The 53,781-nt window shown below is 44.2% G+C and overlaps 1 protein-coding gene across 1 annotated transcript; it reads left to right on the top strand.

Annotated features, from left to right (window-relative positions):
- The first annotated feature begins 21,917 nt into the window (after nucleotides 1-21,917).
- Nucleotides 21,918-30,727, top strand: Ccng2 (cyclin G2). Its single transcript, XM_055596249.1, has 8 exons — nucleotides 21,918-22,232; nucleotides 23,047-23,184; nucleotides 23,679-23,816; nucleotides 25,176-25,426; nucleotides 25,588-25,666; nucleotides 25,746-25,844; nucleotides 27,806-28,011; nucleotides 29,364-30,727. Exons 2-8 carry the CDS (start codon nucleotides 23,047-23,049, stop codon nucleotides 29,485-29,487), a joined length of 1,035 nt encoding a protein of 344 aa, XP_055452224.1. The 5' UTR covers nucleotides 21,918-22,232; the 3' UTR covers nucleotides 29,488-30,727.
- Nucleotides 30,728-53,781: the final 23,054 nt, after the last annotated feature.

The following is a 53,781-nucleotide window of genomic DNA, read 5'->3' as shown; positions in this document are numbered from 1 at the left end:
CAACCAACCAACCAACCAACCAACCAACCAACCAACCAACCAACCAAAAAACAATGTTACAGGCTTTTTTTTTTTGCATGGCTTTGCAATATTGTTCTGTGTTCATGATAGCCCTATGGGTAATGTTATCTTCTTTGCAGATGAGGAAACTGAAGAACGCAGCTATAAGAAATTTCCCCCAATCTTTGCTAAAGGATTTAGAGTCAGGAAATCTAGTTAGAGTACATAATCTGACTATTATGACCCATGGCCTTCTGATGGGGCTGGAGCTAAGGACAGTCAATGCTTAGGATTTTGCAGATACAGATTTTACAGCAGACAGAGTGAGCTAGAGTATTTGAGAGAACAATTTATGATATCATCTTGACTCTCACATCATAGTAATGGACTTCTAGAGTAAATGGGCCAGTTTCTGGGGTGACGGGCAGTTCCCTAACTGAAAAGGGAGTTGTATTTCGGATGATACTTATTAAAATGCATGTGAACAACAATGTTTTTATTAAAAGGCCCAGCTGAGTTTTACAAGATGTTTGTATATTTGCATTTTAAGTAGACAGAAATTGAAAAATGCTGAAAACTCATTTTAAAATATTCCTCTTACAACTTATTAAAAATTGAAATCATTTGTCATTTAGAAGATGCTCCATGAATGCAGACTCCCCAGGATTCTGCATACCTTGTCTTTGGCTTACAATATTGTTTATCATGCAAAGAGCATAGTGTATCGGCTACCATGAGAATACTCTGAGACAGCATTACCGAGTGTCTAGAAAACAAAGCTGTCCTTCTGGAATGAAAACAGACGCCCGAGTGCTGCAGGTCAGAAGAATGCTGCCGAGAGAGCACTTGCAGCGATGGAATGTACCTTCACGTATCCCCTCTCTCACTTCTTAAACCGGCCCAAGGTTGCTGCTAGAATCCCAACAAGAAATCAGAAGGCTGTGCGGTGGCACACCAGCATAGTCCTGACACTTGGGAGGCGGGAGCAGGAGGTTTGCTTGAGTCCAAGAGTTTGAAAGAAATCAACATCCAAGGCTCTAATGCACAAGTAAACATAAATAAGTGACTGAAACAAGAAATTATGTCTACTAAGCATTTATTTTATTTGGAAGGCTCCATTGTAACTGACTATGAAAGCTTTACACCAGGTACTGTTCCAGGTAAAAGAAGGGAAAACGGAAGGGAGAGGAGAGGAGAATACAAGGAAGGAAAAGGAGATAAAGAAGGGATAAGAGCCGGAGTATGGGGTATTATTATGGGGGACAACAAATTCAGTTGGAGTAACAGATAGGCTCTGAGAAGCACACTGTAAGAGCTGAAAAAGAGATTTCTCAAAACATTCTGACCTTATTGCCTAGGGTTTAGAGAGGGCATTTTGTTTGCTTGTTTGTTTACAAAGAGGTGAACTGTTCTTTTCCACGGTTGTAAGGTATGGCCTCATTTAATTAAGAGTTAGTAGAGATAAAGTTTCATCCCATTAATAACTCCCCCCCCCCACATGAACTGCTTCCTAATGATCAAGGCTGATAAGGCCAACCACTGCCCAACTCCACGCTTTCCAGCTTTAAGGGCTGGCATAGAAAGTCCAAGATTTGGATTTTCCCTATTAGTTACCGTAGCAGATGAAAGTTGAGCTTTTGCTATTAAACTATGACTATTTGTGTCTTCCTTCTTTTCTTTTTTTAAAGACAGGGTCTCATGTAGCGCAGACTTGATATGTAGCAAGTGCTGGCCTTGAACATCTGATCCTCTTGCCTCTACCTGCCGAGCGCTGTGATTCCAGGCAGGTGGCACTACACTTGGTTTCTTTGTGCTTTATTGCTTCTGCCACAATCGCTAACCCTCTAGCCTCTATTATGGAGTTACAGTAATCTTATCCTACTTAAGTGAACACATTTTCACTAGTTGTGCTGACTAGTTCTATGTCAACTTGACACAATTAAACTCAACTGAGGAGGGAACCTCAGTTGAGAAATGCCTCCTTAAGATCTAGCTGTAGGGAAGCCTGTGGGGCATTTTCTCAACTAATGATTGATAGGAGAGGGCCCATCCCATTGTGGGTGGTGTAAGCCCTGGGCTGGTGATCCAAGATAAGAAAGCAGGTGGTCTATAAGAGCAGGCTGAGAGCAAGCAAGTAAGCAACATCCCTCCATGGCCTCAGCCTGAGCTCCTGCCTCCAGGTTCCTGCTTTGTTTGACTTCCTGCCTTGACACCTTTTGAGGATGAACTGTGATAAGGAAATGTAAATGAAATAAACCCTTCCCTCCCCAAGTTGGTTTCAGCCATGGTGTTTCATCATAATGATATAAATCCTAAAACACTAGTGTTATTAAGAAATGGTGCTAAAACTGCTGGGTTTCAGTATGACACAAGGCAAGAATGCCATGCACACCATTATAAAGTGTCCTACTTAGTGGGGATATGGAATGGTTGTGTTAGAAGTTGCTGATGGTATCCCAGTGCAGACAAACTTCCAACAGTCACGTTCAAAAGAAATTCCATTTCCCCAAATTCCAAAAGGCAGTTCAAATATCCAGAATGGGTCCAGCCTGGCCTACAGGAGGATTTCTGGTGGTTAGATAAAAACTAGCATTGCTCAGGAACTAGTGAAGCTGGTTCCCTCTACCAAAAAGAGCCATTCTCCACTGACAAAAGGGACAGATGGCTACCTTTGCTGTCTTCTAGCATACCAAAGCCCATGCTGGTCTCCAGGCTCCCTCAGTATTACAGGTACTTGTTACACTTTTCCAAGTCCCTGCTGGTATCCCAGCCCTCACCTCCTCTACCCCAAACTACCTCCAGGTCATGGCTTCCCTCCCCCAGCTACCTGTTATCCTTATAACCACTATTATTAGACTCTCTCCTCTCCTTTCTTCCCTCCCTCCGTCCCCCTTCCTCTCTCTCTCTCTTTCTTTCTTCTTGTCTCTTTCTGCTCCTGTTTCCTCTGCTCTGGACTCTTCCCAATGCCTCTGGCTGCTCTCTCTTACATCTATAATAAAAAACCTTCCTCTTAACCATCACATAGAGCAGCCGTGCCATCAGTTTAAACACCAACCTCAATCATGATGGGGTCAGAGGAGATAAGCCTGTGCCTGCATCTGTATCCCTCAACACCTCCTTAGAAACCAAGACCATATTCAGAATTTACAGGAAACTGTTTACATGTCCAAAGTTGTTACCTATGTAACAAAACAGATCAAGATGGTGAGACAGGTTTGAAGAGATGGCTCAGTGGTTATGAACACTGTCTGCCCTTCCAAAGGACCTGGGTTCAATTCCCAGTGCCCGCATGGCAGCTTACAACTGTCTGTAATGCCAATTCCAGGTAATCTGAAACCTTCACACTAATGCACATAAAATAAAGTTAAATTAATTGGTTTTTTTTTTTTTTTAAAGAGGGGGAAACAGGTTATTACAGGAGTACCCATTTCAGGAAACAGCTGCCACTTTGAGAGCAGAAGAAGGAGTAAGATTATAATAATTAAAGTTTAGAGGCTTTAGTAGAGGCCTGTGGAGCTGAAATCCAGACATCAGCAGATGAGGCACTGATCAGCCTGCTGACGTGGTCTGTGAAGTCGAGCAAGATCAAGATGGTTCTGAAAATGCAGGAAGAGCTGTAAACTGAATCAAGCTGCTGTATGGGAGGGGGGAAAGCAGCATGAAAGTAAATTGGGGATGGGGGTGGTTATTTGGGAGGAGAAAAGAGATCAGGGGGAGTGGGAGGGACAAGAGAGGGTAGTGGGTAAATCAAAATGATTCAATGCATTATATACATGTATAAAAATGTCAAAATGGAAATGATTATGTGTAACAAATGTGTCACTACAATATTTAAAAAAATAAACAGGGCTGGAGTAATGCTCGAAAGCACAAAGAGCAGGCAGAAATAACACTTTTCCAGTCCTTCCATTCTCCTTCCCCCAGGCGGCATCCTAACAGCACAGCCCATGAACAGTGCTGGCAAAGCAGGCATGTGGTTTGGAAAGTTCCTGAATGGTGTCACCAGGCAGCACATGGGATCACTGTGACACATTTGAAGCTGAGAGATAAGAGCTCAGTAACCAACAGTCTACACTCAACAAACCTCACCACCAACCAAAAGAACTCTATTACCATCCAGTAAAATTCAGTTATCTGAGGTTGACATGGCAGAGAAGCGGGACTCCGAACCTGCCAGCAATATAAATAATGACACAGAGGCTTATTAATATTTAAAAGTTTAGGCCAATGGCCATGCAGGAAGTGGAAGGCAGATCTTGTGGACAGAAAGAGAGACTCCAGGAGAAGAAATCAGAGGTGAGATTCACCAGCAGGGCACTGCTTGTCTTTAATCATAGCGCTGGGCACGCTGAGATCAGGGCCCCTTGTAGGCCACACAGGACCACAGAGTGAGATTTTTTTTAAAAATCCTATTCTGCTTGGTATGGATGAAGACTTTGTTGTTGTTGTGTTTGTTTGTAGTTTTGTTTTTTGAGACAGGGTTCTTTGTGTAATAAAGCCCTGGTTGTCCTGGACTCACTTTGTAGATCAGGTTGGCTTCAAACTCACAGAGATCCACCTGCCTCTGCTTCCCAAGTGCTGGGATTAAAGGCATGTGCCACCAGGCTGGCAAATGAAGACTTTTACCGTCTTCCAGAATGAGGAAAGACAGAGTGCTAGTAAGCAGTTGATGCTGGAAGGCGTTGTTCTATCCCTCTCCTCATCATGTCAATTCCCCCTCAAGTTCAGCCACACTCTCGCCTAAGCATTCTTCCACTGGACACAGAATAGTAAAGTGAGCAGTAGTTACAACTTGTGTGGGATGATAAGGAGAGAGAAGAAAATAGTCTGTGCACCTGTCTCTATAGTCACAAAAACCGTAAAAAAGAACAGACAAAACTGCAACAGCCATTTTTTTTTAACTGATCACAAGAGTACTGTTGATATTTGTAATTTTTTTCTGTTTCATTTGGCACCAGGTAGGAAGCTTTGCCTGACAGTGTGATCCAAGCTTTTGTATCAAGACATATGCATAGTTACTTGTATTGATTTTGTTTTCCATTAAATTTCATTATTGCACACTGAACTACCAAAAAGACCCTTAAAGAATCGCTTAGCTTCACACACAATGTTCTCTGCCACTGCTGGGTTGCTGTGATCCAATTTGTCCTCAGTCATTTGGAACAATCATTCCAGCACGTAATATGAAGAGCCAAATAAAGATATGTTATCTCAACTTCCAGTTCTATTGAGCCATTGTTGTGTCTCCTGGCAAAAGCATTCTGCCATTATTCCCAAGTAGGATGGCAAAGCTGCTATGGCTAGCATAGGTGTACAAGGGGATCCATTCCCAACTCTACCCTGATTCCACTACCTATGTGTTTTTGTTATAGAAGAAAGAAAGCATTTACTGGCTGCTGATTGAAAGATTAGTCCATCTTGTGTTAGAACTCAGTCCCTCACCTGTTATTGTAAGTGAATTCAGAAGGTGATTCCACAAGTGCTTGAAACCAACTGCTCAAAGGAAAATGTGCCAAGACAAATTCCATAGAAATGATCCCACCCTGCATTTCTCTGGCTATGAAATAAGTTATTTGATCAGGGGTAAGGTCAGGGAGAATGCCATGACTGAAAGTCCACAAATGGTGACACTTGCAAACACATCACAAGGCGGGTAAATAAATTCGTATCAGTCCTTAGTGTCTGCCTCCTCAGTCATTCGAGGCTCCACTGGCTGGTGTTGTGAGACAAGTAGCTACTGCTGAGTCTTTGCTGCTGGCCCCTGAGGCATACATCAGCCCATAATAACCTCTATTGTTGCCACTTTGTATGTAGTACCAAAAGCAAATGCTAGAGAAAGAAACATTGAAAACGAACAGCATGCCTTTTGTAAGTGTTCATCTGAATAACAAATGTTCTCATGCTGGGAGCCCATTTTAGGAGCTCCATCCGCATACTTCTCCCTGAGACCATTTATTCACCAGTATTCTGAAAAGTGTGTTCCCACTAAGTTCTTCAACACCCCCCAATCTGTTGACCATCGCGCACCAAGTAGAGTAAGTCTACGCTGATGAACATCACCCAGCAAAGGCAAAATGAGCAGCCCAATGCACTGTTTAAATGCCTACCTTGGTGTGTACTTTATCACTGTCGAAAGACACAGGTGTGGAGTTAATTTGCAATCGTTCCCTCAGTTGTAACAGCACCCTGGGTGGGTTGCCATCTGTCTTACTTACTTTTCTGTTGCCGTGATAAAATACCATGGCCAGAAATGGCTTATGGAAGACAGAGTTTCTTTTACCAGGCAGATAAATCCATCATGGCAACAAGGCAGCAAGTGGCAGGCATGATAGTAGAAGCAGGAAGCAGAGAGAGCAGATTGGAAGTAGGACGAGGCTTTAAGATCTCAAAGCTCACCCCCACCCCCCTGCCAGGGGGCATACTGTCATAGTCAGTGTTCTATTGCTGTGAGGAGACACCACGACCATGGTAACATCTACAAAGGAAAGCATTTAAATCTCCTCTGTCAACACCATTAATCCAAGATTCTTCAATTGAGTCTCATGCAGACTTTTTGGACAAGGGCCAAAAGCAGCCACATTCTTCACCAAAATAGCACACGAATGGCTTCTAGGCCACATACTAATATTCTTCCGCTCTGAAACTTCTTGAGCTGGGTCCCCACAGTTCGAATCCCCTCAGCACCACTATCCTCTAAGCTCCTACTAGAATGGCCCGTTAAGCCCTGGTTAAAGTGCCCAATCACTTTTCCAATCCAAAGACCTAAAGTGTTCCATATTCCTCCAAACAAAAACATGGACCAGCCAATCACAGCAGTACCCCAGTCCCTGGTACCAGCTTCTGTCTTAGTTGGTGTCCTTTTGCTGTGAAGAGACGCCATGACCACGGCAACTCTTACAAAGGAAAACATTTAATTGCGGATGGCTTACCGTTTCAGTTTAGTCCATTATCATCATGGCAGGAAACATGGCAGTGCACAGCAGACATGGTGCTGGAGAGGGAGCTGAGAGTTCTACATCTGGATCTGACACACCCAGATAGCATGGTGAACTGGGGACCTAGCCATCTACATGAATCTATGGGGCACACATTGCATTCAAAATACTAATGGAAAACCGAGGTTATAGGTAGGGTATGTGGTGTTAAAGCTAAGGCAGAGCTGTTTCTGGAAAGGAGAATGGTTGTCTGCAGAAAGGGGAAACATTTGCTCCAGAGCCCTGAAGTCAGTGCTGCAATTCTCTACTTGTTGCTTGTCAGAGACGCTGTTAAACATCTTAGGTGCTAGACGTGCTCTGAATGTCACTGGTTCTGGGGGCCAAAGAAGAGCAGTTTAGACTCTGGGTTACCATCCTCTAGTTCCCTAGAACTGACAACCACAGATCTAAGCAGCATAGACAAGTGTAACATACATTGCCTCTAGAACCCCAAAAGGGGATTAGGGGTGTAGTCCAGTGGTTGAGTAACTGACTAGCATATGAGAGGCCCTGGGTTCCATCTTCAGTATCCCCCCAAATCCCTGCTCCTAAACCCCAAAGGCTCACCTGGTGCCTCTTCTTTACCAGTAGACCGTGCATGCAAGACGCACAACTTCTCTCTTACTTGGAAAGAGCTATCTTGAGATATCCCATATCGTGTGAGTCTCAGAAATCTCACCCTCGTAATGGGCTCCCTGGGCTTTCTTCAGGTTTATCTCCGGTGATTCTCACACGTCTTGATAACTTGCCTGAAATTATGAGCTGCTCTCTATCCAGGAGCAGAGCAGAGAAACACAAATTCTAGCAAGTGCTGCTGTGGACCAGTGGGCCTGCTGAGGACTGCCGAGATCTCAGTGTGGGGAAATCAGGAGAATTGTCACAGTCCTGAACGACATCAGGTCATAGTGAACTGTTACTGGTGGTTCTTGCAAACTGGCGCGGAAAAGGAAATTTCTTGTCCACCAAGAGCAGCGTAGAAAGTTATCAGTGGCCCTTGGTGTGTTCAGGAAGTAAGACCAGACCCAGGCAATGGCTGCAACTGGAGTCAGCTGTTGAGGTTCACAGCGACAGTTACTCTCCAAGGTCCATCTGACTTCTGTGGAGGCCAAAGAGGCAAACTGAGCGAGATAATGTCAGTATTCATTCTGTCAAATCTTTAGCAGTAGAGCTAATCTCTGAGGTTCCGTCTGGGATGTGGGCATGGCTTATATTTAAAATCTTGGTAACGGCAGCATTTCCCAGGGGCTTGTGCTTGACTCACCTTTACTTTCCTGATCCTTAGTGGGTGGAGACTCATCACAACATCTGGGGACATGTCAGTTATCCCACCTGAGCTGTCCCACCTGAGGGATGGTAGGGCTGGGTTATGTCTCCACCCGGTCTGACACAGAACAGACTCCAGAGGCCAGAGACAATGAACGCCGTTTACTACAGTTACGGGGATGAGACAGTGTTTAAATCTTGTTTTGAATAGGTTGAAAAATTAATGCTATTCAGAATGGTGTTGGAGCAGTGAGAGCTGCTTCTAACTCCTCCTCCACACTCCCTGGGCTCTGGATAGCTCTGGCATAGCAGTTGCTATGTTTTGTTTCAGTGGCCTGTTTATCTCCTTGGTTTTTTGAGCAGAGCATAAAGACTGTGTGTGTGCGTCTGTGTCTGTGTGTGTGTTTGTATGCATGCATGTGTTCACTGTGGTACCTTGCATATACTTGCATACAGTTATCCTTCAAGAGTTCATTAAGCCGCAGTGAATGTTTTTCACTGCATGTCCTCATGCAGAAAACTGTCCCAGAAAAAAAGGTTCAGTAGCATCTGCTACACAACTAAGAGAGCATTAAGTGAAGTTTGGACATGGCCTTGTGCCTCACAAATCTCAGCAAAGCTGTCTTTGGCAGCAGGGAAAAACACTCTCCCGGGGGAAAATTGCAGTGGTTAGAGTCTGTAATTAATTCATAGAGCATATACTAATATTTTATTTTTATATTAAGATATTATGTGCTATAAATGCATTTAATTGTTTGTTTTGCATCCCCAAAGGAATGCTTAGTCACTTATTGATACCATATACAACTCTCAAAGCTTAAAAGTTGGCCAATAATATTCCCAGAGTATTTATAAACAATGAGTTATCAACAATGAGGCAAAATACATGAATTTACATGGATTTTTCAAATAGGAGATTGATTGTAACAACACACTTCTATATGAAAGGAAACAGACTGTTTGCCCTGAAATATCACAGGTATTTATTCTGTAGCCATTAAAACCTAATGATTGTGTTCCCTTGGTTACACTAACCAACAGGAACCTGTGCAGCTGGTTGGGATAAGATCAGAGGTTATCATGATTTGGTGCCTTCTCAAAGCTCATAGAGAAATAAAGCAATAGCTACTTGCTTTACATTAGTATGGTTCTATGTGCTGCATATAACAATACATCAACATTTCTATATTTTATAATTGAATGTCACCCACCCCCCAAAATAATCTCACAATAAAGGAGTAACTTCATTCAGAGGCAGACTTCTCCTCAGGTTTCCCTGGCACATGGCATATCTGAATCTGGGTCATAAACAGCTTGGAGCTGTCTGACCTCAAGGGTTGTAAGGCCAAGTGAATGCAGTATGTGTGAGGTAATGCTTGACTCTTCTCCATAGTGACCCACTTTGACTCCTTCTCAGTGCAACATGGAAAGAAGATGGATGGTGATGGCCAAAGCTACTTGGTTGTAGAAATGGCCGATGATGAAGGGCAGAGCAGAGATTTGGAAGGACAGGGCGATTAGATATGAAAACAAAAGAGAAAGCAAGAGGTCATCCTGGAGTAGCCTCATGAGAAATGAGCAATGATGCCAATTCTTATCCAAACACTCCATGAATGTGCTATTCATCTGATTGAACTGAAGCTAATCCTCAGGCTTCGCAACAATTGGCATATGAAGTCTGTTTGTATAGTTTGCATCTAGGTTGGTTCACCCAGTAACCTAATAAGGGCAAGGTTCGGCTCCATGTTGGCTGCTGAGCTCTGTACAGAAAAAAAAAAAAAAGATCCGCTCCTGGGCTGTGCATGATATCCTGTGTGGGTCTCCCCAAGCACAGGTCATGTGAATAATTTTAGAGTTACCGTTCCGAAGCCCTTCTGACCACACTCCTGTGACTTGTCTTATTTAACCCTCATGAAACCGCTACTTTTAGGTTAGGAAATGTGCTAAGTGTGGTGGCCCAAGCCTTTATGCTAGCACTTAGGAGGCAGAGGCAGGAAGATCATTGAGTTTGCGTTTAGGCTGACTTGCATGGTGGAGTTAAGGAAATGCAGATGCCGCCTTGTTTGGTCGAGTGCTTGCCCAGTTTGCACGAAACCTGCACCCCTGGCTTCCCGCCCAGCACTGCGCACACTGAATGTGGTAGTGCCTGTCTGTAATCCCAGCATTAAAGCAAGTGGGTGCGGGAGGATGAGAAATTCAGCATCATCCTTATCTAGATAGATACATGGGGAATTCATGCCAGACTGGAGTATTTGAGACCCTGTCTGAGAGAAGAACGAGAGCGAAGGAATTTATCATGTAAGTCACATAGATAGCAGAGATAACGCTGAGACTCGACTACAAATATGTTTGCCACTTTATGGTCCACTAATTACATTTACATACACACTTGCCCTTCATCTCCCACACTGCCTTCAAGACAGGAGTTAGCTTAGATTTACAGATGTGGGAGGATGGGGTCACTAGCAGGTGGCAGGGACAGTCCGAAAGGCCACGTTTCTGGATGTTTCTGGCAGTAGGCAGCAAACACCGAGAGTATGTGTACTTTTTGTGACTCCAAAGCCTGTAGAGCACAAGTGGCCTCCCTGTTCCGGCTTCACAGAGCTTAGTCACTTCATTTTTGCTTAGTAAAAATAAGAACATAGGTGAAATATTATCAACGGAGCAAATGTAACATTTTAAATGTCAGAGGTCTATGGAAAATTACAAGGCTGATTCTAGAAAGTGCGTCCTAAAAAGAAAGGACTCTCTGCTACTAATTCCATTGTTTTCCTTAAAATTTTTGAGCTGTTTATTTGGTATGTGCATTAGTTACTTTAATATCACTGTGACCGAACACCATAAGTCAGGCCACTGTTAGAGGAAGGCTTTATTTGGACTTGGGGCTCCAAATGGATAACAGTCCATCAAGGCATGAGAGCAGCAGGCATGGGAGGTCATCTCCCAAGTGTGAGGCAGGAAGGGGGCACTGGGTGTGGTGCCGAGCTCTGAATGCCTGAGGCTGTGGGGGGAGGCATTCACTATTCAAATCACTGCTGTGTGCATGTGTGCGTGTGTGCGTGTGTGTGTGTGTGTGTGCGCGCGCGCGCGCCATGGCACACATGTGGAGGTCAGAGGACAACTTGGAGAAGCTGGTTCTCTCCTTCCACTCTGTGTGTCCTGAGGATTGAACCCTGGTGGTCAGACTTGGTGGCAAGTGCCTTTATCCACCGAGCCATGCAGAACTACCCTCCATCGTATTTTCTGACTGGCAAAGCAAAACTCTGCATTTGAAGTAGCTGGACAGTATTTTTTTCCTACCTCAAAGTTACTAGAAAACAAATGTACTTGTCATATTCTGTTTACTGTATTGTAGCAGTAACAACTTTTTAAAAAATAATTTATTTAATTTTACTTTATGTGCATCGGTGTGAAGGTGTCAGATCTCCTGGAACTGGAGTTACAGACAGCTGTGAGCTGCCATGTGGGTGCTGGGAATTGAACCGGGGTCTTTTGGAAGAGCAGACAGTGCTCTTAACCACTGAACCACCTCTCCAGCCCCAGCAGTAACAACGTTAACCTAAGAAAATAATTGCATATTTGACTAGTAAGAAAGGACTCTTTTTTTTAAAGCTACAGGTTAAATTTATCTTTTGCTGATTGTTGAAATTGCACAGTTTCTTTTTAAAGTCTCAAGGTTTATCTTCCAGTTGTCTTGGCAGATAAATAGACGTTTTATAGTTTAAAACAAAGCTGGTTTGAAATTGGCGAGGAGAGCAGGAGGATGGCAATCTATTGTAGATAGACGATTTCGGGTTGGCTGGGTGCACATTCGAACTTACCCTAAATTAAGTACGTTTAATTTGACGTGTATAGAAACTTATAATTTAGAACGTTTAGTCAGTGGTTCCGAATGATACATGTGTAAAACAGATTCCAATGTTGAAGTGATAATACAATCTGTTTATTCGCACGAGAAATGTAAGGAAGTTCAAATATTCGTGGCACATGTACATGTGCGTGTTTGTCCACATGGTGCACGTGTGAATGAGGTGATAGAGTTTCAGAATGTCTTTCTGGCTAGAGAAGTGCCATTGGAGCTGAGCATGGCTGCCATGCCTGTAACTCCAGACCAGGAGATAGAGCCAAGAGAAGCCTAACACTCTCCCGCTAGTCTACACCAAACGAGGCAATAAGGAGGAGCACAACAGCAGAGAACATTCTAGCACTTTTGTGTACAGAGAGGGGTGAATGCACCGCACACTCACACACATGTTACACACACTGTGTGCACAGAAATGCACACACATACACACGCCCTTACAAGTGCTAGTTATTTGCTACACTTTTTTTTTTCTCATAAACACTATACCTTGTGGTGTTCCCATATAAATATTTATGTATGAAATACTCTTTTTAGTCTCTAAAATTTAATTTAAAAGTGAAGCAAACTTTGGGCGTGTTTTAATGTGGTAGTACATGCCTTGTAATCTTGGCACTTCAGAGATGAGAAGTGGAGGTAAGAGGTTTAGGAGTTCAAAACCAGCCTTGAATATGTAGTAACACTGAGGCTAGTCTGGGCTATATAAAAACTTTGAAAATGTTATTTTCAATTTGTTTGTTTGTTTGTTGTTTTGTGAGAGGGTTTTTCTATGTGTAGCCCTGACTGTTCTGGAGCTCACTCTGTAGACCAGGCTGGCCTTGAACTCACAGAGATCTGCCTGCCTCTGCCTCCCGAGTGCTAGGATTAAAGGCATGTACCACCACCACCCAGAAAAAAAAAAAAAAATTCCTTTTAAAAGAGAAAAAAGGAGAAATAGTTCTCTTTGAATTTATGCAATATTGAATTAATGCAAAATTAAATCAAGCAACCAGCTGGAAAACGTTTCTTGAGTACCGGTTCTGTATTCAGCTGTGGGTGTACAAAGAGCAGGACACAGAGGTATATGCCATTCTAATCCCTGTTTTCAAGTACTATTAGCTTTTTCCCCGTTGGCTAGTTTTCATATGAAGACTGCTGGAGGAGACATGAGAACAAGGTGCCAGTGTTCTCACTCAGAACTGGACTCAGCAACAAGGCATACTCACTGGTACAGTGCTGACACGGCTGTTAGAGGAATAACCGGTTGTTTTATGACTGGACTTGAGGCCTGCTACACCTGAGGGAATTCATGCCTGCTACTGAAAACCTAGTCGAAGGCCCGTGGCTGGAGAGGTCATAGGTCCTGGAGAGGAGTCGACTGTTGTTTTACTAAATGGGTAAGTTGTTAAACTGCCTTCTAAATCTTTATGTTTACACCCGTGGACCAGTGCCACTCTGTCGTGGTCGGAGATGCTTTCTCTGCATTGGCAGGAGTGAATGCAGAGAATCATAACAGGTTGAACAAGGTCCTGAGAATTAGAGACTGTGAGTCCTCAGCCCTCTGTGGGGCACCAATATCACCACCCCTTTCCTTAAAGCTCGGGGACATACCGGAAGAGGGGCTAGAAAGACTGGGGGAGTTGGAGGATGGGAGGAGGACTGTGAGATGAGGTCTCCTGGGCAGTGCATACTGTGGTACTCATGAACTCAGGGCAGCTGTGGTTACCCGCACAAGATCAACCCTCTCCCAGCAGGGTGTGGAAAGGGACTGCTGAAGCCCCACCCCTAGATGAAGAGCAGGTGATAGCTGCTGTGGGAAGAGTCGTTTGTCACTGGGGGGTGTGACAGACATCCTCCCATGTGTGTGGGAAGGGTGGCTGGAAAGACGACCCAGCACTTAAGAGTGACTACTGTTCTTCCAGATGACCCAAGTTCAGTCTCCAATCCCCGTGCTGAGTGGCTGTAACTCCATCTCCAGGGGCTTTTAGGCCCTTTTATGACCTCTGCAGGTGCTTGAGCTGGCGCACAAACACACACACACACACACACACACACACACACACACACTCATGTATAATTAAAAATAAACCTTTTTTTTTTTTTTAAAGAAAGGACATAAAATTAGGAGGGAGACTTGTTGGGGATGTCTGGAGAAAGTTAGATGGGAGAGCGGAAGTGGATATGACCAAAATGTTATCCATCAAAACGTGTGAAATTCTCAAAAATATAATAATGTTCTCTCTCTCTCTCTCTCTCTCTCTCTCTCTCTCTCTCACACACACACACACACACACACATACACACAAAGAGACCAGAAAATTTTAGCACAATAACATTAACTGTGTAGATTGTTTCTAGGTGATTTTTTTTTCTTTTCACATATTTTTGTAATGTAATTTTAGTACTTTCATAATCTAAATACATGATTCATTTATAGGAAATAACAGTAATTTGACTTAGGACATGATTTTAGTCGCTGTAGCTGAGACTGTTCTCTCACTTCATGTCCAATTGTTTGTTTGTTTCTTTGAAGGTCCTTGAATCTAACTAGGAAGACGTTGAGTCGAAGACACAGCACTTAAAAAGTCGGTCAGTCTAGCTGAAACTGTAAGCTTCAGGGTCAGTAAGAGACCAAATAATAAGGTGGAAAGGTAGAGGGAGACACTCCCCGTGAGCCTCAGGCCTCCATATGTGCAGGCATGGGTGAACATGTACACACCCCCACACGCCCCACAACCTCCCCACAGCACACACTCTTGAGAATTTATGGACTTCCGGTTTGCTTGAACACATGCTAGATAAGCACTGTGTGACTGAGAGGATCCCAATCCTATGATCCCCTTTTTCATTATCTGTAAAGTGCTTTGATTAAAGAACTAAAAGATAATACACACAAAAATGGGATATGAAATAAAAGTGATGAAAATGTACATGTTTAGATATCAAGAAACTTTTTTTTTTTAAATTGGGAAAGAGTGAAAAGGTAATTTTTTGGGGGGTGGGGGAGGTTTGAGACAGGGCTTCTCTGTGTAGCCCTGCTGTTCCGAAATCCACTCTGTAGACCTGGCTGGCCTTGAACTCAGAAATCTGCCTGCCTCTACCTTTCAAGTGCTGGGACTAAAGTTGTGTGCCAACATGCCTGGCTATGGGGAGTAATTTTTAAAGCAGTATTGTCCCCTTTAAGAGGGAAGGAAGTGAGCTGGATGTGGTAGGCACATCTGAAACCCCAGTGCTCAGGAGGATGAACTGGGAGGATCCCTTGAGTCCCATTAGCTCAGCACTCAGCTCAGGCGATATAGCTAGACCTTATATAAAAAGAAAAGGAAAAAAAGAAAGAAAAGAAAAATCCCTAGTGGAAGTAATGGTAGGCTCTTGGACTCTGTGGGAATTAATGAAGAAGGAGGAGAATCCATCTGGAGGAAAATGAAAAAAAAGAGACTTCTTCGCTGTTTGTTTTTTTGTAATGATGGTTTGTGGTAACTGGTTATGCTGGAGGGTGAAGGTAATTGAGCCCTGAGTGAAGTATGTGCTCAGCACTCATCTGCCTTTCTTCTAGAGCCATCCCCACAACGCCTGGAAACGAAAGGACCACAGGCCAAGTCACATGTGGAAGTACGCTGGCCACCAGCCTTGCCCACGTCAGCCCCTGCACAGTCCCGGCCACCAGACTGCAGGTTCCAAAGAAACCCTGGATTAGGAACGCCCAGCTGAGCTCAAAGAATCCCCAGAGCCGACAGAAACTTCCTAGTGTTTTAATTCACAACATTTGTTTGGGATTCCATGCACTTTAGCAATGGATAGTGGGAACGGTAAATATATGCCAACTTTTATAGATTTATAATTTATCTAGATTCATCTCCTGCTATATAAATGCTAACTTTCATATATACTAATGAATTCTTTCTTTCTCCTTAAAGAAAGCTCCTCCAAATTATCAGATTCCCCCCACTCTGCCTCTGCTCCCAATTGTAACCATAATTCCTTATTCATAATATGGTTGAAAACTTAATATATGCAATTTAACAGATTTTGTGAATCTTTAAGGCAGTCTTTCTTGTTGGAATTTTTAAAAGCCCTTCATTTGGAAAACACTTTAAAATGTTAACAAAAGCAAAATTTAAGCTTACATTCTTTATTTATACCACTTTAAATGTCAACTGCCTTTTCATTTGAGAGCAAAACAAGAGGTTCCTATTTTCACAGACAGTGAAACTTCTTTTTGGAATAAGATGATAATATTAAACAGATGGCCCCTAAATGGTCCTTTGCTGAAAGTGGCAACTTTATATAGCATTGTGATGTCAAGACAAGACATCACAATATTTGACTTATGTTATGATTCTTGGAACAAATAAAAAAACAAAAACAAAGGAAAAAGATGTATTCTATAATGTGTAGCATCCCATGATAAAGTCTGGGTCTCTTAAAATGTGACTATGGAAGCTGATACATATCTTGAGTCTGAGTCCCAGCTAGTTTGTAGGCTGAGACAGGAGGTCAGGGAGAGGCTGGGCCAGCATATTGAGACAGAGTCTCTTGGAATATTTCCTTTGGGATAGACTCACTATTCTGAGATAGCCAGCAGAATTATCCGTGTTCTGCTGTACTCTTCTTTGCCAGCTTTCCACGTCATGCCAAAGCCACTTTGCTTACGTCAGCAGGGTTGTAGCCTAACAGAAAGAGTTCCAGATAACAAATTTGTTGAGCCTCAGCAAGTGGGTTTTATTGGTTTTACTCAAAGCTAACTTACCTGTGAGTGAAAGGAAGCACGAAAGCAGAACTGGCTGTCTAGGAACACTGGTTATCTGTGGTGTGGATGACAGCCACAACTTAGAGGCTGGGCACATCAGAATCTGGGACTCAGCTGTGCTGTGGTTATCTCTAGTCCTTCCATAGGTTTATCAACCCTTCCCCCAGAAGGATTCAGCATCTGCCATTACTAACAGAAGCAATAGAATATCAACATGGTAGGTTGCTGGTAGCATATCTAAGAAACTCTTGCCTGTAACAAAGTCAGAAAGGAGACAGTATGAGGTACCCCCTAATTTATTCTGCTGATCGCTTGAGGACAGGCACAAACGATGATCTGTTATGCAGATGATCTCATTTTTTTTCCAGGTTCAGAGTCAAAAATGAGCTCTTGGTTGAAAACAGCAGAATCACTTCAAGATGGCTTCCTGGCTTGGGCTATAACCTCCTCCCTGTTTCTCCCTCTCTGGGACAGACATTCCTGTCTCCTTTGTGGCTTCTGCTAGCCAGAGTTAATCTAAACAGGAAGTCTGAGCTGCAACCACTCTCAATGCGGAAAAGAGCTGGGCTTGGAGCCAGGAGAGCCAGGACACTGGGAGAATCACTGACTCTTCAGTGTGTGAGCAGGGTCCTAAGGTTCTCTCTACTTACAGGGCTGCTTCTCATCAGATTTCTTTGAGGTTAAACATGATCCTTTGGGAAACATCATGAAGAATCTTAATAGCTCATTGTGTAGGCAAATTGCTCCCATGAACAAAGTAATCAGAACTATTGACCACCCCCACTCCTACCCCCTGCTTTTACATCAAAAAGCTGCTGTTCAGGACAAAGTGAGCTATTGAAGGTAATATCTCGAGTGAGTAGGGAAGCTGGAACTCAAAGCCATCCTCCGGTAGCACTTCTGCCTGAGTGCAGCAACTACATTAGGACAGAAAGAAGGACCTTCTTTTATTTACTTTTGTATTGTTGAACACTTAGTGTGTATTTATTACATGCTTGTAGTATAGGCTTTGAAGATGGGCCTCAGGGTTGGAACACTAGCCAAAATCATGCAAGTCCCTAGATTCAATCAGAAGCGTCTCCCAACTCCTTCAACGTGTCTGCCAAAGCAAAGGTTGAGATTTCCTGGTATCAGAGTTGTTATATAGGTAAAGATGATCACGAAACACTGACCTTCCTGCCTCCCCACCCCTGGATTTCAGGCACGTGCACCACTACTAGAACGAACCATTATTTCGGAGGAGAAAGATGGCGTATGGAAAGCGCTGAAAATTCGGACACCCTTACTCATTCTAGAGATGCCCAACTGTGACTCACTGAGGTGAGCCTTGAAGCAGCCCTTTGGAACACCCAGTTTTCTTTTTCTTTTCTTTTCTTTCTTTCCTTTTTTAGAAGCTGGTTGTGAGGAGTTGGAAGGACACCTTTCAGAATCAAGAGTGGGCTGAATGCTGGCATTGTTCTTTTGTGGCTGCTGCTGCTGCTGCTGCTGCTGCTGCTGCTGGTTTCCCATCTGGTTCCCACCTTCTAGTTTCAGTCTCTCCATCTGTCAGGCCTTCAGATGGGCCACTGGTAATAACGCATTGCCTAATCCTAGTGTTATAGAGATCATATACCTTCCCAGTGAGAAATCACTTCATGCACTTGAAAATTCATAAAGTGGGAAAAATCTCTAGTATAGTGAGTGACTGGCTCTGGCTACTGCTCAAAGAGGAGCCGACCACAAATAAAAGATTTTAATTAACTTCTATACACCTTAGACATATGCATTCTACATATGCTGTCATCCTTAAATCTCTTCCAGGTCCCCGATTACACAATGAACAATTTAAACAGGAGACTGCAAGTATGGCCACTTGGGCAGATGGGAGCATTACACAGCAAAGATATTCCCAGAATCATTTAAGTATACCAGTGTTATTTCAAACAGCTATTACCCAGGTTCATCTTGCCCATCTGCCAGAATTATGCTTTTTCTACTAAGAGCATAGGGGACTTATGGTGGTTGTGACCCTGAACTGTCTGAGCTGCCCCTTAGATATGGGGTGGTCCTAACAGCCAGCTGAAAGGGCTGTCTCCTTTTCTTTTAGAAGTGGGAGTCTCATTGAAAGACCATCTTGGTGAATAAACAGTAGACACTTTCTCAGCAACTCTAAACTTAAATGATGATGCACAATTTCTTTCCCAGTCTCTAGCAAGCTGGGTTAGTACATTACTATCTTCTAGTCATATTGAAGGCAGCACTCCTTTAGATAAATTCTACTTTCTGTAACAATATTTCCTAAGCAAGTTTATTAGTCTTAGCATCAGTTTTCCTGCTTCAGGCTCTCCCTGCATCTCTACTGCGTCCCTACACTGTGCTGTAGGAGACCCAGTGTCTTATAACAAAGAGAATTGCCTCTGCCTTTCTTAGGTGCTAAAGAGTTTTAATTTCCTTATTTTGTATAGGTGGTCCAGGAATGTGGTCTTTAACAATTGCTCAGCAGAGGCCAAGATGAACCTAATGGGTAGTCCGATCAGCTTAGCAAGAATGTCTTGCTTCAACAAACAGCACCTACAGCTGCTCTGGTATGGCTAGCCAAGGAGATAGGGACAAAACCAGTTTGTAGAAAGACCCACATTTATGAGAGAGAGAGAGAGAGAGAAGAGGAGGGAGGGAGGGAAAGGAGGAAGAGGGAGAAGGAGAAGGAGAGAGAGAGAGGGAGAGATTCAGCAAAATTCTTCTTGCACAGTTCTTCTTGCCTCCTGGACAGAAAAGAAGTTGCAGTGGGGAGGTGATGTAATTTTGGAGCCAGCATTTTAAAGGACTGCTGCCTTTTAATATTAAAGAGTTAAACGGACAGAAGTGGAATGTATTCTCTCTCATGCTGAGCAGTGAATCCATCGTTTATAAAACATTTTACTCTAGAGGACTCTTCACATCAAGTAAAAAAACAGCATATGTTTTGAATAACTTCCTACCCTCTAGTGGTCTAAGCAGAGGAAAATTTTCAAATCTTTCTCCTTTCCTTTTCTTCACCCCCACCTCACCCTTTCTAACTAGGTCTCACTCTGGAGCCCAAGCCAACCTTGAACTCACAATAAAGCCCCTGCCTCAGCCTTCCAAGGGATGGGTTTACAGATGTGAGCCATCACACTTGGCTGGCTCCCTTCCTTTTTGTCTCATACAGTGTGTTATTTTTAAAATCTCCTGCCACACTTTTACACTTCCTCTTTCACATCACTTATTTTATATCCCACTCTCCTTTTGTACCTGTCCCCACTGAAAAACAAAAATGCCCCCAGTCTCCCTCATGTTGCACTCCTAAACTCTTCTCTCATGCATGGTTTTATTCGGCTGCTTCATTTCTCTCTGTGAACACTGTGAGCTGAGCTTTTCCCCTGTTGCAAGATGTTAAGTCCGAACTGTAATCAGATCTCATGTCTCCAAACAAGTTGCCTATTGCTCTGCATGTTTATTAGCATGGACTTTCATCCGTATGTATGTCACTAAAGTAATAATTTAAATAATGCTTAAAAGATCAACCACACCTTGCATAAAATTATGTAGCCTGTAAATCATTTGTTAAGTGGTATGTTAATTTTATTTTAGGTTCTAAAACCAAGAAGGCCACACCTCTCTGAAACCCCTTTGGGGTTCTCTCCCCTGTTGCTCTGTGCTTCAGACAGACGTCTTCTAGTTCCAGCTAATACACAAAGCCATATTCTTCAGCTGTTCTGGAAAGAACGGAGCTGATGTTAAAGCAGTATTATGTGCCCTCTCGTATTTTACAAGTTCCAAAATGACTCACAGAAAACATACAGAAGAACAGAAAACTCATCTCCCGGAGGCTAGTTATTCAGAATTCATGGAAGTGCTAAGTTACCGATTTGCATGTTTGGTAGAAGGTAGAGATCTGAAGAAACAGAAAGAAAAAAAAAATCTGTAAACGTTCTAAGGACGTTTCCTACTTCCCTACAGAGATACTCCGAGTGAAAGTTTGTCCTGCCTAAGGCATCTAGTTGGTTTGGTTTTTGCTCTGCCTAGGGAGAGGTGTCACCTTAATAACAACTCTAATTACAAGAGACAATAAATGATAATTTATGGGCGACCGAGGACCAAGTGGCTGTGGGAGCCTTCATTAAAAAACAAGCAGTACATCCATAACTTCTGGAAGCACGCTATTATAACTATTAGATATTTATATGGCCTCATCAATATGCAGTTTTTATTGAAAAGTCCCTCCTTTGAACTTTTATTATGGAAAAAAAATTCAGGGTACACAACCGCATTAACAATCCTGTAACGTCACCTCCAGGACTCACCGCCCAGTTTCAACATTTCAGCTCTGTACCCAACTCGTTGAATCTAGCTTTTTTCTTTCCTGAGTCGGATTTTTTTTTTTTTTTTCTTTAACAAATGCCAAAGCACCGGAGTCCTACTCGTATCTCAGTAAGCATCTGGAAATGTTATTGCTTGTTTGCTTATTGCAAAATACACCTGTGTTCCAGGACGCGCAGAACGCTCTTCTGAACTCGTGGAAACGCTGTTAGAGAGGTACGTGACCCCGGATTTTCGGGGGTGTGACCCGAGGCGTCGGTTTTCAGACTAGACTGAGCTAGATCCGGGAGGCAGCTGTGGACCCCGGCACGTAACCGAGAGCCAGAAATGCCACTCACCCAAGCATGCGCAATCCAGACCCGGGAGTTGCTAAGGCCCCGGGAGAAGATAAGAGACTCAGGATAGAGTGACAGCCAATCAGAGGACCCAACAGCCAGCCAGCCAGCCAATCCAGACCCGAGATTAAATCAAGCCCTCCGCAGGCTGTATGCCCCACCCGTATCCAATCAGAGCGCCGGCTACTTTGGGCGGACTTTTCAAAACAGCGAAAACAAAACAAATCGGGGGACCTTTAAAAGGTGTGACGCGGCAGAGACGGTCTCCTTCCGCTCTCCAGCCGGCTCGCTCATCTTCGCTCCCTCCCGATCCCATCCCGAAACGGACCCGAAAGCCAGGTCCCGGTCTCCCCCGCAGAACCTGGCTCGGCGAGGCCCAGAAGACCAGAAGGGGCCAAGACAGGCCGGGTACCGAGGCTTGGAGCAGGGACTCTTTTCCGGATGCGCCGACGGAGAGGGGATCCCTCCGCGCGGAGTCGCGCGCCCCGCCCCTCGGGGGCGTCGCAGACTCAAAACAAAAACAAGGGCTTTGCTCAGCTCGGGGAGGCTGCGGCGGAGCCGGGAGGACGCGGAGGTGCAGGGCGGGCGGCGCGCCCCACGGAGGAGTAGGATGCGGCCGCGGCTGTGAGGCCGGGCGGCGGCGGGGAGGTCGGATGCGGGGCCCGGGGCGTCGCTGAGGAGGCTGGTCCCCCACCTCGGAGACGGCTCCGGACGCCCCCGCCGCGCCGGTCCGCGACGCCGGAGCCGACACGGTGAGTGGGCCTCCCGGTGGCCCCGGGGCTGGATCGCGGGCTGCTACGACGGTGGAGTGTTCCCCCGGTACCCCGATAGCGGTCCGGCCCTGCTCCGGGTCCTGCAGCCACAGCCCAGGGATTTACAGGGACTCCGCGGGGGGAGGGGATTGACAGCTTCGGGGCTCCACACCGTTGCTGGACCGAGGTCCGGTGCGGGCGGACCGGACTCCCGTCCTCCACGCCAGCTGGCTGGGCCGCCCCGTGTCGAATTGCGGGCTCTTTCCGAGCTGCAGAAGCGGAGGGGGCGGCTTGGAGGTGGGCTCCGCGAGGAGGGTCCCCGGGGCGGGGCTCCGAAGCCGCCTCCTTCCAGTTCTTTGTTCAGGCTCGAGACTCCCCCTCCCTTCTCTCCTATTGTGCAACGCCCCGCCCCAGAACCCGCTTTGGTGGCTTCAGTCTTCCGGTCCCCCCGCATTCCGCCAAGGGCCTAGAGTCTGGGCAGAAATCCCTCCCGGGCTGTCCAGGTGATGCAGACAGCTGTGGACACTGCCCCTTGGACAGTTTTCTCGTTTGCCAAACGCCGTCGGCCTGAGGGCTGGTCAGACCCAGCGGTGACCAGCGGAGGGGACCGCGATCCCTCCCCCATGCCACGCCTCCTTGGCTTTAGGGGAGGATTCTCCTGAGGCTGGCAGACGTGACGGATCCCCCTTCACCCGGTTCTGGCTTGTGTGAGCTGGGGAGCCCCTAGCTGGAGGGCTCGAGGCCAACCTTTCTTACTTCCTCACTCCCTTCATACCCGGGTTCCATTCTTAACCGGCCCGTGTATTTGCTGCAGATGAAGGATTTGGGGGCCGAGCACTTGGCAGGTGGTGAAGGGGTTCAGCTTCTTGGATTGTTGAACTTCTACCTGGAACAAGAAGAGAGATACCAACCTCGAGAGAAAGGGCTGAGCTTGATGGAGGCTACCCCAGAGGTAAATTTGAGGATAGCTCTTGGGGAATGTATCTTCCTGTTTTCCTCAGTTGAGTCAATACCAAAGGCAACAAAGTTAAGTCCAAAATTGACCTTCCTGTACTAAGAAAAACCTGAAACTGCCAGAATTACGCTTGGATGTTTTACCAAGTGTACTGTAGAGAAGTTTCTTCTGGTGGTGGGAGATTCCTAGGGACTATTTATAATAGGGTATGAAATTATTTTAGAAAACAGAAACCTCCATTCCAAGGGGATTAAATTCAACTCTTAACTGCCTGGAATGCAGCAACACTTCATCATATTTTGAGTTGCTAGAGCTCTTATGTACTGGATAAAATGTTAAAGCAGTGATTTATCTATTATATCTGAAAGTATATGGATAGCTTTAGGAGCTGATGCTCATAAAATGTAGAAAAGTAAAGGGGGAATAAGATTTTTGAACCTCTGTATTCCATCCTAAGAAAAGAAACGTTGATTCTTTGTTTTGAATTTCAGAATGATAATACTTTGTGTTCAAGATTGAGAAATGCCAAAGTTGAAGATTTAAGAAGTTTAAGTAACTTTTTTGGATCTTGCACTGAAACTTTTGTTCTGGCTGTCAATATTTTGGATAGATTCTTGGCACTTATGAAGGTATTTAATCGTTCTTTTATGAAATCTACATTTTTTTGTTGTCTTAATTTTTATTTTGGCTTTTTGAGACAGGCTTTCTCTATGATGTAGCTCTGGCTCTTCTGGAACTGGCTCTGTAAAACAGGCTGGCCTCGAACTCAGAGATCTCTTTGTCTCTGCCTCCCCTTCCCCAAGGGCTAGGATCAAAGATACGTACTACCACATCTAACAGAGCTGCAGAATTTCCATGCTCAGTGTCTAACATACTAGGGTGCAATGATATTTTTTCAAGTGGATGTAATAAAGACTCCTGTTCATAAACTGAAGGTAGCTAGAATTGTGATCGTTCATGCCAGAGAGGCTGCAAAATTAGAGTTCTGGATCTTAAATAAGGTTCGTTGTTCCTCTTAAATACATTCTCTTGAAAGACAATACAGAGGAAGACCAGTATGTTTTAAGGACTCAGTATATGTGTTTACAGGCTTTTTGGGAGATGAGAAGAATCCATAAAAATTCACCTTGCTAAAAAAATGCCAGGCTCATTTATAAAACTGTCCAAACTGATATGAAGGCAGCTAGACTTTTTTATTTAAAAGTAAAATACTGCTTTATAAAAATAAATATTTTTAAATATTTATTTAAAAATAAAACATTTTTATTATGTTTCTCTCAGAGCTTACATGTTTTTAATACTAAAACATGACAACTGAAGAATAATATTATATTAAAGTTGACCTGCTGCCTTCCCTGTAAGGCCTTTCAAAGCAGGCAGCCATAGTCTTACTGATAGTCAGCAGCAACTGTTAAAAAAGTGGAAATTCTCTGGTCAATAGGATCGCTGTCAGCTGCTGGGTCATTCTTTAGGGTCCTAAAAAGAAAAGGGCAGCCATCTGCCCATGGCAGCTTTACATATGTCCTCCGCACTGCATAGTTAATGGGGTGCGTCTCCTGGGCAAGATGACATCATTTAGTGGAAGAGTTTTGTACAAAAGGCGAAGATGCAGAATAGTTTTCCTTTATCCAAAGCAGGGTCTATTGTGTGGTATGTATGTGTTCATGAGTGTGTGTTCAGAGGATTACTTTGAGGGAAAGGTGTACTGTCTCACTTTTACTAAGTCTGGAATACAATGTATAAGTCATGCCAGAAAGCAAGCTTTTGAACCACCTTTGAGATTTTTTTTTTAAACTCACATTTAAATTTAACACATGCTCATACGACCATTTTTCTTCTTATAAAGAGGTTATAATGGTCTAAAATGTAAAAGTAATTGTGGGTGAAGGCAAGTGTATCTAAGAAAAGTGGCATGGCATCATTTCAAGTGTCTTTTGTTGCTAAGTCAAAATGCTGATTGTTGGGATTCCCTTTGTTGTGTTTTTTAGGTGAAACCGAAACATTTGTCTTGTATTGGGGTCTGTTGCTTTTTGCTGGCAGCTAGGATGGTGGAGGAAGAATGCAACGTTCCACCCACTCACGATGTGATCCGGATCAGTCAGTGTAAATGTACAGCTTCTGACCTTAAACGGATGGAGAAAATAATCGCAGAGAAATTGCACTATGAATTGGAAGCTACTACTGCCTTAAACTTTTTGCACTTATACCATGCAATTGTATTTTGTCATACTTCAGAAAGGTGAGTGGGATATCCCCATACCTTCAGCATTGTTGCCAGTAACAGTAGGAAATAAGATTGCCAATAAATCAATATTTTTACTTTGTCTAAACTTACAACTTGGATTTAAGCCCTTAATCAAGTAACTTTTCTGAAGGTTTAATCTGCTTTGCTTTGTACAGGAAGGAAATGCTGAGCCTTGATAAACTGGAAGCCCAGCTGAAAGCTTGCACCTGCCGACTCGTCTTTTCAAAAGCAAAAGTGAGTCTGTGTCTTGTCTGCATATGCTTCACAGTTCCTGTTTCGACCTTTCCCCTAATGTATGTTTATTTTTTTGTAGCCATCTGTATTAGCTCTGTGCCTTCTCAATCTGGAAATAGAAACGATAAAATCCGTTGAATTGCTGGAAATCCTCCTGCTTGTTAAAAAGCATTTGAAGGTAAATATCTCTAGGCCTTGCTTTTTAAAGGAGGCGTCTTTTCTGGTGTTTTCCTTTTGTTCTTGCGGTGTCTTAAGTATTTTATACAATACTTCGTGAAATTGTCAATGTCTGCGTTCACTTTTTTTCTTATACGTCAGGAGTTATATATAATTCTTTGACCCAGACAGTACTAAGCCAGAAGAAACTCACTTAGCCCAGCTTCCTTCTGAATGCAGGTGCTTGTTCTGAGGACTCGTGCCCTGTGGCAGGACAACTGCAGTACAGAGTACACTAAAAATGCTCATGGAACAGTCATGCCCTATGGCAGGGTGGCTGTGCCTACTCCCAGGGCTTGCTCTCAGCTGTGCACTGTAAAGTAGACTATGAAGTGCAGGTGAGAGATGGCATCCCGTCAGCTATCGATACAGTTGACTCAGCAGCACTACCACAAATCAGCAGTTTTTTAAAGCCCCTTATGTGGGCTATTCTTACAAATTTTTGCAGTCATGAGGAAAAACAAAACAAAAGCACAGTGCTTTTTCTTACTGAAAATAATAATAGTCTGGTTAAGAAAATGCAAACTTTAACATGAAATGATAGGCTTATTATATTGTGACCTAGTGTTAAATCTTAGTGTGAGATGTTCTGAGTATGAGAAGTACTTTGGGGTTATTGGCAAAGAAGCTGGCAGGGCAGGGAAGTGCTCTGACTAGGAGCCTGGACCACCCTCTGCAAGAACAAAGGTTTGTGCAGCAAAGGCTAAGAAATGGGTAGGCTAACTTGGGGGAGTCATTTTATGGTAGACTTGCAGGCTGAGTGTCTGGGCTGCAGTCACAAGCAGGGGTAAGTATCTAACTCAGAAAGTAGTTCTTTAGAGCTCAAGTATGCAGACAAGGCAAGGAAACATGGATAACTATTTGAGTTCAATACTCAAGAGTCCACAGTGAGAGAACTGGCTCCATAAGGTTGTCCTCTGACACACACACACACACACACACACACACACACACACACACACACCACACACATAACAGTAGAACTTCTCTTTTAAAGATGACTGAGTTGGATGAGAAGGCCGGTATAATGAAAATCAAAGGAGATCATTGAGGGTATGTGTATAGAATAGTGAAAAGGACTAGTAGTTGCTATATTACAAAGAACTAAAGATATAGCCAGACTCAGTGGGAAATAGAGGCTAAATGGTTTGAAAGAATCCATTTCAAGTCAGATGTGATGGCACACACTTGTAATCCCAGCACCTGGAAGCCTGAGGTGGGAGGCTCTGGGCTGGAAGTCAGTTCAGGATACGTAGTGAGTGCAAGGGCTTCTTGGGCTAGGTGAGCCTGTCAGAACATGAACAGAGGCCTTCATGAGAGAAGTGCATGCAGTATGATGCAGTGCTGGAGAGGTCAGCTTCTATCTGTGACAGCTGTTTCTCTGTGACCAGATCATGATAGTGCTCTCTTAGAGCACCTTTACATTTGGTGAAATCGGTCAGAAGGCAGCCTACAGTTGGGGAAGAGCCACCCTTTATTGGGAACCTCCTCTCTGATAGTGCTAACTATAGTTTGTATCTGATGCCATAATATAAATGTATATAATAGTCAATCCAAACTGTGATTTGTTTAAGAAACATTTATTACAAAAAAAAAAAAAATAGTTTTTGTCACAAAGATGTTGAAATCTTTTCTTTGGCACTACTAACCAGTGTAGTTGGTGTTAGATCAGTGTTTCCTTAGAATTGGCAGGATTTTTTTGTGGATTGATTCCTGCATAAATAATAGTTGAAGTGTTATTTTAACCAGTAGTTTCCACGTTTTGGCCGCACATTACAATGGCCTTTAGGACTTTAAAGGCCCTTAGCACTCAGGTCATATTCTCAGTTAAATCAGGGTACCTGGCACCGGTTACCTTGTGATTTCAAGGGGCAGCAAAGTGTGAGAACTATTTACAAGGTCTTCATTCGTCTTTATGCCCAGATCAGCGAAACTGAATTCTTTTACTGGAGGGAACTAGTTTCTAAATGCCTCGCAGAATATTCTTCTCCTGAATGCTGCAAACCTGATCTTAAGAAACTAGTTTGGATTGTTTCACGGCGTACAGCGCAAAACCTCCACAACAGCTACTACAGCGTTCCTGAGCTGCCAACCATCCCAGAGGGAGGCTGCTTTGATGGAAGTGAAAGGTAAGCTGCCATCTTCCACAGACTAAGTATAATGATAGGTTTTGTGCATAAAAAATACAGCTGTAACGGCCAGCAAGGTGTGTCAGCAGGTAAGGCTGACAAGCTGGAGTTTGAGTCCCAGAACTTACGTGTTGGAAGGGGAACCAACTACTGCAAGTGATTTTTCTCACCTCTCTGCACACTGTGATACACACAACACTCCCTGTCGTTCTCTCACCCTAAATAATTTAACAATTAAAAGAAGGAACTGGGCTGGAGATGTAGCTCATTTGGTAGTGTCTCCTTGCATGTGTGAAGTGTTGATTTTGATCTACAACACCATTAAACCAGGTGTGGACACATGCCTGTAGTCCTAGCACTGGGAGGTGGAGGCAGGAGGGCCAGAAATTCGAGGTCATCCTTAGCCGTGCAGGACTTTGAGGCCACTCTTACATGTCTAAAAAGACAGTGTCTCAAAAAGAAAGAGTTGTAAGAGAAAATCCCCCCTTGAATGGCCCTGTCCTTTTTTCAAGCCAGAAAATTAACCAGTAGTTAAAAAAAAAAAAAAATAGACGATTTGTAAACCTCACCTCAAAGAATACTTTTGTATTCTTGTTCTCCTTACTCTTGGAGACAGTTATTAAAAGAAAACAACTGAAACAGTGTCCAGATTTTTCACTGTTGGAATGTTAATGGTGCCATGGGAGGAGGGTGAGATACAGGAGCTAGCCTCAGTAATGCAGACTCCACAGGTATGTCAAGTCTTGCCAATGCCACCACCACTTCCTTTTGTTTGTAAACTGAATTTTACTAAATTTGATAGTCCTGTGGTATCAGGTAAGGACCAAAAACTCCAGGTTCAGAGTGTGTTCTTGCTTTGATATTTGAGAGAACAGTGATGGAGTAACTGACAAAAGGAAAACCTTTTAAACAGACCACAGTTTATTGGAGACACGTAGAATTCCGTAATTCTCTACAGTTAATGATACAGGCATAATAGATGGTGAATGGTAATTTGAGCAGCTCTCATTAGAAAACTGTTGTTAACTAGACACGGTGGGTTACACCTTTCATCCCAGCACTTGGGAGGGAGAACCACACATATCTCCGTGAGTTCAAGGCCAGCCTGATCTACATAATGAGCCAGGGCTACACAGAGAAACCCTGTCTATGAATGAATGAATGAAAACTATTGCTAAGGAAAAAAATATTTTCTAATGAGAATAGACTTGACTTTAAGCTTAATTCAGCTATATAAATAGTAATTAAGTTTTGAATATAATAGTCATGTGAACTGCAGCAGGCTCAGTTTTACTTTGCCTACAGACATCTGTGTGTTTTAGGCAATGACACCATCTTTTCTTTCCTTTCAGTGAGGACTCTTGTGAAGACATGAGCTGTGGAGAGGAGAGTCTCAGCAGCTCCCCTCCCAGTGATCAAGAGTGCGCCTTCTTTTTTGACTTCAAAGTGGCTCAGGCACTGTGCTTTCCATCTTAGAATTCACGTGGTCTATGGCAGGATTTAAAGTATGTGCACCTGTTTCAAAGCAATAAATGGGGGAGTAGGTAGTTTTCTAGTCCCACCCCCATCTAGACAGGAATTTCACAGACTGGAATACCTACCTTCTGTTTATTATTCAGATCAGATCTGGCCTATTTTCATATTTAATCCTAAGCCATCAAATGGGTTAGTGCCTCTTACAGTACTTTAAACATTGGCACTTTATTTTCTTGTGACTTTATCTGTTGGGAGGAGGGAAGGTGCTGATACCTTCATTTACTTTTCAAGACTTTTACAGATGAGTAGTGTAGCTCATCTGAAACTAGAGCCTTCAGGCATCTTTATTTAGCAGACTGGGAGTGTGCGAGTGCTTCCTTAGCAGGGACAGTGGGTAATCCTTTCGTGCTTCATCCTGGGTTTCCTTCTCCCCTCTTCTTAGAGACTATACAGTTTTCTTCAGTGTCAAACACCAACTTTGTTTTTCTAATGCTGTTGTATTGTCTGATACAGATCTATACCTTAAGAGTTATATTGACACGTCTGTGTTAATTTGTAAATGTCTTGAGATTTCTGCTAAAACAGAAATTGCCACCAGGCTAGGGCTATTAGTTGCATTCTTTTACCTAAGTATTTTCAGACTGTAGTATTATTTTATTGTTATCTAAAAGGTTCATAATATGCTAGTTTTGCATGCCCCTGTATAAACAGACAGAAGAGGAAATGGAGCAGATCTGAACAGGACCAGAAGTGGAATTGTTAAGTGGTAATTTAGCTCATCTCATGTCCTGTATTAAAAAATCTGCATGATTATTTTCTAATTGTTTTACAGTTCACATTTCATAATGTATATGGTGCCAAGATTTGAATATGAAGTGAAAGAACTGCAGTGTGTGTTGTGTTAGTTGAAGGCAGTTCTGTGTGGTGATACAGCCATAGGATGAGGATGTGTACGCTCTGTACACAGAAGATTTGTACAGAGAATTTTTAACTTTATAAGCCTATGTGAAAATGTAAATCTTTAAAAATGTACATAAAATACTGTATTTTTCTACTTTGTGTGTGTGATAATCTGGTCAGTGCATGTAAATATAATTTATTGTGTATTCTATATTATACCAGACATTGATGACTTACTTTTTATTAGTAAGTCAATAACCATTGAGGTGTTTTCCAAAGTAAATTTTTTTGAAGTCAGAATAGGTTATAATTCAAAATAAAAATATGAAGTCTCCTTACACGTAGTCATATTTCAGTTTGTAATCGATTTTTGTTAAAAGTACATGGTAAGTTTTAATGTGAAGCCTTGAAGTGAGGCTGGAGGCTACCACTCCAGCTTTCCAGCTGATGACGAGGGATGCAGTAGTGTACCCCTATAACCCCAGCACTCAGGGAGACAGAGGCAGGTGGTTCTCTGTGAGAGTTCCAGCCTATTCTACAAAGAGAGTCCAGGACAGCCAAGGCTACACAGAGAAACCCTGTCTCAAAAAAACAAAAACAAACAAACAACAAAAAATCCCTCAAACCAACTGATGACTAGCTCTCTGGGTTGTAGTTCCTCATTAGTTTCACTCTCAGTTTTGGAAATACCAAAAGGGAATGATGTTTCTATAGTTGGTTAGCAAATTAAGCATACTGCATATAATTTTTTATTTGTTTTCTCTGCCCTGGAGATATGGCATGACTTCTGTCTTAGTCAGTGATCTATTGCTCTGAAGAGACACCATGACCATGGCAACTCTTATAAAGGAAACGTGTAATTGGGGCTGGCTTATAGCCTCAGTCCATTATCGTCATGGTGGGAATCATGGCAGCATGCAGGCAGACAATGGTGCTGAAGAAGGAGACTCGAATTCAACGTTCTGTTGGCAGGCAGCAGGAAGAGGGTGGAACTGGACCTGACTTCAGCATCTGAAACATCCAAAGCCACCCCTAATGGATACACTTCTCCAACAAGCCCACACCCCCTAATGGCTACTCCCTGATGACCAAGCATTCAAATCTATGCGTCTGTGGGGGCCATTCTTACTCAAACTGCCACAGCTTCCTAACTTCTAGTGAGGAATGTGCTCTAGGATGACCCCATTTAATACTTGAGATTTTAGTTTACTGTGATAGATTTGTGACCTTCCCAAACTTGTGAGCCTCTTTAGTCCCTTGGATTGTATTTTCTCACTAGACCTCACTGGGTGAAGCTATCCATTGTTCCATCTCTTCGCTACTCTAGTTTTTGATACCTTTAACCTAGACCTCTTCATTGAGCTTGTTATTCACCCTGGCCATTTTACTGGGAAGTTTCTGATTACCCCTAAACCTGTTCTTCTTGTATGTCTGTCTCACTGAATTGGAATTCTACCCGCTCAACGTGAAAACTTGGCTAATATCTTTGTCTCTTGCTTGTTTACTGAAGAGTCACTAGCCTCATTTGGAGGGTATCATTTATACTCCTCATATCTCCTTACTGGCTCTCTCCTCTTTCCACCACTGGTTTGGGTACACATACAACACACACACACATACACACACACACACATACTTTTATAAGGATGATTACTATGATATCCTTGATAACTTTTACTCCAGATTTGCCTGGTTCTGGTCCAATAATACTGTTATGAAAAATTGTTCAAAAGGTCTCATTCAATAAGAGGGAAACCTGTGTTTCCTACTCTGAACCTATTGATGGCATATTGGTGGCCTGTTTTCCCTTGCCATTTCCTGGTGCTAAAAATGTGAAGAAAGCTAGCAAGCTGGTAGCTATGTGGAAGACGGGCTGAAGCTGTGTGTGTTTGTGTGTGTGTGTGTGTGTGTGTGTGTGTGCTCATGCGTGCTTACTAGGGGACTCAAAAGCTTGGTGTTATTCAGTAAAGTGCCTTTTCAAGGCAGTGATGAGTCAGATTAAAACCCAAGCATCTGCATATGTGGTCATGGTGTGAGGAGAGGTTTCCATTTTAACCTCATTCTTGACCCACCCCTTGGAGCTGACAAAAGTTCTGGCTCTTGGTTTTGATGTTGTAGTTTACGGGGTAAGTTGAGTGTATTTTACTGTTTAGCCTGGTGAGGTTTCACGCCAGGTCTCAAAAAAAGTCTGCCATATACTGGGCCAGAAGGCTGAAGATGATGCTCCAACATGGCTGTGGAACCTTGGGTGATGGTCCAGGCCACCAGCTGTGTCTGTCTTTTCTATAGTTTGGGAAGCTGGTTGCTTTGCACTTCCTGTCATCTCAGATAATGTCTATCCTTCTCAGGTCTCTGGTGAGGTTGAAGACTAGGTATGTAGAGTCTCACAATTAAGTTGTTTAGGATTTAAGAAAATAAAGAGATTTTTTTAGGTCTAAAGATTTTTTTCTTAGGTTGATAAGTGCAAGTTTTGATAGAAATCGATTTAAGTACAAAACTCTAAACTTACCAAGATAGGATAGATGGTAGAGTACTTTCTCCAAGATTGCCAAATACGAATGGAGAAGACATTGTGAATTTAAAAAATTTTAAACTAAATACTACATTTAATATTCAAGCATAAAACACTTAATTCCAAATAGTTCACATAATAAAGTAGATCATAAGAAATTTAAATTTTTTTTAAATACCGTTTTTCTGTTATTACCTTAGCACAGTGTAAGTTGAACATCTCTCTTACTTGAAATTGACAATCTAAAATGGTCCAGTATCCAGAGCCAGTGCAAACATGTTGCTTCAAGAGAAATGCACACCATGCCAGTTGTTTTGTCAGGGAGTTTGTCACAGCAATAGGAACAAAACTAGGACATCAGTTGTAGAAGTTCTTTGTTTTGTTTTTCTTCAGTTTTTTTGGGAATTTTCTTTCTTTTTTAAAAAAATAACTTATTTTTCAAGTTATTTATTAACTTTATTAATAACTTCTTTTTAAAAAATAACTTATTTTTTAAAAATTTATTTTTTGTGCATTGGTGTTTAGCCTGCATGTATGTCTGTGTAAGGGTGTCAGATCTTGAGCTACAGATAGTTGTGAGCTGCCATGTGGGTGCTGGGAATTGAAGGTGGGTCCTCTGGAAGAGCAGTCAGTGCTCTTAACCACTGAGCCGTAATTCCAGCCCTGTCTTGCAATTTTCTATGCAAACAATCATGTCTTCCTTTCGAAAGGAGTGAAGAAGATTGCTCCATACTGTATGATGGATTACTCGCTCAGGCCCCTTTTCTCCTGTACTCGGGAGTCCATGTTCAGTAACCAGTTGTCCTAGATCAGTACGTCTTTCTCCAGTGTCTCCAGTGACAGGTTTCGTAAAATCATCTTGAATACATGGCCATCTTCTGTTTATTGGGGGAAAGTTGGATGAGCTAGGGTTGTGTCTTTTTAAGTGTTGCTAGAGGTAGATTTCCTTCTCTATCTTCCTTGCCATCTGCACATTCATCACCATCTTCGCCACCTCATACATCAACCTCCTTGTTTTTCACATATTTCTCTGCCATAGTTGAAGCTGCTTCTTGTTCATCTTCAGGTGCAGTGTGGTCATCTTGAGGTTTCCTGACTGTTGTGTGCCTGTGTTTTTTCTCAGCTTCATACACTGCTCCGTGGTATCCTCTTCTGCTTTATTTTCCCATTCTCCTGTACTCAGGTGTCTCCTCTTGAGTTTCCTGGCAAAAAACAAAACAAAACAAAACAACAAACAAACAAAAACCAGCGTGAACTTAATTCTCTCTCTCTTTCCTCCTCTCTCTCCCTCCCTGTCTTTCTTTTTTCTCTCCCTCTCTCTCGTTTTTTTTTTTTTTTTTTAGAAACAGAGTTTCTCTGTGTGGCCTTGGCTGCCCTGGACTCAATTTGTAGACCAGGAGGCTGGCCTCGAACTCACAGAGATCCGCCTGCCTCTGCCTCCCTGAGTGCTGGGATTTACAGGCAGGTGCCACCAAGCCGGCTAGAATTTAATTCTTACCTGATAGTTTTTATAACTGTTCTTATTGTATATAGTTTATTACTGTAAGAGAAAGAGCCTTTTTGGACTAAAAAGAGATGTTGGGGATGGTCTTCTGCACTGTGTATTCAGATGCTGATTTCTGTGCCCTGAGATCTGGTTGCCATCCAGATGTTGGCATTGTCATTTCTATGAAGAATCTCTTGTATCAATGTTGTGTAAGGAATGCTTCCCCAATTTTCTCTGATTGGTTAGTAAAGAAGCTGATCAGCCAATAGCTGGGCAGAGAGGACAGGAGGTGGGACTTCCATTCCCAGTTAGAAAGAGAGGAGAGAAGGAAAGAAAGTTGAGGAGGAGGTTGCCTTGAGGACAGAGATGGAGCAGGAGCAGCTAGGGTTAGACTGAAATGGCAACTATTGGGGCACATGGCTGGCAAATAGTCCAGACCAGTGTAGGCGGGTTAGAGTCGATGAATATGTGCCCAGCTTAGTGCTCTAAAGCTTATTAATAAATTTAATAGGTTTCCACGTCATTATTTGGGAGCTAGAATGCGTAATAGAAAAAAACTGTCCTATATTTTACATCTAACCCTACTTCAACCTCTTGTTCCAGGATGTGAGATGTATTGTGTTTTGAGCCAGGTGTGGTGCTGCATGCCTGTAATCTTAGCACTCACGGAGGCAGAGGCAAGTGGATCTCTATGAGTTTGAGGCCAGCTTGCTTTACAAAGCAAGTCCAGGACAGCCAAGGCTACACAGAGAAATCCTGTCTTGAAAAAAGAAGAAAGTACTGTGTTTTAATAAGCCTTCCAGAGTTATCATTCAGATTAGCTATAGAGATGTTGGCTACCTACTTCTCATGGCAAAGTCTAGCATTTTCTTGGTCTAGGCTCTTTTTTCCCTTTAACTCAGACCATTTAAACACTAGATTGCAGCATGGTGTTTCCCCACATCCTATCTCTCCCACCACACATGCAAACTATCCTTTGATATAGGCAGTGCACTTCATTTTTATATAGATTAAGACATTCACTTTGTCCTTCTTCTTCTTTTTTTTTTTTTTTTTTTTAATGCTGAGATTGAATCCAAGATCTTGTACGTGCTAGCCAAGCCCTTTATCCTGAAGACCCCATTCCAAAACTCTTTGGAATATCATTTTCCTCTAAGCACCACAAATATCCAACAACTTAGTGTCTGCCTAGTCAGTGTGCACTGGTAGATAGTCTCTCAAAGTGGTCGCCAGAGCTTCTTCCCACCCCCAGCATCAATAATGATCTTTTGTAAGGGTCTGAGAATGGCTGAAGGAAGACCCCAGACTCAAATAGTATGTAAAAGCAAAGAGCATTTATTCTGTAGAAACAACCAGCATGCAAGGCTCAACTATTCATACGAAATGGCAACCCGAAGTGAGCTCACAGGCTCTTTTAAAGGCTTTAGGGGAATTTCTACTGTGGCTATGTGGCTTTGTGACTCTGATTGGGATTGGCTCCAACGTTAGGGGGTGGTGGGGATTACCTTATAGTAGGTTTGGTCTCTCATTTTCTCAGCAAATGGCTTCTCTCTCTCTTGAATTGTGGCTGCTCTTTGTTGGCTTGCCTGTCTACTCTAAAGTGCAGCAGGAGAAACTCAGTGTGTTTGTTAAGCCTAGGCTTTAAGAAAGCTGGTAGCTACTCTTTTTTGCCCACTTGGCCCTTTACCACAAAGGAGTTTCATTTGAGCCTGAAAGACAAGAGACCATGTGGGAAGAGGGTTTGGAGAATGGGTCATCTTGATGTTCTGGTGATTCCAGATGGATGCCCTGGATCCTCACCGGCGGATCTCAGAGGAGCCCCCACAATTGGTCCCAATCCACCCCCAGACCTCTGAGAAATAAGTCGTTTCAAGACACAAGGCTTAGGGACAGTCTGTTATACAGAAATAAATAGCTGAAAACAAAATATTCATGGCCAGATAGTGATTATGTGAATGTAAATTCCTTTCCTTCCTGAAGTAGATTTTTTTCACATACTACAGAATGAACTGTGAAAAACACACATTGATCATCTTCTCTTGATGAAACCCTCAACAGATTCTCAGTTTCTCAGCATCCAGTTCAAGCTCCCTCATCATGACTCCACACTCCACCCCCCTCTCCACCACTTTCTGTGGCTCTGTCCCCTCTCAGCCTCCTCATGGCAGCCAGAGAGATGGAGTTTCCAGCCTACAGCACCTTGGCTCCTTCCCCTCATCATGCTTTCACTTCTTCAGCGGCTTCACACACATCCGGCTGAAACACCTTGTCACTTCCACCTGATACCTACTCAGTCACTTGAAGCATCCCTCCATTCATTGGTTCGTTTGCTCACTGGATGGATGTCTCAGCATCTCTTGTGCACTGGGACTAAATTAAATGCTTGCTATGGAACACTAAATTCAGCCCATAACCTCCCCATCCTCAGAGAACTGAGGGGTGAAATGCAACAGCTTAAAACAAATCCTGTAATTTTCAAAGCCTAGAATGATGCTTCCTTTCAAGAAATCCGCCCAGAACTCCGTGACTTTCTGCTCCTTGTCAGTGCTGTGTGTTGTTCTTATAAAACTTCATATTTTTCTTCTCTTAACAGTTTTCTGCCACTGTTGCCTGCTTTCCTCACCTGCCTGTTCCCTGGGGGGAAGAGGCTGTTGGTGTCTCTTCTCTGCTGAATGCCCAGCACTAGGTACAATATCTGACCCACACTTTTTTTCCAGCTGCTGCATTGCTTTATTACAGGTAACAAGAAACTTTATGAACCACTTAATGACATGCCAATCCTGACATAGATTACTTACTCCTCATTCCAATGCTACTGTACAAGTCCTGGTACAACAGTAGGCATACTAGAGAAGTTAGGTACATCAACAAACGTGTAGAAAGTTACGGAGTTATAATCTAAACCGATTGGCCTGCCAGAGATGGCTTAGTGGTTAAGAACGCTTGCTGTAGCTGGGTGTGGTGGCTCACGCCTTTAGTGTCAGCACTCTGGGAGGCAGAGGCAGGAGGATCTCTGAGTTCGAGGCCAGCCTGATCTACAAAGCGAGTCTATGACAGCCAACGCTACACAGAAAACAAAAATCAAAAAGCAAACAAAAAAGAACACTTGCTGAGTGCAATCCCCAGAACACTTACGATGGGGATTGCACTCAGCTTGTCTGGCTCTCACAGCAATCACACTTATCTGCTGGCCCATCTCGCTGGGTCTCAGTTTAGCCTGTGTGAATGTATAAACACTGGAATCCTTTGTCCTTACATAAGTTTGCTCTACTCTGCATATTTTACGTTCTAATTTAACTGTTTATATCTATCAGGCCAGTACTCGCTATGCGGCTTCACTGCTCTTGGGTTCAGCGTGTTTCCTCATATACTTGTGTGATCATTATTTAACTGATCCCTTTCTAATGGATGCCTGTGTCATTTCTCATTGTTCAGTCTTTAATACAACAGCAGGAAACATTCTTAGAGATGCATTTCTGCCTACTTGTGTAATCATTTCTTTAGGATACAGTTCTATAAGTGAAAGCCTTGGGCCCTACGAGAACATACATTTAAAACATATGTGTCTTTGGCCGGCTCTCCTGGAAGCTATACAGATCCACACCCCTATTGACCGTGCAAGTCAGTGACTTTTCTTACTTTCATGCCAGAGACTTTTGACACGGAGGAGGACTCAGAAAAGCAAATGAACTCATTAGTTTACTAAAGGGCCCAGAGAAAGATGCTACTGAAAGGCATGGGAGGAAAGAAAGACAGGTCCCCAAAGGCTAGGCTCGAAACACAGTCTGTGCCTGCTTTCCATTTAGTCCCAGGTTCCAGCTTGCCCAGTGTTAGGCAACACACATCTTAAGCCACCAGAACACCCAGACTCCTTTGTGGGTTATAGCAGGCAAGCAGCTGGAGCCAGCTGCTGCCCTTGGGCCTGGGCAGGCCAAAGCCTTTCATTTCAGTGATGGAGAAAGGCCTACCTGCAGCTATGCCTGCCAGCCTGAGCGCTTGCCCTGTCTTGTACACTAGAGGAGCGATTGCTGACGAGAGAAGGAGATCAAAGGCAAATCCAGGCCGCCAGCTTTGGTGGTGCTGCGCCTGAACTTGGGGCCTGGCTCCAGCAGCAGATATTCATCTCGGTTGCTTGAGGGAAACAGTTCATGGCATTTAGGGGTGAGGCATCAAGGAAAGGAAGGAGGTGAGAGTGATGAAGCATTTTATCTGCCCTCCTGTTCCGATTGTACCAGCTGCCACAGCTCTTTCTCCTTTTATTTTTTTTAACTTTTTTTTTTTTTTTTTTAGTTGAACAGGTTTGAGTATAAAATGTTTATGGGGTAAATTCTTAAAATACTGCCCTAAATCTCACCCACCATGCATCTATTTGGATGCACAAATGCCTTCACGGTACCTGCCAGTTGTTTTCTCCAGGGTTTGTGCTTTCCACAGGGATTCAGGAAACGGATCTCTTTCCTGTGCAGCTTACCCGTCACACTGGTGCAGCTGTTTAACAGCTGTTGCCTGGACTTAGGGTGGAATCCCTGCTTGGGCGTCAGTGACATGGCTCCTTCACGTAGTGTCCAGCCCTCTGTGCCTCAGAAACAAACAAGGCTGCTGGACAGACCAGAGGAGCAGAGACACATGGGCGTTTGCCCAACCGCAGCCAGCTCGCTGTTCTCTTGATGCTGTTAGAACAACATTTGAGAAGATGGAAGTAGGGGAAGGTTGACCTAGTCATTCATTTGGTCTGTTCTAATACACATGACTCAGGTTTGCCGAAGCCAACGGATGAGGCTGTCTCCAAGAGCACACAGCCTGCTACAGTCAAGGCCATACCTTATGTTCAACAGCTGCTTGTTATTTTTTCAGTTCAAAGACACTAGAGAAGGCCCTGAAACTCTAGATGTTTTCTAAAAGTCCCAAGGGCCTCTATGTAAAGTTATTCTGAAACCTATAGTCTAGGGAACTCGGCAGCACTGTTTCCCAGTGCCACTTCTCCACAGGGTCATCCCTATTCAGAAGCTCTGAAACCCAAAGCATGCTGCAGTGTAATACCTTGAAGTGCCAACATGATCATGCAAGCCGAACGCTTCACACAATGAATATTTGTTTTTTATATAAGATGACTAGCAATATCGTAAACTCACCCTCAGGCTATGTATATAAAGTGTATGTGGGGCTTAAACAAAGTTCATGTTTGGACTGGGAGCCCATCTCCAAAGTTATCTATGTATAGGCTAATATGAAACACCCCGCCACACCAAAGGCAAACAAAACCCAGAACAACGCAAAGCCAAAACACTTACGATTCCCCAGCACTTTGGACAATGATTCCTTCTATAGTGTATATATAGGATTGTGGTTTTAAAGACGTTCAAGTTCTCCATGTACATCATCTTTTTAAAGTTCTGAGTACAGACAACCAAAGACATAAAACACCAGCTTTTTTTTCTTTGCTAATTTAAAATTACAAAACAAACAAACAAACAAACAAAACAAAACAAAAACAAAAACGGGGCCAGGCAGTGGTGGTGCACACCTTTAATCCCAGCACTCAGGAGGCAGAGGCAGGCAGATCTTTGCAAGTTCGAGGCAAGCCTGGTCTACAGAGTGAGTTCCTGGACAGCCAGGGCTACACAGAGAAACCTGTCTTGAAAAAACAAAACTTACACACACAAACAGGGAAACAAGGCATTCTGATTAGAATGTAAAAAAGAAATCTGTCTAGAGGAGAAGAGGAAGAGAAGGAAGCTCTGTGTGATCCAGGATGGAAGAGAAGGAACTTGGTGGCAATTAGAATAAGAAGGGGCAGAACTGGCTCTGGGAGCCATCGAGCCCAAGCAGAGCCTTGCACTCTACTCCTAGCTCCGCTGTTCTGGAGTTAATTGTATTAATTTTATTCTTTATAAAATAAAGGCTTGGTGTAGTGACTGAGGCCCATTGAGGCTTTGCCATTCCCATTCTAAGACTCAGAGCTTAAAACCTTCTAAAGCACCTAAGATGCTTGCCTTCTGGGAAAGGGTTTCTTAAGTGCCACACTAGAGGACTGTCATTATTTCCAGTTACAATCTGCTTAACAACATCCAGTCTGTGATGTTGTTAAGTCTGTCTTGAGCATGGCTAATTTTGACTTTCGAAGGAGGAGGGCTGATACGTGATGGATAACCAGGGTGGGAAAATGGACTGGCAGACAGGCATGGGTAAATAGGAAGGCACATATTGAGCACAAATGGATCTGGAAACAGATACGAAGATAGTAAAGACAAAACACAGGAGACTATGCCACGCAAGTGTGCCTGGTGCCTGTGAGGACTATGTGGGCAGCTCCGTGGTTTTCAGGCTCTGATTAGAGTCACCACGTCAGGAGACAACTATCAGCAGAGCGTGGCTCCAGACCATGACAAACAGCACAGATTGGCAGACAGTACTCACGTATGTAGTTAATATCTAGTGCATTTAAGAAAGGCTGTGCTGGTCCGAACGCCTCCTACTGGGTCTCAGCTTAACGTCTACACCCTGCAGAAAGAATCCAGTGGGATGAGCCATTTTTCTTTAGCTTAAAATTTAGTGCTTCTGACTTTTCAATTTGTTTCACATAAAAACAGCTTCTGTGAGTGTCTGGTTCATTGGGAGATGCCCCATACCTAATAGACTGCCAATCACAGAGTAGGTGATGGAAAATAAAGGTGAAGTGAACGAAGCAACTTCACTTTCTGCAGAGGACATCATGCTTCAGAATGGGCACTGTGTGCAAGGCCTTACCTCTGAGAACTGAAGTTGTAAAGCCAAACACATGACAGAGGATCAGCTGTAAGGAGATGTCTCCTTCAAGAAGCACAAAGACGAGCAACCAACTGAGCTAAAGAAAACATAATGTTTTCTAGGACCCAGGACAGAAAAATCTGTGCCTCTGACACAACCTATGGAACAGGCCTGGTGAAGGCCGCGTATACCAGCAGAATGGAAAGGAATGATTTGAGTTGCAACAGAAAAATAAGAGTCAGAGGACCTAAGACTAGTTCTGCTAGTGCTCCTCAGAGAAGGGAGGCTGGGGCATGGATGCAGGCTCTGAAGTAGAGAAGTGCACAGCCAGGTAGGGGGAACATCCTCATGTTGTAAAGGGATGAGTCAGAGCAGTCTGAGCCTGTTGTACCTTCTCACTCTATACACTATTAGCACAAATGTTTCTTTTTTCCATGGGTACTGACTTGCAGGGAAAAAAAATGCATTGGTGTCTGCTGTCAATCCAGCTCTTCTGAGAAATGGATGCTGATGTGGAGTTAGAAGGGCAAAAGGTCAATGGGTGTGCAATGACCATGAAAGAGAGAAAGGAGATGGGAGGCTGGAGGAAGTCCTCATACCAGCTGCAGCTCAGACACCTGGGGAAGGAAGAAGAAACGTGCAGGGTTGGACAGTGAGAGTTCCGGTCTATGGCTGTGCCTGTGTCTTCCCTAGTAGAGGAGTCTCACATGGGCTGACGTGGCAAGGCCCTGGTGTTCCTAGTTACACAGGATTTTCTGGAACACCTAGCAGGCACATAGCATGACTGGAAGGTGCTGTGGGCACAGGCTTTTCAGCTGACCCTACTCTTCATCCTCCATAGGAGCTCTGTGTAGCCTGCCTCTTTAGGTAGCCATGCTAACTAAAGCTACTGCCAAGCCCTTGATCCCATAGGAAAGCAGACAGAGAGTTAGATGCTCCCAGCTTCCCTAACAATTAGAACAAGCACCTGGCTCAGTTCAGGCTAATAGGGCTTATGAGAAAGCTGTCTGGATGAAAAGCAAAACCAAATGAAAAGGAAGTGAGCATGTTCTCATTCACCCCCACCCCCACCCAACACAGGTATTTCTCTTCTGACTTCGGATGAAGTCCTGATATCTAGAATGGCAGCCACCTTATGCTTTTCAGGCCATAGGTAAGTATATTAAAAGACATAATTCCTTGGTGACATTGCCACAATTACCACCTCTTGGTAAGCAAGTAAGAAAGACTACTCATGGTTTAATAGTTCACCCTCCTTTGTTTCTTGCAGCTAGCCAGTTCTATATATATAGTGCTTGGTTCCCATAGTATCATGCATGTGCCCATGTGATGCATCCTATAATTTAGTCAGTTGGTGCTCTGCTTTACATCTCAACTTGTTTGTGAAATCGGTATTTACTCAAGGTACCAAGGAAGCAGATTTAAGGCCTGAGGAGCTAAAGGCTAGCCCTGGCAAAGAGTGACCATAAACCTGTGTGTTTCAGTCTGAGCCAGAAGTGTTTGCGTTTACTTAAGCCTCAGGCAAAGTTAAGATTATGTGGCCTGGTCAGCAGCATTTTTTAAATACCAATATCCTGCAATCTTTTTGTTGTTGTTTTCTTCAGTGAAGTAATGAAGCTGAGTGTCTTCGCAGGTAAATCTTCTGTGTTTGATTAGTATAGTCTGTGGGGACAGCAATGGAATATTAGACTATCAGGGCCAATGGCATTATCCAGGAAGATGATACAATTTATTTATGGAAACTATCAATGTGCCAGCCTTCTTCCATTAAGTATCCGCACTATCACTCAGTCATTGTCAGCACAAGACAGACTTATGGGAAACAATTCAGAACAGGTAATTTTAAACATGGTGGAGGAAGGTAGAAAGGTACGGGGCTGAGCTCTGGAGCCTGAGGAGCATTATTTAGAAACACAAATAGACTCTTTGGATCGTCTTGTGTGCATCACCATTTCCAGAAATATGGCTTCCTCAAACAGCCATGAAAGCTTCTGAATTATTCTTTTTCCAAAGGTCAGAAGGGATGTAGTAAATCTTAAGGGACAGTGTAGTAAGCCAGAGCTAAGAGCTGCCAACCCATAATCAGAGTAGGCTCAAAGACTTTACAGAAGGATAGGGTTGCTGGGATCCAAACAGAAGAACTGTATAGATAACTTGAGAAGCTCTGAGGCTTGCTTGAGAGGATACAGCTTGCATGAGGGGGAGCCAGGGGAGAAGATTCACCAACCTCACTTGCCTCCCTCCAGCCAGAAGTTCGAGACTACAGCCTGGAGCTATCCTCAGCTTTCTGGGTGGAAAGCCCAACATGTGAGGCGAGTGGATCAAAAGGAGAGACTAGTTAACCTGTCCCTTTTTGTGTTGCCTCTTGTAGAGATGGCACTGAACCTCTCTAGGACTAAGAGAAGACAGAGAGAAGGGATTTGGGTCTGGACCGTATTCAGATGGTGTGTCACTCAGAAAACATGGAGAGACTCTAAAAGCATAAGTAAAACGAACTTCAGGCTTACATTCGGGGTAGGGCAGGCTTCCTTGGAGATGCTGAGATGTGTTTGCTGCTGAGGAGACGATGTTCTGGGATGTATTTGGAAAGAAGTCTTTGAATACATTAGAAGGAAGGAAGGAAGGAAAGCTGGGTGGGTGAGTGGGTGGGTGGGCTCCCATTTCAACTAGCTAACTGCTTCTAAGAAATAATATCGTGTGGCTCTAAGAAGAATCCAAGTGTGGCAGGAGAGGAGAAAGGAGGTGGTGAGCACTGACCAAGGGAGGCAAAGCTCTCCAGAAACCCTAGGCTCTGGTTTATTAACTTGTTGGGTAGGAGCTATAGCCACAGCATGGAGAGCCTGGACAGGAAGGTAGGTATTCCTATGTGGGTATGTGATGGCCAGAAACAAGTCACGTTGGTTATAGGGGACAGAAAAGGGAGCTATACAGGCAGGCAGCCAGCACATCTATCATCTTACAGAGAACCAGGACGGAGACATGCAAAGCAATTTAACCAAGCATCCATAGCTGCTAAGAAATACAGAACTGCGATTTCAACTTGGCCTCGTTTTGCTCCCTGAGTTATAGGGTTGGAACTGCTGGTTTCTTGCTCAGTAGGTGGCATTAAGAGTGGTAGATTATCTTGTAGATAAGGACAAGTTCTGCCATGTAGACAAGGAAACAAGGTATCTTTGCAAGATGAGTTGATTTCACCCGGATGCAGGAGTGCTGGGAATTGGACCATCTTGTCATAAGTCATGAACTTTACTGGGTAATATCTTATTGCTGTCCATAAAATGAAAGAACAAAACCTTCTCAAAAACTCATGAATGTAGTAACAATGTTAATAACTGTTTTGGTATCTATGGATAAAGTATTTCAGGGGAAGGCTGAAGTCAGTCAAACCAGGATTTTAAAACAAAGAGCTCATGAAAAGCATTGTGGATGAAGGCAGAGCGCCGCTCCTATAGAATGGCACGACAAGGGGTTTCAGTTTAATAAAAGCTCATTGCTGAGAAACATGAGCCAGAAGGATCATAATGCCTTCTTCACCTGACCCTCTCCACAGGCAAGCCCTTCCCCTCTCCTCTGGAGCTCCTGGGTCTGCAGCCATCTTGCTGAGAGGGTCAGGTATGGGCTGGCAGGTGCTAAGAGACTGGAAGGTCACAGCTGTGGAGCGCTGCTAACACATGCTGTCTGCAGGGTGTTCTGTGAGACTTCAGAGTTGTTACTGGATGTCTCATTTCAAAGAGAAAATGTGAAACACATAGCAGCAATTGTTGTGAAATACATAACAGCTAGGCCTAGGGGCCGGGACTGAGGGCCAGGAAGACTCATGTTGACAGATGCCTGGGTTTGGGAGCTGGAAGCAATCTACTTCCAACAAGCCCTCCCACTGAAGCTTATTTTAAAAGGTATAAATCCTCCTTCTTTTTCTCTCTCTCTCTCAAAAACATTTTTGTTTTGGTGTGTAAGTGTGTGTTGACAGGTGCTTACGGGTGCCCACGCGTGCGTGTGTGGAAGGCCACAGGGTGACGTTGGGTGTTTTCCTCTATCACTCCTCACCTTATTTTTTGAGGCAGAGTCTCTCAATAAACCTGAAGTTCACCAGTAGGCTGGTGTTGGGTAATAATAACCTCAGGTTATATGAAATTGAGTCAAGCTACCCTGGGCTAGCCATGAAGAGTGGCTTAACTCTAGCCTCACTGTTTCTCTAACCCTTCAGAAACAGCAGGGGGAAAAAAAACCCAAAAAACCAAAAACTAACACTGCTTCCAGTCAAGGAGCGCACACATACCCACACAGTCACACTACACACACACACACACACACACACAAGCTGTGACTTCCTGGTAGCTACCGTGTATCTAAAGACATGTCCACCAGCCCCTCTAAATGTGCTCAGCCTTCATCCAGACTCAAGGTTGGGGGCCCTTGCTTGTCCAATAAAGCAGTCGCAGCCTGCTGAGATCAAGCCTGTCTGCCTAATTCTCCTTACAACTAGCCGGGCTGAACTCCAGGGAGCCCCCTGTCCCTGCTTCTCCAGGGTGGGGTTTAGAGATATGGGCCACTGTGCCCTGCCCTAGGGATGGAAGCCCTGACCCTCAAGCTTGTGCAGTGAGTGTTTCCCCTCCTGAGCCATCTCCTCAGCAACTCACTCCAAGCCCTTTTCAAAAACCCTTAAAGCAAGTACATGTATTCAGGACAGCTGAACTGCCCGAGTCTGAATCCTGATTTCCCCCGTACGAGTTAGTACCGTGGGAAAGTTGCTTCATCTTTCGGATCAGTTACCTCATCCATCAAGTGGGAGAGTAATAGGGCCTATCTGGAGTTTGACGAGATGAGGTGACCCATACAAGACCTGTGTGCGTACAGTGTGTGCTCTGTGAATTGTAGCCTTTGTATTAGTATGAGGCTATAAAAGACAAGAGGTATAGAGCTGTAGCTCATATATTCATGAAGGTACGAGTTCACCAGTAGCCCCACCCCCGCTAAGGATGTAGTGGCAGGAGGCAGCTTGACCCGTAAAATTGCCCTTTATTGGACACAGATAATCAGGTTTGTTTCTGTCCCTTCTAGTATTTGACTTCAGTGAGATGCTTAACATCTCTGAACTCCAGTAGCTTTTCTGTGTCACAGGCTTTCTGTTGGACCCTTGCCTTTGGTTGCCCAGTAGTAATGTTGATGTAACTTTTAGGTCCGAAACCAGCCCCACCCCACCCCTGCCGAATGGCAGTGCTGCTGCTAATGCCCCGAATGACGAGTCGTCTGGGCTCAGCTCAGCTTGGACTCTGACTGGAGTCCAGAAAGATTGCTGGCAGATAAATAAGATGTAAACTCAGTATTCCTCATAAATCACGTAAGGCTGAGTTTCTGTTTGGCAGGAAAAGCTATTCCTTCTCTTATCTGCCCCCTACAGCCAACTGCCTCTGGCAATGGGGATCTAGTTCCTGATTAACTCAAACAAGCCTATAACAGATCAAAGTTCTTATGATAGTTCCCAGGCTGTTCCTGCTCCTGTGCCCCTCCCCACCCCTATCACAACAATGTTCTCTTAAACCGACAAGGCTGTCCCAGCCTTTTGCTGTTCTCTCTGTCTCACCACACATACCGAGAGGCAACCCTGGCAGTTTTGATTCCCCAATAACCTTTTCTTTCTATCCACAGAGTGGTCTAGTCCAGTGGTTTCTCAGTTTCTTCTATTATAGTCATTTCAATTCCTTCTTCAGCTTTGCTTAGAAATTCACTGCTCTGACCATGCCACCTTTTCTTTATGAGTGGGGGTTGGAATAGGCACAGGGAGATTCCTCCTAAGGAACACCCCGTTCTTCACATGAAAAAGCCCATTTACTGAGCTTTTCTCCCAAGTCTTCCTCCTGGTCCTCAGCTATTGCCCTCCTCCCACTCTTAATGTTACCCAAAGACTGCATCCAAGCCTGCTTCCCTTCACTCTTCCTCTTGAACTATGTACTGCATATGCAAGAAAACTGTGTGTCAGCCTATGGCTCTTTTCTTTATCATAGTTGGGGGATCAAAGTCTTTATCCTAGACTCAAGCTGCTTAGCAGCCACTGAGAAGATAATTATGTTCCTCTCTTCATATCCTGTATTTAATTACTTAGAGACAAGTTTTTACCATGCAGTCATAGCTGTAATGGGAACTCCCTGTATAGAGATCCACCTGCCTCTGCCTCTTGCTGGGATTAAAGGTGTGCATCACCGTTCCTGGCTTTTTTACATTTTTAAAAAATTTTTGGGACAGGGTCTAATGTAGCCCAGTCTGTCCTAGAGTTTGCTGTGTTTCTCAAGGATGGCCTTGAACTTCTGATCTGGCTTTCACTTCCCTAGTACTGTGATTACAGGTATTTGTTGCCAAACTCAGTTCCTTTGGTGCTATGGATCCACCTCATTTGTGGAGACAGGTCTTTTTTTTTTTTTTTTTTTTTTTAGTATATTTGAAATGTTTTATTTAATGCTGAAAAACTTACCCTAGGGGACAGAGGATGTAAAATGGAAAGGCACGTCATCAAGTCGTCCTTGGAAATGAGTTGTTTTTCTTCAAAATAACTTCTTTCACTTCTGAGCCCAAACACTCTATGAGGTAAACAGGCTCTTGTACCTCAGGGACAGGGGGCAGGGGCTGTGGTCACTCCAGGACTCTAAAGCAGGGTCTGGGCGTGAGAACCCTGAGCAGCTGGAAGACAAACGCCTTCCTCAAGTTTAGAAGGAAGGTACCATATGAGTCCTTGAAGGAGGCCTCAGAAACAAGCTTTTAGGGCTGGGAAAGAGCCACATCTGAGTTTGTTTCAAGATCACAAACAAAAGCAGCGCACAGGCTTTAAGGCACAGGCAGGGTGTTCTGCACTCCCCAGGGCCCCTGCCATACCCTAACCAGCTCACTGAGCTGGGCTAGCTAGCATGTCCTATATTTAGTGAAAGGGAATCTGCAATGGTGGTAGAAGTCCTGAGCAGTTACTGCCCCAGTTCAGCACTGCACACTCCGCCTTGAACTCAAAAAGGTCTTGGTTTTAAGTCAGGTCTCCTATAAAGGTTCACAGCAGAGAAAGGCAGCCCCCACTTGACCCTGTGGCCCTTCCATTAACTGCTTTCCCAGTCACAGGGGACAAGAATGGGTCAAGAGAGCCTGCCCAGGCAGCCCAGGCTGGGCCAGGCTAAGATGAAGCAAGCACTGTTGAGGGTCTGGAATGGCTGTTATCAGGTAAGTGGAAGCTCATGTGGTCACTGTGTGCAAATGAGGGGCTCATCTTAAGTGGCTCAGTGTGGAGCGGGCCTGGTGGTGGTCTCTGGCCTCCACTGCAGAGGATTCTGTACACAGCCTGCCTCCCGGTAAAGTGCGGTGTGCCAGGGCTGTGCTTGGGGGTGTCGGCTGGGGGGCAGCAGTGGGCTCAGCGAAGAGGTGCCAACAACAGCCCACCTGAGTAAAGCTTGTGTCACCAGGGAGAAGCTGATGGCAGGAACACACAGCTCCTGGCTCCCATAGCATAACAGCTTCTGAACCCAAATGGGGAAAGGCTCATGAAAAATAGGGGACTTGTCCAAGGCGGGGACAGTCTTCAGAGGAACACAAAGGCAAGCTGTCTTCTGAAAGGATTACCTTAGGACTAAGTTAAAAAGACACACGCTTATCTCCCCCGAGACAGGTCTTTTATCCAACCCCAGAGCTCAGTGATACGACTAGTCTTGCTAGCCCACCTACTTTGGGGGTCCCTTTTCTCAGCCTTCCCCAGCTAGAATTACAGGCAGAGCACCACACCCACCTGACATTTACAAGGTTTCAGTGGGGTCTCACACTTGAATAGCAAGTCCTTTAATCACTGAACCATCTCCTCAAAGTGAAATTAGAGGGTTTGTTTGTATTTTTAAGATTTACTTATTTTAATTTTATGTGTATGATTTCTTGTCTGAATGTGTGTAGATCTCGTGGGTGCATGCCTGATACCTGAGGAGACTAGAAGACGGTGCCATATCTTTTGGAACTGGCATTACAGACCATGTGCTGGGAACAAAATCCAGGTCTTCTGCAAGAACAGCCATTACTCTTAGCGTCTGAGGTGTCTCTCCAGTCCTGTGGTGTCTTTGCCTTTTGTTTTAGTTTGGTTTGGGGTATAGGATCATATGTAGCTCAGGTTGACCTCAAACTTTCTGTGTAGTCAAGGATGACCTTGAACTTCTGCTCTCCTAGTTTCCATCTCACTAGTGATGAGTTACAGACCTGCCTACCATAGCTGGCTTATTTGGTATTGTGGGTTGAACCTAGAGGCTCATGTATGTAAAGCAAGTACTTTTCCTACTACTAGAGTGACATCACCAGCGCTTTCCCCTACTCCCCTTTTTTAAAATAAGAAAAGGTCTCACTATGTAGCCCTGGCTGGCCTGGGCTCACAGAGCTCTCCCTCCTCTGCCTCCTGAGTGCTGGGATTAAAACCGTGCGATGGCAGGCCCACCTCTGCTTTTTGGAGGTATCAGGGATTGAGTTCAGAGCTTTAGTCATTCATGCTAGAAGATCCTCTACCACTGAGCTATATATCCCCAGTCCTGGACAAGAGTTTTGGAGGGACATGGGATACAAAGATAAGATGTCCTTGTTCGTTCATTCAGGGATGGGAGTAAACAGATGGTGACATTGCAGAGTGTGAGGACCAGGTTAGCATTTTTGTCCTGAAAGCATACAAGGGAGGTTAATTGTCTCTGGGGACTAGCTATGGTCAGCTTCCTCCATTTCAGTTTACATATTGAACATTCACCCCAAGGTGATGGCAGTAGGGGGTAGGTTCTGAGGGCAGAGCCCTCATGAATGAGATTAGTAGTTTATTAAGGGGACCCAAGGTATTTCTCTTGCCCCAATCATCAAGTGAAGACACAGAAAATGAACCTGAAAGCATCCCTCACTATAAAATGACTTTGAGTGTACCTTGACCTTGGGCTTCCTAGTCTTCCTAGAACTGTGGTAAATAAAATTACACAATTTAAAAGCCACCCATAGGGGTGTGTGTTTAATGCAGCAGCCAAATGGAGTAAGACATGGGCTATTTAATGAAATGATTTCTGAAGAACACAAAGCTTGCTTTGGCCCTTGAAATACAAGTGAGAATTAACCAGGTAGAAGGGGAAGATAAAAAGGGATGGATGTATTGGCAGAAGGAAGCACATTGAAAAAAGTGCTAGGCGGGTCAACTGAAAGGGTTCTGAGTCCCGATACATGTAATGATTGCTTATCGATTTGTTGTGTGGTTGGAATTTTTTGTCTTTATCATGAACATGCTGGGAGCCAGGGAAGGGTTTTGTATTTCTGAAAGGTCTCTCTCTCTCTAGAGGCAGTCTATACATAATGGTCTAGAAAGCTGGCCCAGAAGGCGATTAAGACAAATGAGGCTAGAGCAAATGAACAGGTGGGAAATAGCCTCATAAGGTAGGGTACCAGCAGAGCATCTGCTGAGACAGGAAGGACCACGAGACAGTCTCCACTGGGTAGAACAGCTATTTTCATTTGAAACTAGGATATAAAAATATCTCCCTAAGGGGGGAAAAATGAGAGAGGGCATTTCTAGCTCTGAATACTCTAACCAGGCACACACATTCTGCAATTCAATATCATCTTAACCTTGTAAGACAGAACAAATATGATTACATATCTGCATATCAATACCACTAGTTTCATCCAAACAGAGACTCGGGCAATAATGCATTCTAATCTCCAACGGGCAGAGCCCCGGCAGTGTGTTTTCCTGCTGGGTTGGGCAGGACTGCCATCCACCTGCTTCCTTGGCTGCAGTGTCCAATGCCAGCAGGCCTAGGATCCGGCTGCCAACAGAGCGCAGCGTGGACTCCCAGAATTAGTCCAGCACAGACCCGGCTGAGGAACCTGGAGATAGAACTACTCTTTGCGCAAAGCACATTCCTCCTTGCTGCTTCTTCCTCCAGTGGCTCAGATTTTGAGTGCGGGGGTGGAAGGGAGAAGATGGCTAGATTAGCATTTTGAGGCATTTGTCTTGGCTCAAAGCTATGAAATGAAAACTGGTGTGGGTTTTCACCATGTCTTGTTGCCTCCGTCTCTAAGGTAGCTTCCAGGGCAAGAACACCCCTCTAAACTCCAGTAGGACTTTGGAATTCTGCCAAACAGGGGTTTGCTTCTAACTTTGTCTCTTGCCAGCGTTAGTTATTTTCTCTGTTGCTGTGATAAAATATCCCGACAAAATCCGCTGAAGGAAGGGTTTCTTTGACTCGCGGTCTGAGGGTAGAGTGCGTCATGGGACACGTCAGCTGCAGGCCCTGGTTACATTACATCGACAGTTGGAACCATGGTGGCTCCTCGGACTAGCTTTGGCTGTCCTGAAACTCACTCTGTAAACCAGGCTGGCCTCAAACTCAGAGATCCGCCTGCCTCTGCCTCCCGCGTGCTCTACAACCGCCCCGCGCCATCTGCTTTTCATTCAGTTCAGGGCCCCAGTACAGTCTAGTTTTAGGACCACCCCACCCCCAACCCCAATCCCTACACCCACCCCACCCCCACCCCCATTCCCTACACCCACCTAATTAACGTAATGTAGATAACGCCACAGACACACCTAGAGCCCGACTCCCTAAGGTGAGAGTACACCCTATCTTACTGCCAGTATTAACCATTACAATGGGAAAAATTACCTCATCACTTTGGACCAGAGTTTTCCAAAAGGCTGTCAAACCATGAACACAGATGAAGGGGCAGCTAAGGGATCTGAGAGGAGGCATTTAGAGGCAGCTTTGACTCTTTAAGCAGCAAATTGGAGTTGGGATAGTCAAATTAGGAGTCTAAGCCAAAGCTGTACCTTACATATGCCATCTACCTAGGCTGGGAAGCTGTGGAACCTTCCAGAACAATGTCTCAGGCTTCTTTTAGTGCTCTGACCTTTGGCCTTGAAGAGTGATGACTAACTGTGGAATGCTGGCTGGCTCCTCCACACTAAGGCTTGTCCAATACGTTGTTCTGAGCTGGCCTGTCTGATCTTTGAGCGTTTTATCTAGGGAGTGAACTGAGAAGACCCTGGGATAAGTTTGATGGAAGTGAGTTTCTCTTCTTTATGTAGAGCTGTTCCGTGATCTTAGGTGTCAAGGTCTCACTGCCACTTGGTTTGCAGAGGTAAATGCAGTCACTCAGGGATCTGGTATTCTCCTGGGCTCATTTCTAAACTATTATTCACTTAGAACTCTTCTCGGTAGAGCTGACCTCCAACCCTCTTGTTTAACCTTCGGGATTTTTTATTTTTTCTCCTTTCATTTTCTTTTTCTTTTCTGATAACAGAAATGGGAAATGCCATGCAGTCTGCCAAGAGTAAGAATCCTAGAACCAGCTTGCCTGGGTTTAGGCTCTCCTGAGCCAACTATTCATCCTGCTGCGGCCCTGACTTCAGGCGGAGCCTGAGGACTGATGACTTGGACTGTTGTTTGCACTGAGTCAGGATGCGTACTGCACACAGACCTGGGTAATAACAAGAGCTGTTTGCTCTGTGAGCTGTTCAGCAACCACGTGCCTCGCCACAGTCCTGTGAATAAACCTCGTTTTAAATTCCCAATTTACCCATGATGAAAAGGAAGCTTAGATAAGTTAACCTGTGTGAGATCACATAGCCAGTAGGTAGGAGAGCCCAGAGTTAAACCCGGATTTTTTTTTTTTTACTTTCCCACTTACAAATCTCATGTTCGTAACTACCACTTAGAGCATCTCCTGTAGTGGTTGGTTTTAAAAATTGTCAGTAACTTTATTTTGAACACATGCCTCTCCAGCAATATATATATATATTTTCCAATCCTGTGGGGGCCACCCAGCTTCCCAAAAAGATCCCCTTTCTCCAAGCACAGGCAGGTGAAAACTCAAGATGAAAGTGAGGGGCTGGGATCAGAGGATTTCCAGAAAGTGCCAGTGGCTTCACAAGAGCAGACCAGATCCACCTGCACCAGGCTTGGGCCTGCTGGTGCTGGGCTGAGGGCCAGTTGGCCTCTTGCCTCTGCTCTCTCCTCTGTCTCCCAGGCTGAGACGAATCCAGCTCAACTTGAAGCTTTTTGAACTTTTGCTCTAATGAATTCTAAGAGCGGAAAGCTGGAGGTTTCTATCACTGTAACAAAACACCATGACCCAAGCAACTTGTGGACTTAACGCTTCCACATTACTGTTCATCATAGAAGGAGGGCAGGGCAGGAGCCTGGAGGCACCGCACCGAGGCCACAAAGGAGTGCTGCTTGCTGGCTCGCTCCCCATGGCTTGCTCAGATTGCTTTCTTATAGAACCCAGGACCACCAGCCCAGTGGCTGCCCGCCCCCATACACACAATGGGCTGGGCCCTTCCCCGTTGAACACTAATTAAAAATATATCTTACAGCCTGGCATAGTGGCATATGCCTGTAGTCCCAGCACTCTGGGAGACTGATACAGGAAGATCTCTGTGAGTTCGAGGCCAGCCTGGTCTACAAAGTGTAGAGTCCAGGACAACCAAGAGAAACCCTACACAGAGAAACCCTGTATGTCCTACATGATTGCCTATAGCCCTATCTTATATAGACCTTTCCTCAGGTGAGGCTCCCTCCCCTCTGATGACTGGCAGCACAGTCTCTCAATTACTTCTTTCTTTCTTTCTTTCTTTCTTTCTTTCTTTCTTTCTTTCTTTCTTTCTTTC

Source organism: Psammomys obesus, unplaced genomic scaffold (assembly GCF_907164565.1).
Source record: "Psammomys obesus unplaced genomic scaffold, mPsaObe1.curated_primary_1811, whole genome shotgun sequence".
Classification (NCBI taxonomy): Eukaryota; Metazoa; Chordata; class Mammalia; order Rodentia; family Muridae; genus Psammomys; species Psammomys obesus.
The sequence above is the reverse complement of the archived record's forward strand: the minus strand, read 5'-3'. Positions and strand labels throughout refer to the sequence as shown.

Bases quoted from the DNA above. Each gene is read 5' to 3' on its own strand.
- Ccng2 (XM_055596249.1), top strand. From the start codon at position 23,047: ATGAAGGATTTGGGGGCCGAGCACTTGGCAGGTGGTGAAGGGGTTCAG. The intron at 25,427-25,587 runs GTGAGTGGGATA...TGCTTTGTACAG, and splicing joins TTTTGTCATACTTCAGAAAG to GAAGGAAATGCTGAGCCTTG. The intron at 25,667-25,745 runs GTGAGTCTGTGT...ATTTTTTTGTAG, and splicing joins TCGTCTTTTCAAAAGCAAAA to CCATCTGTATTAGCTCTGTG.